A 72,089-nucleotide genomic window follows, 5' to 3' on the forward strand; every position below is an offset into this window, starting at 1 on the left:
TTGACTGTATCCCTTTAATCTTCAAATTTAACCATGAAACACAGATATCGCATCGGGATTAAATACGATAGGCACAATGACGACCTAAGTACAAGCAGAGTGAATCTTCTAAGAATTTGAGCTTTGAGCGGCACATGGGAGAACAGTATCAGACTCAGATGCACCAGTGCAGGTTTTCTGTATGCGTTTGACCCTCACTTTGACCATGAAACACGGAAATTGCATCGTGATCGAATACGAAAGGGACTATGCCGACTTAAGTACAAGAAGAGTGAATTTTCTAAGAGTTTGTGGTTTGAGCGGCTCCTGGGAGTACTGTCTTAGATTCTGATGCACCAGCGCAGGTTTACCGTATCCCTTGGACCTTCACATTGACCATGAAACACAGAAATTTCATCGGGATTGAATACAAAAGGCACAATAGACCTTAAGTACAAGAAGAGTGAATCTTCTAAGAGTTTGTGCTTTGAGCGCCTGCTTGGGAGACCAGTATTAGATTCCGATGCACCAATGCAGGTTTACTGTATCCCTTGGACTTTCACATTGACCATGAAGTGCAGAAATTGAATCGGGGTTGAATACAAAAGGCACAAAGCCGACTTAGTTACAAGAAGAGTGAACCTTCTAAGAATTTGTGATTTGTGCGGCTCATGGGAGACCAGTATTAGATTCCGATGCACCAGTGCAGGTTTACTGTATCCCTTGGTCCTTCACATTGACCATGGAGCTCAGAAATTGCATCGGGATTGAATCCAAATGTCACAATCGCGACTGAAGTACAAGAAGAGTTAATCTTCTAAGAGTTTCTACTTTGAGCGGTTCCTTGGGGACCAGTGTTAGATTCCGGTGCACCAGTGCAGGTTTACTGTATCTTTTGGACCTTCACGTTCACCATGAAACACAGAAATTGCATCGGCATTGATTACAAAAGGGACAATGCAAACTTAAGTACTAGAAGAGTGAATCTTCTACGAGTTTGTGGTTTGAGCGACTCCTGGGAGACCAGTGTTAGATTCCGATGCACCAGTGAAGCTTTACCGTATCCCTTGGACCTTCTAATTGACCATGAAAAACAGAATTCGCATCGTGATTGAATACAAAAGGCACAATGCCGAATTAAAACAAGAAGAGTGAATCTTCCAAGAGCTTGTGGTTTGAGCATCGCATGGGAGACCAGTATCAGAATGCGATGCACCAGTGCAGGATTACTGTATCCCTTGGGCCTTCACATTGACCATGAGTCACAGAAATTGCATCGGGATGGAATACAAATGGCACAATTCCCTCTTAAGTACAAGAAGAGTGAATCTTCTAAGAGTTAATGTTTTGAGCGGCTCCTGGGAGACCAGTATGAGATTCCGATGCACCAGTGCTGGCTCACTGTATCCCTTGGGCCTTAACATTGACCATGCAACATAGAAATTGCTTCGGGACTGAATGCAAAAGGCACAATGCCGACTTAGGTACAAGAAGAGTGAATCATCTATGAATTTGTGTTTGAGGGGCTCCTGGGAGACCAGTCTTAGATTCCGATGCACCAGTGCAGGTTTACTGTATTCCTTGGACCTTCACATTGACAATTAAACACAGAAATTGCATCGGGATTGAATACAAAGGGACAATGCCGACTTAAGAACAAGGAGAGTGAATCTTCTAAGAGTTTGTGGTTTGCGCATCACATGGGAGACCAGTATTAGATTCCTATGCACCAGTGCAGAATTACTGTATCCCTTGGGCCTTCACATTGACCATGAATCACAGAAATTGCATCGGAATGGATTACAAATGGCACAATTCCGTCTTAAGTACAAGAAGAGTGAATCTTCTAAGAATTTTTGCTTTGAGCGGCTCATGGGAGACCAGTATTAGATTCCGAAACAACAGGGCAGGTTTACTGTATCCCTTGGACCTTCACATTGACCATGAAACACAGAAATTGCATCGGGATTGAATACAAGAGGGACAAAGCCGACTTAAGTACAAGAAGAGTGAACCCACTAAGAATTTGTGGTTTGAGCGGCTCCTGGGAGACCAGTATTAGATTCCGATGCGCCAGTGAAAGCTTACCGTATCCCTTGGACCTTCACATTGACCATGTATCACAGAAACTGCATCGGGATTGAATCCAAAGGCACAATGCTGACTTAAGTACAAGAAGAGTGAATCTTCTAAGAGTTTGTGCTTTGAGTGGCTCGATGGGAGACCGGTATTAGATTCCGATGCACCAGTGCAGGTTTACTGTATCCCTCGGACGTGCACATTGACCATGAAACACACACACTGCATCGGAATTGAATACAGAAGGCACAATGCCGACTTAAGTACAGGAAGAGTGAATCTTCTAGCAGTTTGTATATTGAGCGGCTCCTGCGAGACCTGTATTAGATTCCGATGTACCAATGCCGGTTTATCGTATCCCTTGGACCTTTACATTGACCTTGAAACACAGAAATTGCCTCGGGATTAAATACAAAAGGCACAATGCCGACATAAGTACAAGAAGAGTGAATCTTCTAAGAGTTAGTGCTTTGTGCGGCTTCTGGGAGACCAGTTTCAGATTCCGATGCACCAGTACGGGTTTACTGTATCCCTTGGACCTTCTCATTGACCATGAAACACAGTAATTGCATCGGGTTTGAATACAAAGGAGACAATGCCGATTTAGGTACAACAATACTCAATCTTCTAAGAATTTGTGTTTGAGCGGCTCCTGGGAGACCAGTATTAGAATCCGATGCACCAGTGCAGGTTTACTCTATCCCTCGGACATTCACATTGACCATCAAACACAGAAATTGCATTGGGATTGAATACGAAAGACACAATGCCGACTTAAGTACAAGAAGAGTGAATCTTCTAAGAGTTTGTCCTTTGAGCGGCCCCTGGGAGAGCAGTATTAGATTCCGATGCACTGGTGCAGGTTAACTGTATCCCTTGGACTTTCACATTGACCATGAAGAACAGAAATTGCATCGGGATTGAATACGAAAGGCACAATGCCGACTTAAGTACAGGATGAGTGAATCTTCTCAGAGTTTGTGGTTTGGGCGGCTCCTGGGAGACCAGTATTAGATTACGATGCATCAGTGCACGTTTACTGTATCCCTTGGACATTCAATATGACCATGAATTACAGAAATTGCGTCGGGATCGAATACAAAAGCACAATGCCGACTTAAGTACATGAAGAGTGAATCTTTAAGAGTCTTTGCTTTGAGCGGCTCCTTGGAGACCAGTATTAGATTCCGATGCACCAGCGCAGGTTAACTGTATCCCTTGGACCTTCACATTGACCATGAAACATCGAAATTGCATCGGCATTGAATACAAAAGGGACAGTGCCTACTTAGGTACAAGAAGAGAGACTCTTCTAAAGGTTTGTGCTTTGAGTGGCTTCTCGGACATCAGTATTGGATTCCGATGCGCCAGTGCCGGTTTACTGTATCCCTTGGAACTTCACATTGACCTCGAAACAGAGAATTAGCATCGGGATTGAATACAAAATGGACAGTCCCGACTTAAGTACAAGAAGAGTGAATTTTCTATGAGTTTGTGGTTTGAGCTGCGTCTGGGAGACAAGTATTAGATTCCGATCCACCAGGGAAAGTTTACTGTATCCCTTGGGCCTTCACATTGACCATGTACACAGAAATCAGATCGTGATTGAATACAAAAGGCACAATACCGAATCCAGTAAAGAAGAGTGAATCTTCTAAGAGCTTGTGCTTTGAACGCCTCCTTGGAGACCAGTATCAGATTCCGATGCACCAGTGCAGGTTTACTGTATACCTTGGACCTTCACATTGACCAAGAAACACTGAAATTGCATCGGGATTGAATACAAAAGGGACAATGCCAACTTAAGTACAAGAAGAGTGAATCTTCTAAGAGTTTGTGCTTTGAGTGGCTCGATGGGAGACCAGTATTAGATTCCGATGCACCAGTGCAGGTTTACTGTATCCCTCGGACGTTCACATTGACCATGAAACACACACACTGCATCGGGATTGAATACAAAATGCACAATTCCGACTCAAGTACAAGAAGAGTGAGTCTTCTAAGAGTTTGTGTTTGAGTGGCTCCTGGGAGACCAGTATTAGATTCCGATGCACCAGTGCTGTCTTACTGCATCCCTTGGACCTTTACATTCACCGTGGAACACAGAAATTGCATCGGGATTGAATACAAAAGGCACAATGCCGACTTAAGTACAAAAAGAGTGAATCTTCTAAGAGTTTGTCCTTTGAGCGGCCCCTGGGAGACCAGTATTAGATTCCGATACACATGTGCAGGTTTACTGTATCCCATGGTTCTTTAACATGACCATGAAACACAGAAGTTGCATCGGTATTGAATACATAAGGCACAATGCGTACTTAAGTACAAGATGAGTGAATCTTCTAAGAGTTTGTGCTTTGAGCGGCTCCTTGGAAGACCAGTATTAGTCTCCGATGCACCAGTGCAGAATTACTGTATCCGTTGGACGTTCGCATTGACCATGAAGCACAGAATTTGCATCGAAATTGAATTCAAAATGTACAGTGCCGACGTAGGTACAAGAAAAGTGATTCTCCTAAGAGTTTGTACTTTTAGCGGCTCCTTGCAGACCAGTATTAGATTACGATGCACCAGTGCAGGTTTGCTGTATTCCTTGGACCTTCACATTGACCATGAGACACAGAATTTTCATCGGCAATGAACACGAAAGGAACAATGCCGACATAAGTACATAACGAGTGAATCTTCTAAGAGTTTGTGTTTTTGGTGGCTCCTGGGAGACCAGTATTAGAATCCGATGCACCAGTGCAGGTTTACTGTATCCCTTGGACTTTCGCATTGACCATGAAACACAGAAATTGCAACGGAATTGAATACAAAAGGCACAATGCCAACTTAAGTACAAGTAGAGTGTGTCATCTACGAATTTGAGGTATGAGCGGCTCCTGGGAGACCTGTATTAGATTCCGGTGCACCATTGCACGTTTACTGTATCCCTTTGACCTTCAAATTGACCATGAGCCACAGATATTGCATCGGGATTGAATTCTAAAGGGACAATGCTGACTTAACTACAAAAAGAATGAGTTTTCTAAGAAATTGTGGTTTGAGCGGCTCCTGGGAGACCAGTATTAGATTCCGATGCACCAGTGCAGGTTTACTGTATCCCTTGGACCTTCATATTGACCATGAAACACACAAATTGCATCGGGATTGATTACACGATAGACAATGATGACTTATGTACAAGAACAGTGAATCTTCTAAGAGTTTGTGGTTTGAGCGGCGCCTGAGAGACCAGTATTAGATTCCGATGCACCAGTGCAGGTTTACTGTTTCCCTTGGAGCTTCATATTAACCAAGAAAGACAGAAATTGCATCGGGATTGAAATCAAAAAGGACAATGCCGACTAAAGTACAAGCACAGTAAATCTTCTAAGAGTTTGTGTTTTGAGCGGCTCCTGGGACACCAGTACTAGATTCCAACGCACCAGTGCAGGTTTACCGTATCCCTTGGACCTTCACTTTGACCATGAAACACAGAAATTGCATCGGGATTGAATACAAAAGGGACAATGCCAACTTAAGTACAAGAAGAGTGAATCTTCTAAGAGTTTGTGCTTTGAGAGGCTCCTGGCAGACCAGTATTAGATTCCGATGCACCAGTGCTGTCCTACTGTATCGCTTGGACCTTTGCATTCACCGTGGAACACAGAAATTGCATCGGGATTGAATACAAAAGGAACAATGCCGACTTAAGTACAAGAAGAGTGTATCTTCTAAGAGTTTGACCTTTGAGAGGCCCCTGGGAGACCAATATTAGATTCCGATGCACCAGTGCAGGTTAACTGTATCCCTTGGACTTTCACATTGACCATGAAACACAGAAATTGCATCGGGATTGAATACGATAGGAACAATGCCGACTTAAGTACAAGAAGAATGAATCTTCTAAGTGTTTTTGCTTTGAGCAGCTCCTTGGGAGACCAGTATTAGATTCCGATGCACCAGTGCAGGTTTACAGCATCCCTTGGACTTTCACATTAACCATGAAGCACAGAAATTTCATCGGGATTGAATACAAAAAGAACGATGCCGACCTAAGTACAAAAAGAGTGAATTTTCTAAGAGTTAGTGTTTTGAACGGCTCCTGGGAGACCAGTATTAGATTCCGATGCACCAGTGCAGGTTAACTGTTTCCCTTGGACTTCACATTGACCATGAAACATCGAAATTGCATCGGCATTGAATACAAAAGGGACAGTGCCGACTTAGGTACAAGAAGAGTAAATCTTCTAAGAGATTGTGCCCTGAATAGCTTCTCGGACACCAGTATTGGATTCCGATGCACCAGTTCCGGTTTACTGTATCCCTTGGACCTTCACATTGACCTTGAAACACACAATTAGCATCGGGATTAAATACAAAAGGGACAGTCCCGACTTAAGTACAAGAAGAGTGAATTTTCTAAGAGTTTGTGGTTTGAGCTGCTCCTGGGAGACAAGTATTAGATTCCGATGCACCAGTGCAGGTTTACTGTATCCCTTGGACCTTCACATTGAGCATGAATCACAGAAATTGCATCGGGAATGTATACAAAATTCACAATGCTGAATTAAGTACAAGAAAAGTGAATCTTCAAAGAGTTTGTGCTTTGAGCGGCCCCTGGGAGACCAGTATTAGATTCCGATGCACCAGGGCAGGTTTACTGTATTCTTTGGACCTTCACGTTGACGATGAAACACAGTAATTGCATCGGGATTGAAAACAAAATGCACAATGCCGACTGAAGTACAAGAAGAGTGAATCTTCTAAGAGTTTGTGCTTCGAGCGGTTCCTGGGAGTCCAGTATTTGATTCCGATGCAGCTGTGCAGGTTTACTGTATCTATTGGACCTTCACATTGACCATGAAAGACAGAAATTGCATCGGGATTGAAATCAAAAGGGACAATGCCAACTTAAGTACAAGAAGAGTGAATCTTCTAAGAGTTTTTGCTTCGAGCGGCTCCTGGGAGACCTGTATTTGATTCCGATGCAGCTGTGCAGGTTTACTTCATCCCATGGACTTTCACATTGGCCATGAAAGACAGAACTTGCATCGAGATATAAATCAAAAGGGACAGTGCAGACTTTAGTACTAGAAGAGTGAATCTTCTGAGAGTTTGTGCTTTGAGCGGCTCCTGGGATACTAGTATTAGATTCCGATGCACCAGTGCTGGTTTAACGTGTCCTTTGGACCTTGACATTGACCATGAAACATAGAAATTGCATCGGGATTGAATACAAAAGGCACAAAGGAGACTTAAACACAAGAAGAGTGAATCTTCTAAGAGTTCGTGATTTGAGCTGCTACTTGTGAGACCAGTAGTAGATTCCGATGCACCAATGCAGGTTTACTGTATTCCTTGGTCATTCTCATTGACCATGAAGCACAGAAATTGCATCAGGGTTGAATATATAAGGCACAATGCCAACTTAATTACATGAAGAGTGAATTTTCTAAGAGTTTGTGGATTGAGCGGCTCCTGGGAGACCAGTATGAGACTCCGATGCACCACCGTACGTTTACTATATCCCTTGGACCTTCAAATTGACCATGAAACACAGATATCGCATAGGGATTGAATACGATAGGCACAATGACGACTTAAGTACAAGAAGAGTGAATCTTCTAAGAATTTAAGCTTTGAGCGGCTCATGGGAGAACAGTATCAGGCTCAGATGCACCAGTGCAGGTTTTCTGTATGCGTTTGACCTTCACTTTGACCATGAAACACGGAAATTGCATTGGGATTGAATACGAAAGGGACAATGCCGACTTAAATACAAGAAGAGTGAATCTTCTATGAGTTTGTGCTTTGAGCGGCTCCTGGCAGACGAGTATTAGATTCCGATGTACCAGTTCATTTTTACTGTACCCCTTGGACTTTCGCATTGGCCATGAAACAAAGAAATTGCATCGGGATTGAATACTAAGAGCACAATGACGACTTAAGTTCAAGATGAGTGATTCTCCCAAGAGTTTGTGCTTTCAGCGGCTCCTGGGTTACCAGTATCGGACTCCGATGCACCAGTGCAGGTTTACCGTTTCCCTTGGACCTTCACATTGACCATGAAACACAGAAAATGCATCGGGATTGAATACGAAAGGGACAATGCCGACTTAAGTACAAGAAGAGTGAATCTTCTATGCGTTTGTGCTTTGAGCATCTCCTGGGGAACCAGTATTAGTTTCCGATGCACCACTGCAGGTTTACTGTATCCCTTGGACCTTCACATTGACCATAATACAAAGAAATTGCTTCGGGATTGAATACAGAAGGCACAATGCCGACTTAAGTACAAGAAGAGTGAATCTTCTAAGAGTTTGTGCTTTGAGCGGCTCATGGGAGACCAGTATTAGTTTCCGATGCACCAGTGCTGGTTTACTGTATCGCTTGGTCCTTCACATTGACCATGAAACACAGATATTGCATCGGGATTGTATAGAAAAGCACAATGCCGACTTAAGTACTAGAAGAGTGAATCTTCTAAGAGTTTGTGCTTTGAGCGGCTCATGGGAGACCAGTATTAGTTTCCGATGCACCAGTGCTGGTTTACTGTATCGCTTGGTCCTTCACATTGACCATGAAACACAGATATTGCATCGGGATTGTATAGAAAAGCACAATGCCGACTTAAGTACTAGAAGAGTGAATCTTTCAAGAATTTTTGCCTTGAGCGGCTCATGGGAGATCAGTATTAGATTCAGATGCACCTGTGCAGGTTTTCTGTATCCCTTTGACCTTCACATTGACCATAAAACACAGATATTGCATCGGGATTGATTACAAAATGCACAATGCCGACTGACGTACAAGAAGAGTGAGTCATCTAAGAGTTAGTGCTTCGAGCGGCTCCTGAGCGACCAGTATTTGAATGTGATGCAGCTGTGCAGGTTTACTGTATCCCTTGGACCTACACATCGACCATGAAACATAGAAATTGCATCGGGATTGAATACAAAGAAACAACGGCGACTTAAATACATAAAGAGTGAATCTTCTAAGTGTTCGTGCTTTGAGCGGTTACTTGTGAGACCAGTATTAGATTCCGATGCACCAATGGAGGTTTACTGTATTTCTTGGACTTTCTCATTAACCATGAAGCACAGAAATCGCATCGGGGTTGAATACATAAGGCACAAAGCCGACATAATTACAAGAAGAGTGTATTTTCTCTGAGTTTGTGGATTGAGCGGCTCCTGGGAGTACCGTCTTAGATTCTGATGCACCAGCGCAGGTTTACCGTATCCCTTGGACCTTCACATTGACCATGAAACTCAGAAATTGCACCGGGATTGAATACGAAACGGACAAAGCCGACTTAAGTACAAGAGGAGTGAATTTTCTATGAGTTTGTGCTATGAGCGGCTCCTGGGAGACCAGTATAAAATACCGATGCACCAGTGCAGGTTTACTGTATCCCTTAAACCTTCACATTGACCATGATACAAAGACATTGTATCGGGATTGAATACTAAGAGCACAATGACGACTTAAGTACAAGATGAGTGAATCTCCCAAGAGTTTGTGCTTTCAGCGGCTCCTGGGATACTAGTATCAGATTGCGATGCACCAGTGCAGGTTTACCGTTTCCCTTGGACCTTCACATTGACTATGAAACACAGAAAATGCATCAAGATTGAATAGGAAAGGGACAATGCCGACTTCAGTACAAGAAGAGTGAATCTTCTGCGAGTATGTGCTTTGAGCGGCTCCTGGGATACCAGTATTAGATTCCGTAGCACCAGTGCTGCTTTAACGTATCCGTTGGACCTTCACATCGACCATGAAACATAGAAATTTCATCGGGATTGAATACAAAAGTCACAATAGCAACTTAAGTACAAGAAGTGTGAATCTTTTAAGAGTTTGTGCTTTGAGCGCCTGCTTGGGAGACCAGTATTAGATTCCGATGCACTAATGCAGGTTTACTGTATCCCTTGGACTTTCACATTGACCATGAAGCGCAGAAATTGCATCAGGGTGGAATACAAAAGGCGCAAAGCCGACTTAATTACAAGAAGAGTGCACATTATTAGAATTTGTGATTTGAGCGGCTCATGGGAGACCAGTATTAGATTCCGATGCAACAGGGCAGGTTAACTGTATCCCTTGGACCTTCACATTGACCATGAAACACAGAAATTGCATCGGGATTGAATACAAGAGGGACAAAACCGACTTATGTACAAGAAGAGTAAACCCACTAAGAATTTGTGGTTTGAGCGGCTGCTGGGAGACCAGTATTAGATTCCGATGCACCAATGGAGGTTTACTGAATTCCTTGGACTTTCTCATTGACCATGAAGCACAGAAATCGCATCGGGGTTGAATACATAAGGCACAAAGCCGACTTAATTACAATAAGAGTGAATTTTCTCAGAGTTTGTGGATTGAGCGGCTCCTGGGAGACGAGTATTAGACTCCGATGCACCAGTGCACGTTGACTGTATCCCTTTAATCTTCAAATTTAACCATGAAACACAGATATCGCATCGGGATTAAATACGATAGGCACAATGACGACCTAAGTACAAGCAGAGTGAATCTTCTAAGAATTTGAGCTTTGAGCGGCACATGGGAGAACAGTATCAGACTCAGATGCACCAGTGCAGGTTTTCTGTATGCGTTTGACCCTCACTTTGACCATGAAACACGGAAATTGCATCGTGATCGAATACGAAAGGGACTATGCCGACTTAAGTACAAGAAGAGTGAATTTTCTAAGAGTTTGTGGTTTGAGCGGCTCCTGGGAGTACTGTCTTAGATTCTGATGCACCAGCGCAGGTTTACCGTATCCCTTGGACCTTCACATTGACCATGAAACACAGAAATTTCATCGGGATTGAATACAAAAGGCACAATAGACCTTAAGTACAAGAAGAGTGAATCTTCTAAGAGTTTGTGCTTTGAGCGCCTGCTTGGGAGACCAGTATTAGATTCCGATGCACCAATGCAGGTTTACTGTATCCCTTGGACTTTCACATTGACCATGAAGTGCAGAAATTGAATCGGGGTTGAATACAAAAGGCACAAAGCCGACTTAGTTACAAGAAGAGTGAACCTTCTAAGAATTTGTGATTTGTGCGGCTCATGGGAGACCAGTATTAGATTCCGATGCACCAGTGCAGGTTTACTGTATCCCTTGGTCCTTCACATTGACCATGGAGCTCAGAAATTGCATCGGGATTGAATCCAAATGTCACAATCGCGACTGAAGTACAAGAAGAGTTAATCTTCTAAGAGTTTCTACTTTGAGCGGTTCCTTGGGGACCAGTGTTAGATTCCGGTGCACCAGTGCAGGTTTACTGTATCTTTTGGACCTTCACGTTCACCATGAAACACAGAAATTGCATCGGCATTGATTACAAAAGGGACAATGCAAACTTAAGTACTAGAAGAGTGAATCTTCTACGAGTTTGTGGTTTGAGCGGCTCCTGGGAGACCTGTTCTAGATTCCGATACACGAGTGCAAGTTTACCGTATCCCTTTGACCTTCACATTGACCATGAACACAGAAATTGCATCTGGATTGGATACAAAAGGGACCATGCCCACTTAAGTACAAGAGGAGTGAATTTTCTAAGAGTTTGTGGTTTGAGCGACTCCTGGGAGACCAGTGTTAGATTCCGATGCACCAGTGAAGCGTTACCGTATCCCTTGGACCTTCTAATTGACCATGAAAAACAGAATTCGCATCGTGATTGAATACAAAAGGCACAATGCCGAATTAAAACAAGAAGAGTGAATCTTCCAAGAGCTTGTGGTTTGAGCATCGCATGGGAGACCAGTATCAGAATGCGATGCACCAGTGCAGGATTACTGTATCCCTTGGGCCTTCACATTGACCATGAGTCACAGAAATTGCATCGGGATGGAATACAAATGGCACAATTCCCTCTTAAGTACAAGAAGAGTGAATCTTCTAAGAGTTAATGTTTTGAGCGGCTCCTGGGAGACCAGTATGAGATTCCGATGCACCAGTGCTGGCTCACTGTATCCCTTGGGCCTTAACATTGACCATGCAACATAGAAATTGCTTCGGGACTGAATGCAAAAGGCACAATGCCGACTTAGGTACAAGAAGAGTGAATCATCTATGAATTTGTGTTTGAGGGGCTCCTGGGAGACCAGTCTTAGATTCCGATGCACCAGTGCAGGTTTACTGTATTCCTTGGACCTTCACATTGACAATTAAACACAGAAATTGCATCGGGATTGAATACAAAGGGACAATGCCGACTTAAGAACAAGGAGAGTGAATCTTCTAAGAGTTTGTGGTTTGCGCATCGCATGGGAGACCAGTATTAGATTCCGTATCACCAGTGCAGGTGTACTGTATCCCTTGGACCTTCACATTGACCACGAAACACAGAAATTGCATCGTGATTGAATGTAAAAGGCACAATTTTGAATGAAGTACAAGAAGTGCGATTCGTCTAAGAGTTTGTGATATGAGCGCCTCCTGCGAGACCAGTATTAGATTCCGATGCACCAGTGCAGGTTCACTGTATCCCTTGGACCTTCACATTGACAATGAAACACAGATATTGAATCGGGATATAATACAAATAGCACAATGCCGACTTAAGTACAAGAAGAGTGAGTTTTCTAAGAGTTTGTGGTATGAGCGGCTCCTGGGAGACCAGTATTAGATTCCGATGCAACAGGGCAGGGTTACTGTATCCCTTGGACCTTCACATTACCATGAAACACCGAAATTGCATCGGGATTGAATACAAGATGGACAAAGCCAACTTAAGTACAAGAAGGGTGAATCCACTAAGAATTTGTGGTTTGAGCGGCTGGTGGGAGACCAGTATTAGATTCCGATGCACCAGTGCAGAATTACTGTATCCCTTGGACCTTCACAATGACCATGAAACACAGAAATTGCATCGGGATTGAACACAAAAGGTACAATGCTAACTTAAGTACTAGAAGAGTGAATCTTCTACGAGTTTGTAGTTTGAGCTGTTCCTGGGAGACCTGCATTAGATTCCGATACACCAGTGCACGTTTACTGTATTCCTTGGACCTTCACATTGACCATGAAAAACAGAATTCGCATCGTGATTGAATACAAAAGGCACAATGCCGAATTAAAAACAAGAAGAGTGAATCTTCTAAGAGTTTGTGGTTTGCGCATCGCATGGGAGACCAGTATTAGATTCCTATGCACCAGTGCAGAATTACTGTATCCCTTGGGCCTTCACATTGACCATGAATCACAGAAATTGCATCGGAATGGATTACAAATGGCACAATTCCGTCTTAAGTACAAGAAGAGTGAATCTTCTAAGAATTTTTGCTTTGAGCGGCTCCTCGGCAACCAGTATTAGATTTTGATGCACCAGTGCAGGTTTACTGTATCCCTTGGAGCTTCACATTGACCATGAAACACAGAAATTGCATCGGGATTGAATACAAAGTTCACAATTCCGACTTAAGTACAAGATGAGTGAATCTTCTGAGAGTTTGTTCGTTGTGCAGCTCCTGGGACACCAGTAGTAGATTCCGATGCACCAGTCCGGTTACTGTATCCCTTGGACCTTCACATTGACAATGAAATACAGAAATTACTTCGGGACTGAAAACCAAAGAGACAATGCCGACTTAAATACAAAAAGAGTGAATTTTCTTAGAGTTTGAGATTTTAGAGGCTCCTGGGAGACCAGTATTAGATTCCGTTGTACCAGTGCAGGTTTACTGTATCCCTTTTACTTTCACATTGACCATGAAGCGCTGAAATTGCATCGGGGTTGAATACAAAAGGCACACAGCCGACTTAATTACAAGAAGAGTGAATTTTCTAAGAGTTTGTGGTTTTTTGGGGCTCCTGCGGGACCAGTAATAAACTCCGATGCACCAGTGCAGGTTTACTGTATCCCTTGGACCTTCACATTGACCATGAAACTCAGATATCGCATTGGGATTGAATACAAACGCACAACGCCGACTTAAGTACAAGAAGAGTGAACCTTCTAATAATTTGTGATTTGAGCGGCTCATGGGAGACCAGTATTAGATTCCGAAACAACAGGGCAGGTTTACTGTATCCCTTGGACCTTCACATTGACCATGAAACACAGAAATTGCATCGGGATTGAATACAAGAGGGACAAAGCCGACTTAAGTACAAGAAGAGTGAACCCACTAAGAATTTGTGGTTTGAGCGGCTCCTGGGAGACCAGTATTAGATTCCGATGCGCCAGTGAAAGCTTACCGTATCCCTTGGACCTTCACATTGACCATGTATCACAGAAACTGCATCGGGATTGAATCCAAAAGCACAATGCTGACTTAAGTACAAGAAGAGTGAATCTTCTAAGAGTATGTGCTTTGAGTGGCTCGATGGGAGACCGGTATAAGATTCCGATGCACCAGTGCAGGTTTACTGTATCCCTCGGACGTGCACATTGACCATGAAACACACACACTGCATCGGAATTGAATACAGAAGGCACAATGCCGACTTAAGTACAGGAAGAGTGAATCTTCTAGCAGTTTGTATATTGAGCGGCTCCTGCGAGACCTGTATTAGATTCCGATGTACCAATGCCGGTTTATCGTATCCCTTGGACCTTTACATTGACCTTGAAACACAGAAATTGCCTCGGGATTAAATACAAAAGGCACAATGCCGACATAAGTACAAGAAGAGTGAATCTTCTAAGAGTTAGTGCTTTGTGCGGCTTCTGGGAGACCAGTTTCAGATTCCGATGCACCAGTACAGGTTTACTGTATCCCTTGGACCTTCTCATTGACCATGAAACACAGTAATTGCATCGGGTTTGAATACAAAGGAGACAATGCCGATTTAGGTACAACAATACTCAATCTTCTAAGAATTTGTGTTTGAGCGGCTCCTGGGAGACCAGTATTAGAATCCGATGCACCAGTGCAGGTTTACTCTATCCCTCGGACATTCACATTGACCATCAAACACAGAAATTGCATTGGGATTGAATACGAAAGACACAATGCCGACTTAAGTACAAGAAGAGTGAATCTTCTAAGAGTTTGTCCTTTGAGCGGCCCCTGGGAGAGCAGTATTAGATTCCGATGCACTGGTGCAGGTTAACTGTATCCCTTGGACTTTCACATTGACCATGAAGAACAGAAATTGCATCGGGATTGAATACGAAAGGCACAATGCCGACTTAAGTACAGGATGAGTGAATCTTCTCAGAGTTTGTGGTTTGGGCGGCTCCTGGGAGACCAGTATTAGATTACGATGCATCAGTGCACGTTTACTGTATCCCTTGGACATTCAATATGACCATGAATTACAGAAATTGCGTCGGGATCGAATACAAAAGCACAATGCCGACTTAAGTACATGAAGAGTGAATCTTTAAGAGTCTTTGCTTTGAGCGGCTCCTTGGAGACCAGTATTAGATTCCGATGCACCAGCGCAGGTTAACTGTATCCCTTGGACCTTCACATTGACCATGAAACATCGAAATTGCATCGGCATTGAATACAAAAGGGACAGTGCCTACTTAGGTACAAGAAGAGAGACTCTTCTAAAGGTTTGTGCTTTGAGTGGCTTCTCGGACATCAGTATTGGATTCCGATGCGCCAGTGCCGGTTTACTGTATCCCTTGGAACTTCACATTGACCTCGAAACAGAGAATTAGCATCGGGATTGAATACAAAATGGACAGTCCCGACTTAAGTACAAGAAGAGTGAATTTTCTATGAGTTTGTGGTTTGAGCTGCGTCTGGGAGACAAGTATTAGATTCCGATCCACCAGGGAAAGTTTACTGTATCCCTTGGGCCTTCACATTGACCATGTACACAGAAATCAGATCGTGATTGAATACAAAAGGCACAATACCGAATCCAGTAAAGAAGAGTGAATCTTCTAAGAGCTTGTGCTTTGAACGCCTCCTTGGAGACCAGTATCAGATTCCGATGCACCAGTGCAGGTTTACTGTATACCTTGGACCTTCACATTGACCAAGAAACACTGAAATTGCATCGGGATTGAATACAAAAGGGACAATGCCAACTTAAGTACAAGAAGAGTGAATCTTCTAAGAGTTTGTGCTTTGAGTGGCTCGATGGGAGACCAGTATTAGATTCCGATGCACCAGTGCAGGTTTACTGTATCCCTCGGACGTTCACATTGACCATGAAACACACACACTGCATCGGGATTGAATACAAAATGCACAATTCCGACTCAAGTACAAGAAGAGTGAGTCTTCTAAGAGTTTGTGTTTGAGTGGCTCCTGGGAGACCAGTATTAGATTCCGATGCACCAGTGCTGTCTTACTGCATCCCTTGGACCTTTACATTCACCGTGGAACACAGAAATTGCATCGGGATTGAATACAAAAGGCACAATGCCGACTTAAGTACAAAAAGAGTGAATCTTCTAAGAGTTTGTCCTTTGAGCGGCCCCTGGGAGACCAGTATTAGATTCCGATACACATGTGCAGGTTTACTGTATCCCATGGTTCTTTAACATGACCATGAAACACAGAAGTTGCATCGGTATTGAATACATAAGGCACAATGCGTACTTAAGTACAAGATGAGTGAATCTTCTAAGAGTTTGTGCTTTGAGCGGCTCCTTGGAAGACCAGTATTAGTCTCCGATGCACCAGTGCAGAATTACTGTATCCGTTGGACGTTCGCATTGACCATGAAGCACAGAATTTGCATCGAAATTGAATTCAAAATGTACAGTGCCGACGTAGGTACAAGAAAAGTGATTCTCCTAAGAGTTTGTACTTTTAGCGGCTCCTTGCAGACCAGTATTAGATTACGATGCACCAGTGCAGGTTTGCTGTATTCCTTGGACCTTCACATTGACCATGAGACACAGAATTTTCATCGGCAATGAACACGAAAGGAACAATGCCGACATAAGTACATAACGAGTGAATCTTCTAAGAGTTTGTGTTTTTGGTGGCTCCTGGGAGACCAGTATTAGAATCCGATGCACCAGTGCATGTTTACTGTATCCCTTGGACTTTCGCATTGACCATGAAACACAGAAATTGCAACGGAATTGAATACAAAAGGCACAATGCCAACTTAAGTACAAGTAGAGTGTGTCATCTACGAATTTGAGGTATGAGCGGCTCCTGGGAGACCTGTATTAGATTCCGGTGCACCATTGCACGTTTACTGTATCCCTTTGACCTTCAAATTGACCATGAACCACAGATATTGCATCGGGATTGAATTCTAAAGGGACAATGCTGACTTAACTACAAAAAGAATGAATTTTCTAAGAAATTGTGGTTTGAGCGGCTCCTGGGAGACCAGTATTAGATTCCGATGCACCAGTGCAGGTTTACTGTATCCCTTGGACCTTCATATTGACCATGAAACACACAAATTGCATCGGGATTGATTACACGATAGACAATGATGACTTATGTACAAGAACAGTGAATCTTCTTAGAGTTTGTGGTTTGAGCGGCGCCTGAGAGACCAGTATTAGATTCCGATGCACCAGTGCAGGTTTACTGTTTCCCTTGGAGCTTCATATTAACCAAGAAAGACAGAAATTGCATCGGGATTGAAATCAAAAAGGACAATGCCGACTAAAGTACAAGCACAGTAAATCTTCTAAGAGTTTGTGTTTTGAGCGGCTCCTGGGACACCAGTACTAGATTCCAACGCACCAGTGCAGGTTTACCGTATCCCTTGGACCTTCACTTTGACCATGAAACACAGAAATTGCATCGGGATTGAATACAAAAGGGACAATGCCAACTTAAGTACAAGAAGAGTGAATCTTCTAAGAGTTTGTGCTTTGAGAGGCTCCTGGCAGACCAGTATTAGATTCCGATGCACCAGTGCTGTCCTACTGTATCGCTTGGACCTTTGCATTCACCGTGGAACACAGAAATTGCATCGGGATTGAATACAAAAGGAACAATGCCGACTTAAGTACAAGAAGAGTGTATCTTCTAAGAGTTTGACCTTTGAGAGGCCCCTGGGAGACCAATATTAGATTCCGATGCACCAGTGCAGGTTAACTGTATCCCTTGGACTTTCACATTGACCATGAAACACAGAAATTGCATCGGGATTGAATACGATAGGAACAATGCCGACTTAAGTACAAGAAGAATGAATCTTCTAAGTGTTTTTGCTTTGAGCAGCTCCTTGGGAGACCAGTATTAGATTCCGATGCACCAGTGCAGGTTTACAGCATCCCTTGGACTTTCACATTAACCATGAAGCACAGAAATTTCATCGGGATTGAATACAAAAAGAACGATGCCGACCTAAGTACAAAAAGAGTGAATTTTCTAAGAGTTAGTGTTTTGAACGGCTCCTGGGAGACCAGTATTAGATTCCGATGCACCAGTGCAGGTTAACTGTTTCCCTTGGACTTCACATTGACCATGAAACATCGAAATTGCATCGGCATTGAATACAAAAGGGACAGTGCCGACTTAGGTACAAGAAGAGTAAATCTTCTAAGAGATTGTGCCCTGAATAGCTTCTCGGACACCAGTATTGGATTCCGATGCACCAGTTCCGGTTTACTGTATCCCTTGGACCTTCACATTGACCTTGAAACACAGAATTAGCATCGGGATTAAATACAAAAGGGACAGTCCCGACTTAAGTACAAGAAGAGTGAATTTTCTAAGAGTTTGTGGTTTGAGCTGCTCCTGGGAGACAAGTATTAGATTCCGATGCACCAGTGCAGGTTTACTGTATCCCTTGGACCTTCACATTGAGCATGAATCACAGAAATTGCATCGGGAATGTATACAAAATTCACAATGCTGAATTAAGTACAAGAAAAGTGAATCTTCAAAGAGTATGTGCTTTGAGCGGCCCCTGGGAGACCAGTATTAGATTCCGATGCACCAGGGCAGGTTTACTGTATTCTTTGGACCTTCACGTTGACCATGAAACACAGATATTGCATCGGGATTGAATACGAAAGGCACAATGCCGTCTTGAGTACAAGAAGAGTGAGTCTTCTAAGAGTTTGTGCTTTGAGCGGCTCCTGGGAGACCAGTATTAAATTCCTATGCACCAGTGCAGGTTTACTGTATCCCTCGGACCTTCACGTGGACCATGAAACACAGAAATTGCATCGGGATTGAATACAAAATGCACAATGCCAACTTAAGTACAAGAAGAGTGAATCACCTAAGAGTTTGTGGTTTGAGCGGCTCCTGGGAGACCTGTAATAGATCCGATGCACCAGTTCACGTTCTCTGTATTCCTTGGACCTTCACATTGACCATGAAGAACAGTAATTGCATCGGGATGGAATGCAAAAGGCACAATGTCGACTTAAGTACAAGAAGAGTGAATCTTCTAAGGGTTTATGATTTGTGCGTCTCGTGGGTGACCAGTATTAGAATCCGATGCACCAGTGCACGTTTACTGTATCCCTCTTACCTTCACATTGACCATCAAACACAGAAATTGCATCGGGGTTATATACAAAAAGGACAATGCCGACTTAAGTACAAGTAGAGTAAATTTTCTAAGAGTTTGTGGTTTGAGCGGCTCTTGGGAGACCAGCATTCGATTCCGATGCACCAGTGAAGGTTTACTGCATAACTTGTACCTTCAAATTGACCATGAAACATAGAAATCGCATCGTGATTGAATACAAAAGGCACAATGCCGGATAAAGTACAATAAGAGCGAATCTTCTAAGAGCTTGTGGTTTCAGCGGCTCATGGGAGACCAGTATTAGATTCCGATGCACCGCTGCAGGTTTACCGTATCCTTTGGACCTTCACATTGTCCATGTAACACAGAAATTGCATCGAGATTAATACAAAAGGTACAATGCCGACTTAAGTAAAAGAAGAGTGAATCTTCTAAAAATTTGTGCTTTGAGCGGCTCCTGGGAGACCAGTATTAGATTCCGATGCACCAGTGCAGGTTTACCATATCCATTGGACCATTACATTGACCATGAAACACAGAAATTGCATCGGGATTGAATACACAAGGCACAATGCCGACTAAAGTACAAGAAGAGAGAATCTTCTAAGAGTTTTTGCTTTGAGCATCTCCTGGGAGACCAGTATTATATTACGTTGCACCAGGGCAGGTTTACTTTATCACTTGGACCTGCACATTGACCATGAAACACAGAAATTGCATCGGGACTGAATACAAAATGCACAATGCCGATTAAAGTACAAGAAGAGAGAATCTTCTAAGAGTTTTTGCTTTGAGCATCTCCTGGGAGACCAGTATTAGATTCCGATGCACCAGTGCAGGTTGACTGTATCCCTTGGACCTTCACATTGACCATGAAGCACAGAAATTGCATCGGGATTGAATACAAGAGTGACAATGCGGACTTATGTACAAGAAGAGTGTATCTTCTAAGAGTTTGTGGTTTGAGCGGCTCCTGGGAGACCAGTATTAGATTCCGATGCACCAGTGCAGGTTTACTGTCTACATCTACATCTACATCTATATTGATACTCCGCAAGCCACCCAACGGTGTGTGGCGGAGGGCACTTTACGTGCCACTGTCATTACCTCCCTTTCCTGTTCCAGTCGCGTATGGTTCGCGGGAAGAACGACTGTCTGAAAGCCTCCGTGCGCGCTCTAATCTCTCTAATTTTACATTCGTGATCTCCTCGGGAGGTATAAGTAGGGGGAAGCAATATACTCGATACCTCATCCAGAAACGCACCCTCTCGAAACCTGGCGAGCAAGCTACACCGCGATGCAGAGCGCCTCTCTTGCAGAGTCTGCCACTTGAGTTTATTAAACATCTCCGTAACGCTATAACGGTTACCAAATAACCCTGTGACGAAACGCGCCGCTCTTCTTTGGATCTTCTCTATCTCCTCCGTCAGACCGATCTGGTACGGATCCCACACTGATGAGCAATACTCAAGTATAGGTCGAACGAGTGTTTTGTAAGCCACCTCCTTTGTTGATGGACTACATTTTCTAAGCACTCTCCCAATGAATCTCAACCTGGTACCCGCCTTACCAACAATTAATTTTATATGATCATTCCACTTCAAATCGTTCTGCACGCATACTCCCAGATATTTTACAGAAGTAACTGCTACCAGTGTTTGTTCCGCTATCATATAATCATACAATAAAGGATCCTTCTTTCTATGTTTTCGCAATACACTACATTTGTCTATGTTAAGGGTCAGTTCCCACTCCCTGCACCAAGTGCCTATCTGCTGCAGATCTTCTTGCATTTCGCTACAATTTTCTAATGCTGCAACTTCTCTGTATACTACAGCATCATCCGCGAAAAGCCGCATGGAACTTCCGACAATATCTACTAGGTCATTTATATATATTGTGAAAAGCAATGGTCCCATAACACTCCCCTGTGGCACGCCAGAGGTTACTTTAACGTCTGTAGACGTCTCTCCATTGATAACAACATGCTGTGTTCTGTTTGCTAAAAACTCTTCAATCCAGCCACACAGCTGGTCTGATATTCCGTAGGCTCTTACTTTGTTTATCAGGCGACAGTGCGGAACTGTATCGAACGCCTTCCGGAAGTCAAGAAAAATAGCATCTACCTGGGAGCCTGTATCTAATATTTTCTGGGTCTCATGAACAAATAAAGCGAGTTGGGTCTCACACGATCACTGTTTCCGGAATCCATGTTGATTCCTACATAGTAGATTCTGGGTTTCCAGAAATGACATGATACGCGAGCAAAAAACATGTTCTAAAATTCTACAAGAGATCGACGTCAGAGATATAGGTCTATAGTTTTGCGTATCTGCTCGACGACCCTTCTTGAAGACTGGGACTACCTGTGCTCTTTTCCAATCATTTGGAACGCTCCGTTCCTCTAGAGACTTGCGGTACACGGCTGTTAGAAGGGGGGCAAGTTCTTTCGCGTACTCTGTGTAGAATCGAATTGGTATCCCATCAGGTCCAGTGGGCTTTCCTCTATTGAGTGATTCCAGTTGCTTTTCTATTCCTTGGACACTTATTTCGATGTCAGCCATTTTTTCGTTTGTGCGAGGATTTAGAGTAGGAACTGCAGTGCGGTCTTCCTCTGTGAAACAGCTTTGGAAAAAGGTGTATAGTATTTCAGCTTTACGCGTGTCATCCTCTGTTTCAATGCCATCATGACCCCGTAGTGTCTGGATATGCTGTTTCGAGCCACTTACTGATTTAACGTAAGACCAGAACTTCCTAGGATTTTCTGTCAAGTCGGTACATAGAATTTTACTTTCGAATTCAATGAACGCTTCACGCATAGCCCTCCTTACGCTAACTTTGACATCGTTTAGCTTCTGTTTGTCTGAGAGGTTTTGGCTGCGTTTAAACTTGGAGTGGAGCTCTCTTTGCTTTCACAGTAGTTTCCTAACTTTGATGTTGTACCACGGTGGGTTTTTCCCGTCCCTCACAGTTTTACTCGGCACGTACCCGTCTAAAACGCATTTTACGATTGCCTTGAACTTTTTCCATAAACACTCAACATTGTCAGTTTCGGAACAGAAATTTTCGTTTTGATCTGTTAGGTAGTCTGAAATCTGCCTTCTATTACTCTTGCTAAACAGATAAACCTTCCTCCCTTTTTTTATATTCCTATTAACTTCCATATTCAGGGATCCTGCAACGGCCTTATGATCACTGATTCCCTGTTCTGTACATACAGAGTCGAAAAGTTCGGGTGTGTTTGTTATCAGTAGGTCCAAGATGTTATCTCCACGAGTCGGTTCTCTGTTTAATTGCTTGAGGTAATTTTCGGATAGTGCACTCAGTATAATGTCACTCGATGCTCTGTCCCTACCACCCGTCCTAAACATCTGAGTGTCCCAGTCTATATCTGGTAAATTGAAATCTCCACCTAAGACTATAACATGCTGAGAAAATTTATGTAAAATGTATTCCAAATTTTCTCTCAGGTGTTCTGCCACAAATGCTGCTGAGTCGGGAGGTCGGTAAAAGGAGCCAATTATTAACCTAGTTCGGTTGTTGAGTGTAACCTCCACCCATAATAATTCACAGGAACTATCCACTTCTACTTCACTACAGGATAAAGAACTACTAACAGCGACGAACACTCCATCACCGGTTGCATGCAATCTATCCTTTCTAAACACCGTCTGTACCTATGTAAAAATTTCGGCAGTATTTATCTCTGGCTTAAGCCAGCTTTCTGTACCTATAACGATTTCAGCTTGGACCTTCACATTGACCATGAGACACAGAAATATCATCGGGATTGAATACAAAAGGCACAATGCTGATTTAAGTACAAGAAGAGTGAATCTTCTAAGAGTTTGTGCTTTGAGCGGTTCCTGGGAGACCAGTAATAGATTCTGATGCACCAGTGCAGGTTTACCGTATCCCTTGGAGCTTCACATTGACCATGAAACACAGAAATTGTATCGGGATTGAATCCAAAAGGCACAATGAAAACTTAAATACAAGATGAGAGAATCTTCTAAGAGTTTGTGGTTTGAGCGGCTCCTGGGAGACCAGTATTAGATTCCGATGCACCAGTGCAGGTTTACTGTATCCCTTGGACCTTCATATTGACCATGAGACACAGAAATATCATCGGGATTGAATACAAAATGCACAATGCTGATTTAAGTACAAGAAGAGTGAATCTTCTAAGAGTTTGTGCATTGAGCGGCTCCTGGGAGACCAGTATTAGATTCTGATGCACCAGTGCTGGTTAACTGTATCCCTTGGAGCTTCACATTGACCATGAAACACAGAAATTGTATCGGGATTGAATCCAAAAGGCACAATGCCGACTTAAATACAAGATGAGAGAATCTTCTAAGAGTTTGTGATTTGAGCGGCTCCTGAGAGACCAGTACTAGTTTCCGACGCACCAGTGCAGGTTTACCGTATCCCATGGACCTTACCTTTGACCATGAAACACAGAAATTGCATCGGGATTGAATACAAAAGGCCCAATGCCAACTTAAGTACAAGAAGTGTGGATCTTCTAAGAGTTTGTGCTTTGAGAGGCTCCTGGCAGACCAGTATTAGATACCGATGCATCAGTGCTGGTTTACTGTATCCCTTGGACCTTTACATTCACCATGGAACACAGAAATTGCATCGGGATTGAATACAAAAGGCACAATGCCGACTTAAGTACAAAAAGAGTGAATCTTCTAAGAGTTTAAGATTTAAGCGGCTCCTGGCAGACCATTATTAGATTCCGATGCACCAGTGCAGGTTTACCGTATCACTTGCACCTTCACATTGTCCATTTAACACAGAAATTGCATCGGGATTGAATACAAGATGCACAATACCGTCTTAAGTACAAGAAGAGTGAATCTTCTAAAAGTATGTGCTTTGAGCGGCTCATGGGAGCCCAGTATTAGATTCCGATGCACAAGTGCAGGTCTACTGTATCCCTTGGAGCTTCACATTGACCATGAAACACAGATTTTGCATTGGGATTCAAAACAAAAGGCACAATGCCGACTTAAGTACAAGAAGAGTGAATCTTCTAAGAGTTTGTGCTTTGAGCGGCTCCTGGGAGACCAGTACTAGATTCCGATGCACAAGTGCAGGTTTACTGTATCCCTTGGACCTTCACATTCTCCATGATTCACAAAAATTGCTTCGGGATTGAATACAAAAGGGACAATGCCGACTTAAGTACAACAAGAATGAATGTTCTAAGAGTTTGTGCTTTGAGCGGCTCATGGGAGACCAGTATTAGTTTGCGATGCCCCAGTGCAGGTTTACTGTATCCCTTGGACCTTCACATGGAGCATGAATCACAGAAATTGCATCGGGAATGCATACAAAATTCACAATGCTGAATTAAGTACAAGAAAAGTGAATCTTCAAAGAGTTTGTGCTTTGAGCGGCTCCTGGGAGACCAGTATTAAATTCCTATGCACCAGTGCAGGTTTACTGTATCCCTCGGACCTTCACGTGGACCATGAAACACAGAAATTGCATCGGGATTGAATACAAAATGCACAATGCCAACTTAAGTACAAGAAGAGTGAATCACCTAAGAGTTTGTGGTTTGGGCGGCTCCTGGGAGACCTGTAATAGATTCCGATGCACCAGTTCACGTTCACTGTATTCCTTGGACCTTCACATTGACCATGAAGCACAGTTATTGCATCGGGATGGAATGCAAAATGCACAATGTCGACTTAAGTACAAGAAGAGTGAATCTTCTAAGAGTTTGTGATTTGTGCGTCTCCTGGGTGACCAGTATTAGAATCCGATGCACCAGTGCACGTTTACTGTATCCCTCTTACCTTCACATTGACCATCAAACACAGAAATTGCATCGGGGTTGGATACAAAAAGGACAATGCCGACTTAAGTACAAGTAGATTAAATTTTCTAAGAGTTTGTGGTTTGAGCGGCTCTTGGGAGACCAGCATTCGATTCCGATGCACCAGTGAAGGTTTACTGCATAACTCGTACCTTCAAATTGACCATGAAACATAGAAATCGCATCGTGATTGAATACAAAAGGCACAATGCCGGATAAAGTACAATAAGAGCGAATCTTCTAAGAGCTTGTGGTTTCAGCGGCTCATGGGAGACCAGTATTAGATTCCGATGCACTGCTGCAGGTTTACCGTATCCCTTGGATCTTCGCATTGACCACGAAACACAGATATTAGATCGGGATTGAATACAAAAGTATAATGCCGACTTAAGTACAAGAAAGGTGAATCTTCTAAGAGTTTGTGCTTTGGGCGGCTCCTGGGAGACCAGTATTAGATTGCGATGCATCAGTGCAGGTTTACCGTATCCATTGGACATTCACATTGACCATGATACACAGAAAATGCATTAGGATTGAATACAAAATGGACAATGCCGAATTATGTACAAGAAGAGTGAATCTTCTAAGAGTTTCTGTTTTGAGCGGCTCCTGGGAGACCAGTATTAGATTCCGATGCACCAGTGCCGGTTTACCATATCCCTTGGACCTTCACATTGACCATGAAACACAGAAATTGCATCGGGATTGAATACAGAAGGGACCATGCCGACATAAGTAGAAGAAGAGTGAATCTTCTAAGAGTTCGTGCTGTGAGCAACTGCTGGGAGACCAGTACTAGATTCCGATGCACTAGTGGAGGATTACTTTAACCCTTCGACTTTCAAATTGACCATGAAACACAGAAATTGCATCGGGATTGAATACAAAAGGCACAATGCCGACTAAAGTACAAGAAGAGTGTATCTTCTAAGAGTTTATGCTTTGAGCGTCTCCTGGGAGACCAGTATTATATTCCGATGGACCAGTGCAGGTTCAGTTTATCACTTGGACCTGCACATTGGCAAGAAACACAGAAATTGCATCAGGATTGAATACAAAAGGGACAATGCCATCTTAAGAACAGGAAGAGTGAAACTTCTAAGAGTTTGTGCTTTGAGCATCTCTTCGGAGACCAGTAGTAGATTCCGATGCACCAGAGCAGGTTACTGCATCCCTTGCCCCTTAACATTGACCATGAAACACAGAAATCGCATCGTGATTGAATACAAAAGGCACAATGCCGAATTTAGTACAAGAAGAGTGAATCTTCTAAGGGTTTGTGGTTTGAGCGGCTCATGAGAGACCAGTATTTGATTCCGATGAACCAGTGCACGTTTACTGTATCCCCCTGACCTTCACTTTGACCATCAAGTACAGAAATTGCATCAGGATTGGATACAAAAGGGACAATACCGACTTAAAAACAAGAAGAGTGAATTTTCTAAAAGTTTATGGTTTGAGCGGCTCTTGGGAGACCAGCATTCGATTCCGATGCACCAGTGAAGGTCTACCGTATAACTTGGACCTTCAAATTTACCATGAAACACAGAAATCGCATCGTGATTGAATACAAAAGGCACAATGCCGGATTAAGTACAATAAGAGCGAATCTTCTAAGAGTTTGTGGTTTGAGCGGCTCATGGGAGACCAGTATTAGATTCCGATGCAGCAGTGCAGGTTTACTGAATCCCTTTGACCTTCACCTTGACCATGAAACACAGATATTGCATCGGGATTAAATACAAAATAGAAAATGCCGACTTAAGTACAAGAAGAGTGAGTTTTCTAAGAGTTTGTGGTTTGAGCGGCTCCTGGGAGACTAGTAATAGTTTACGATGCACCAGTGAAGGTTTACTGTATCCCTTGGACCTTCACATTGACCATGATACAAAGTAATCGCAATTTGATTAAGTAAAAGACACAATGACGAATTATGTACAAGAAGAGTGAATCTTCTAAGGGTTTGTGGTTTGAGCGGCTCATGGGAGACCAGTATTAGATTCCGATGCACCAGTGCAGGTTTACCTTATCCTTTGGACCTTCACATTGACCATGACACACAGAAATTTCACCGGGATTGAATACAAATGGCACAATGACGACTTAAGTACAAGAAGAGTTAATCCTTTAAAAGTATGTGCTTTGAGCGTCTCCTGGGAGACCAGTATTATATTCCGATGCACCAGTGCATGTTTATTTTATCACTTGGACCTGCACATTGACCATGAAACACAGAAATTGCATCGAGATTGAATACAAAACGGACAATGGCGACTTAAGGTCAAGAAGAGTGAATTTTCTAAGAGTTTGTGCTTTGAGCGGCTCCTCGAAGACCAGTATTAGATTCCGATGCACCAGAGCAGGTTTACTGTATACCTTGGACCTTTGCATTGACAGTGAATCACAAAGGTTGCATCGGCATTGAATACGAAAAGGACAATGCCGACTTAAGTACATAAAGAGTGAATCTTCTAAGAGTTTGTGTTTTTAGTGGCTAGTGGGAGACCAGTTTTAGACTCCGATGCACCAGTGCAGGTTTACTGTATCCCTTGGACCTTCACATTGACCATGAAGCACAGAAATTGCATCGGGACTGAATACAAAATGTACAATGCCGACATAAATACAAGAAGAGTTAATCTCCTACGTGTTTGTACGTTGAGCGCCTCCTTGGAGACCAGTATTAGATTACAATGCACCAGTGCAGATTTACTGTATCCCTTGGACCTTCACATTGACCATGAAACACAGATGTTGCATTGGCATTGAGTACAAAAGGGACAATGCCGACTTAAGAACAAGGAGAGTGAATCTTCTAAGCGTTTGTGCTTTGAGCGACTCCTGGGAGACCTATATTAGAATCCGATGCACCAGTGCACGTTTACTGTATCCCTTTGACCTTCACCTTGACCATGAAACACACATATTGCATCGGGATTGAATACAAAATGGGAAATGCCGACTTAAGTACAAGAAAAGTGAGATTTCTAAGAGTTTGTGGTTTGAGCGGCTCCTGGTAGACTAGTAATAGATTACGATGCACCAGTGAAGGTCTACTGTAACCCTTGGACCTTCACATTGACCATGAAACAAAGAAATCGCATCGTGATTAAGTTAAGAAGCGCAATGACGAATTAAGTACAAGCAGAGTGAATCTTCTAAGGGTTTGTGATTTCTGCGGCTCATGGGAGACCAGTATAAGATTCCGATGCAGCAGTGCAGTTTTACTGTATCCCTTGGACATTCACATTTACCATGAAACACAGATGTTGCATTGGCATTGAGTACAAAAGGGTCAATGCCGACTTAAGGACAAGGAGAGTGAATCTTCTAAGAGTTTGTGCTTTGAGCGGCTCCTGGGAGACCTATATTAGAATCCGATGCACCAGTGCACGTTTACCGTATCCCTTGGACCTTCACATTGACCATGACACACAGAAATTGCACCGGGATTAATACAAATGGCACAATGATGACTTAAGTACAAGAAGAGTGAATCCTCTAAGAGTATGTGCTTTCAGCGGCTCCTCGGAGACCACTATTAGATTCCGATGCACCAGTTCACGTTGACTGTAACATTTGGACCTTCACATTGACCGTGAAACACAGAAATCCCATCGTGATTGAATACAAAGGGCACAATGCCGAATTAAGTACAAGAAGAGTGAATCTTCTAAGGGTTTGTGGTTTGAGCGGCTCATGGGAGACCAGTATTTGATTCCAATGCACCAGTGCAGATTTACTGTATCCCTTTGACCTTCTCATTGACTATGAAACACAGAAATTGCATCGGGATTGAATACAAAAGGCACAATGCTGACTTAAGTACAAGAAGAGTGAATCTTCTAAGAGTTCATGTTTTGAGCGGCTGCTGGGAGACCTGTATTACATTCCGATGCACCAGTAGAGATTTACTGTATCCCTTGGACTTCGCATTGACCACAAAACACTGAAATTGCATCGGGATTGAATACAAAAGGCACAATGCCGACTAAAGTACAAGAAGAGTGAATCTTCTAAGAGTTTTTGCTTTGAGCGTCTCCTGGGAGACCAGTATTGTATTCCGATGCACCAGTGCAGGTTTACTTTATCACTTGGACCTGCACTTTGACCACGAAACACAGAATTTGCATCGGGATTGAATACAAAGGGGACAACGCCGACTTAAGGACAAGAAGAGTGAAACTTGTAAGAGTATGTGCTTTGAACGACTCCTCGGAGACCAGTATTAGATTCCGATGCACCAGAGCAGGTTAACTGTATACCTTGGACCTTTACATTGACAGTGAGACACAGAAGTTGTATCGCCATTGGTTACGAAAAGGACAATGCCGACTTAAGTACATAAAGAGTGAATCTTCTAAGAGTTTGTGATTTTAGTGGCTAGTGGGAGACCAGTATTAGACTCCGATGCACCAGTGCAGGTTTACTGTATCCCTTGGACCTTCACATTGACCATGAAGCACAGATATTGCATCGGGACTGAATACAAAATGTACAATGCCGAAATAAATACAAGAAGAGTGAATCTTCTAAGTGTTTGTACGTTGAGCGCCTCCTTGGAGACCAGTATTAGATTACAATGCACCATTAGAGATATACTGTATCCCTTGGACCTTCACATTGACCATGAAACACAGATTTTGCATCGGCATTGGATACGAAAGGGACATTGACGACTTAAGTACCTTAAGAGTGAATCTTCTAAGAGTTTGTGTTTTTGGTGGCTGCTGGGAAACCAGTATTAGAATCCGATGCACCAGTGCAGGTTTACTGTATACCTTGGAAATTCACATTGACCATGAAACACAGAAATTGCAACGTCATTGAATACAAAAGGGACAATGCCGACTTTGGTACAAGGAGAGTGAATCTTCTAAGAGTCTGTGCTTTGAGCGGCTCATGAGAGACTAGTATTAGATTCCGATGCACCAATGCTGGTTTACTGTATACCTTGGACCTATACATTGACCATGAAACACAGAAATTGCATCGGGATTGAATACAAATAGCACAATGACGACTTAAGTACAAGAAGATAGAATCTTCTAAGAGTTTGCGATTTCTGCGGCTCCTGGGAGACCAGTATTCGACTCCGATGCAGCAGTGCAGTTTTACTGTTTCCCTTGGACCTTTACATTGACCATGAAACACAGATGTGGCATTCTCATTGAGTACAAAAGGGACAATGCCGACTTATGTACAAGAAGAGTGAATCTTCTACGAGTTTGTGGTTTGAGCGGCTCCTGGGAGACCTATATTAGAATCCGATGCACCAGTGCACGTTTACTGTATCCCTTTGACCTTCACCTTGACCATGAAACACACATATTGCATCGGGATTGAATACAAATTGGGAAATGCCGACTTAAGTACAAGAAGAGTGAGCTTTCTAAGAGTTTGTGGTTTGAGCGGCTCCTGGTAGACTAGTTATAGATTACGATGCACCAGTGAAGGTCTACTGTAATCCTTGGACCTTCACATTGACCATGAAACAAAGAAATCGCATCGTGATCAAGTAAAGAAGCGCAATGACGAATTAAGTACAAGCAGAGTGAATCTTCTAAGGGTTTGTGGTTTGAGCGGCTCATGGGAGACCAGTATTAGATTCCGATGCACCAGTGCAGGTTTACTGTATCCCTTGGACCTTCACATTGACCATGACACACAGAAATTGCACCGGGATTAATACAAATGGCACAATGACGACTTAAGTACAAGAGGAGTGAAGCCCCTAAGAGTATGTGCTTTGAGCGGCTCCTGGGAGACCACTATTACATTCCGATGCACCAGTTCAAGTTGACTGTATCATTTGGACCTTCACATTGACCGTGAAACACAGAAATCCCATCGTGATTGAATACAAAAGGCACAATGCCGAATTAAGTACAAGATGAGTGAATCGCCTAAGAGTCTGTGCTTTGAGCGGCTCATGAGAGACTAGTATTAGATTCCGATGCACCAATGCTGGTTTACTGTATACCTTTGACCTATACATTGACCATGAAACACAGAAATTGCATCGGGATTGAATACAAATAGCACAATGACGACTTAAGTACAAGAAGATAGAATCTTCTAAGAGTTTGTGATTTCTGTGGCTCCTGGAAGACCAGTATTCGACTTCGATGCAGCAGTGCAGTTTTACTGTATCCCTTTGGACCTTCACATTGACCATGAAACACAGATGTGGCATTGGCATTGAGTACAAAAGGGACAATGCCGACTTAAGTACAAGGAGAGTGAATCTTCTGAGAGTTAGTGCTTTGAGCGGCTCCTGGGAGCCCAGTATTACATTCCGATGCACCAGTGCAAGTTTACTGTATCCCTTGGACCTTCACATTGACCATGAAGCACAGAAATTGCATCGAATTGAATACAAAATGCACAATGCCAACTTATGTACAAGAAGAGTGAATCTTCTACGAGTTTGTGGTTTGAGCGGCTCCTGGGAGACCTATATTAGAATCCGATGCACCAGCGCACGTTTACTGTGTCCCTTTGACCTTCACCTTGACCATGAAACACACATATTGCATCGGGATTGAATACAAATTGGGAAATGCCGACTTAAGTACAAGAAGAGTGAGCTTTCTAAGAATTTGTGGCTCCTGGTAGACTAGTTATAGATTACGATGCACCAGTGAAGGTCTACTGTAATCCTTGGACCTTCACATTGACCATGAAACAAAGAAATCGCATCGTGATCAAGTAAAGAAGCGCAATGACGAATTAAGTACAAGCAGAGTGAATCTTCTAAGGGTTTGTGGTTATAGCGGCTCATGGGAGACCAGTATTAGATTCCGATGCACCAGTGCAGGTTTACTGTATCCCTTGGACCTTCACATTGACCATGACGCACAGAAATTGCACCGGGATTAATACAAATGGCACAATGACGACTTAAGTACAAGAGGAGTGAACCCCTAAGAGTATGTGTTTTGAGCGGCTCCTGGGAGACCACTATTAGATTCCGATGCACCAGTTCAGGTTGACTGTATCATTTGGACCTTCACATTGACCGTGAAACACAGAAATCCCATCGTGATTGAATACAAAAGGCACAATGCCGAATTAAGTACAAGATGAGTGAATCGCCTAAGAGTTTGTGGTTTGAGCGGCTTATGGGAGACCAGTATTAGATTCAGATACACCAGTGCAGGTTTACTATATCCCTTAGACCTTAACATTGACCATGAAACACAGAAATTGCATTGGGATTGAAAAGAAAAAGCACAATGCCGACTAAAGTCTCCTAGGAGACCAGTATTATATTCCGTTGCACCAGGGCAGGTTTACTTTATCACTTGGACCTGCACATTGACCATGAAACACAGAAATTGCATCGGGACTGAATACAAAATGCACAATGCCGACTAAAGTACAAGAAGAGATAATCTTCTAAGAGATTTTGCTTTGAGCATCTCCTGGGAGATTTGATTCCGATGCACTAGTGCAGGAATACTTTATCACTTGGACCCACACATTGGCCATGAAACACAGAAATAGCATCGGGACAATGCCGACTAAAGTACAAGGAGAGTGAGTTTTCTAAGAGTTTGTGGTTTTAGCGGCTCCTGGGAGACCAGTATTAAATTCCGATGCACCAATGAAGGTTTACTGTATCCCTTCGACCTTCACATTGACCATGAAACACAGAATTCGCATCGTGACTGAATACAAAATTCACAGAGCCGAATTAAGTACAAGAAAAGTGAATCTTATAAGGGTTTCTGGTTTGAGCGGCTCACGGGAGACCAGTATTAGATTCCGATGCACCAGTGCAGGTTTACTCTATCCCTTGGACATTCACATTGATAATGAAACACAGATATTGCAACGGGATTGAACACAAAAACCACAATGCCGACTTAAGTATAAGATGAGTGAATCTTCTAAGAGTTTGTGCTTCCAGCGGCTACTGGGAGACTAGTATTAAATTCCGATGCACCGCTGCAGGTTTACCGTATCACTTGGATCTTCGCATTGACCACGAAACACAGATATTCCATCGGGATTGAATACAGAAGGGACCATGCCGACTTAAGTACAAGAAGAGTGAATCTTCTAAGAGTTCGTGATTTGAGCGGCTGCTGGGAGACCTGTATTACATTCCGATGCACCAGTGGAGATTTACTGTCTCCCTTTGACCTTCACAATGACCATGAAACACAGAAATATCATCGTGATTGAGTAAAAAGGCACAATGACGAATTAAGTTTAAGAAGAGTGGATCTTCTAAGAGTTTGTGATTTGTGCGGCTCCTGGGAGACAAGTATTAGATTCCGATGCACCAGTGCAGGTTTACTGTATCCCTTGGACCTTCACATTGGCCATGAAACACATAATTTGCATCGGTGTTGATTACAAAAGGCACAATGACGACTTAAGTACAAGAAGAGTGAATCTTCTAAGAATTTGTGCTTTACGCGGCTCCTGGGAGACCAGTATTAGAATCCGATGCACCAGTGCACGTTTACTGTATCCCCCTGACCTTCACACAGACCATCAAGTACAGAAATTGCATCAGGATTGGATACAAAAAGGACAATGCCGACTTACAAACAAGAAGAGTGAATTTTCTAAGAGTTTGTGGTTTGAGCGGCTCTTGGGAGACCAGCATTCGATTCCGATGCACCAGTGAAGGTTAACCGTATAACTTGGACCTTCAAATTTACCATGAAACACAGAAATCGCATCGTGATTGAATACAAAAGGCACAATGCCGGATTAAGTACAATAAGAGCGAATCTTCTAAGAGTTTGTGGTTTGATCGGCTCATGGGAGACCAGTATTAGACTCCGATTCAGCAGTGCAGGTTTACTGAATCCCTTTGACCTTCACCATGACCATGAAACACAGATATTGCATCGGGATTGAATACAAAATGGAAAATGCCGACTTAAGTACAAGAAGAGTGAGTTTTCTAAGAGTTTGTGGTTTGAGCGGCTCCTGGGAGACTAGTAATAGATTACGATGCACCAGTGAAGGTTTACTGTATCCCTTGGACCTTCACATTGACCATGAAACAAAGTAATCGCATCGTGATTAAGTAAAAAACACAATGACGAATTAAGTACAAGAAGAGTGAATCTTCTAAGGGTTTGTGGTTTGAGCGTCTCCTGGGAGACCAGTATTATATTCCGATGCACCAGTGCATGTTTACTTTATCACTTGGACCTGCACATTGACCATGAAACACAGAAATTGCATCGGGATTGAATACAAAAGGGACAATGGCGACTTAAGGTCAAGAAGAGTGAATTTTCTAAGAGTTTGTGCTTTGCGCGGCTCCTCGAAGACCAGTATTAGATTCCGATGTACTAGAGCAGGTTTACTGTATACCTTGCACCTTTGCATTGACAGTGAAACACAAAAGTTGCATCGGCATTGAATACGAAAAGGACAATGCCGACTTAAGTACATAAGGAGTGAATCTTCTAAGAGTTTGTGTTTTTAGTGGCTAGTGGGAGACCAGTTTTAGACTCAGATGCACCAGTGCAGGTTTACTGTATCCCTTGGACCTTCACATTGACCATGAAGCACAGAAATTGCATCGGGACTGAATACTAAATGTACAATGCCGACATAAATACAAGAAGAGTTAATCTCCTAAGTGTTTGTACGTTGAGCGCCTCCTTGGAGACCAGTATTAGATTACAATGCACCAGTGCAGATTTACTGTATCCCTTGGACCTTCACATTGACCATGAAACACAGAATATGCATCGGCATTGAATACGAAAGGGACAATGACGACTTATGTACCTTAAGAGTGAATCTTCTAAGAGTATGTGTTTTTGGTGGCTCCTGGGAAACCAGTATTGGAATCCGATGCACCAGTGTAGGGTTACTGTATACCTTGGACATTCACATTGACCATGAAACACAGAAATTGCAATGGCATTGAATACAAAAGGGACAATGCCGACTTAGGTACAAGGAGAGTGAATCTTCTAAGAGTCTGTGCTTTGAGCGGCTCCTGATAGCCTAGTATTAGATTCCGATGCACCAGTGCTAGTTTACTGTATACCTTGAACCTTCACATTGACCATGAAACACAGAATTTGCGTCGGGATTGAACACAAAAAGCACAATGACGACTTAAGTACAAGAAGATAGAATCTTCTAAGAATTTGGGATTTCTGCGGCTCCTGGGAGACCAGTATTCGATTCCGATGCAGCAGTGCAGTTTTACTGTATCCCTTGGACCTTCATATTGACCATGAAACACAGATGTTGCATTGGCATTGAGTACAAAAGGGACAATGCCGACTTAAGAACAAGGAGAGTGAATCTTCTAAGAGTTTGTGCTTTGAGCGGCTCCTGGGAGACCTATATTAGAATCCGATGCACCAGTGCACGTTTACTGTATCCCTTTGACCTTCACCTTGACCATGAAACACACATATTGCATCGGGATTGAATACAAAATGGGAAATGCCGACTTAAGTACAAGAAGAGTGAGCTTTCTAAGAGTTTGTGGTTTGAGCGGCTCCTGGTAGACTGGTAATAGATTACGATGCACCAGTGAAGGTCTACTGTAACCCTTGGACCTTCACATTGACCATGAAACAAAGATATCGCACCGTGATTAAGTAAGGAAGCGCAATGACGAATTAAGTACAAGCAGATTGAATCTTCTAAGGGTTTGTGATTTCTGCGGCTCATGGGAGACCAGTATAAGATTCCGATGCACCAGTGCAGGTTTACTGTATCCCTTGGACCTTCACATTGACCATGACACACAGAAATTGCACCGGGATTAATACAAATGGCACAATGACGACTTAAGTACAAGAAGAGTGAATCCTCTAAGAGTATGTACTTTGAGCGCCTCCTGGGTGACCACTATTAGATTCCGATGCACCAGTTCAGGTTGACTGTATCATTTGGACCTTCACATTGACCGTGAAACACAGAAATCCCATCGTGATTGAATACAAAAGGCACAATGCCGAATTAAGTACAAGAAGAGTGAATCTTCTAAGGGTTTGTGGTTTGAGCTGCTCATGGGAGACCAGTATTTGATTCCAATGCACCAGTGCAGATTTACTGTATCCCTTAGACCTTCTCATTGACCATGAAACACAGAAATTGCATCGGGATTGAATACAAAAGGCACAATGCTGACTTAAGTACAAGAAGAGTGAATCTTCTAAGAGTTCATGTTTTGAGCGGCTGCTGGGAGACCTGTATTACATTCCGATGCACCAGTAGAGATTTACTGTATCCCTTGGACCTTCGCATTGCCCATGAAACACTGAAATTGCATCGGGATTGAATACTAAAGGCACAATGCCGACTAAAGTACAAGAAGAGTAAATCTTCTAAGAGTTTTTGCTTTTAGCGTCTCCTGGGAGACCAGTATTGTATTCCGATGCACCAGTGCAGGTTTACTGTATACCTTGGACCTATACATTGACCATGAAACACAGAAATTGCATCGGGATTGAATACGAAATGCACAAGACGACTTAAGTACAAGAAGATAGAATCTTCTAAGAGTTTGTGATTTCTGCGGCTCCTGGGAGACCAGTATTCGATTCCGATGCAGCAGTGCAGTTTTACTGTATCCCCTGGACCTTCACATTGACCATGAAACACAGATGTGGCATTGGCATTGAGTACAAAAGGGACAATGCCGACTTAAGTACAAGGAGAGTGAATCTTCTAAGAGTTTGTGCTTTGAGCGGCTCCTGGGAGACCAGTATTAGATTCCGATGCACCAGTGCAAGTTTACTGTATCCCTTGGACCTTCACATTGACCATGAAGCACAGAAATTGCATCGAATTGAATACAATATGCACAATGCCAACTTATGTACAAGAAGAATGAATCTTCTACGAGTTTGTGGTTTGAGCGGCTCCTGGGAGACCTATATTAGTATCCGATGCACCAGTGCACGTTTACTGTATCCCTTTGACCTTCACCTTGACCATGAAACACACATATTGCATCGGGATTGAATACAAAATGGGAAATGCCGACTTAAGTACAAGAAGAGTGAGCTTTCTAAGAGTTTGTGGTTTGAGCGGCTCCTGGTAGACTAGTAATAGATTACGATGCACCAGTGAAGGTCTACTGTAACCCTTGGACCTTCACATTGACCATGAAACAAAGAAATCGCATCGTGATCAAGTAAAGAAGCGCAATGACGAATTAAGTACAGGCAGAGTGAATCTTCGAAGGGTTTGTGGTTTGAGCGGCTCATGGGAGACCAGTATTAGATTCCGATGCACCAGTGCAGCTTTACTTTATCACTTGGACCTGCACATTGACCATGAAACACAGAAATTGCATCGGGATTCAATTCAGAAGGGACAATGCCGACTTATGAACAAGAAGAGTGAAACTTCTAAGAGTTTGTGCTTTGAGCCGCTCCTCGGCGACCAGTTTTAGACAGGTTTACTGTATCCCTTGGACCTTCACATTGACCATGAAGCACAGAAATTGCATCGGGACTGAATATAAAATGTACAATGCCGACATAAATACAAGAAGAGTGAATCTTCTAAGTGTTTGTACGTTGAGCGCCTCCTTGGAGACCAGTATTAGATTACAATGCACCATTGCAGATTTACTGTATCCCTTGGACCTTCACATTGACCATGAAACACAGAATTTGCATCGGCATTGAATACGAAAGGGACAAGGACGACTTAAGTACCTTAAGAGTGAATCTTCTGAGAGATAGTAATTTTGGTGGCTCCTGGGAAACCAGTATTAGAATCCGATGCACCAGTGCAGGTTTACTGTATACCTTGGACATTCACATTGACCATGAAACACAGAAATTGCAACGGCATTGAATACAAAAGGGACAATGCCGACTTTGGTACAAGGAGAGTGAATCTTCTAAGAGTCTGTGCTTTGAGCGGCTCCTGATAGCCTAGTATTAGATTCCGATGCACCAGTGCAGGTTTACTGTGTTCTTTGGACCTTCACGTTGACCATGAAACACAGATATTGCATCGGGATTGAATACGAAAGGCACAATGCCGTCTTGAGTACAAGAAGAGTGAATCTTCTAATAGTTTGTGCTTTGAGCGGCTCCTGGGAGACCAGTATTAAATTCCTATGCACCAGTGCAGGTTTACTGTAACCCGCGGACATTCACGTGGACCATGAAACACAGATATTGCATCGGTATTGAATACAAAATGCACAATGCCAACTTAAGTACAAGAAGGGTGAATCACCTAAGAGTTTGTGGTTTGAGCGGCTCCTGGGAGACCTGTAATAGATTCCGATGCACCAGTTCACGTTCACTGTATTCCTTGGACCTTCACATTGACCATGAAGCACAGTAATTGCATCGGGATGGAATGCAAAAGGCACAATGTCGACTTAAGTACAAGAAGAGTGAATCTTCTAAGAGTTTGTGATTTGTGCGTCTCCTGGGTGACCAGTATTAGAATCCGATGCAACAGTGCACGTTTACTGTATCCCTCTTACCTTCACATTGACCATCAAACACAGAAATTGCATCGGGGTTGGATACAAAAAGGACCATGCCGACTTAAGTACAAGTAGAGTAAATTTTCTAAGAGTTTGTGGTTTGAGCGGCTCTTGGGAGACCAGCAATCGATTCCGATGCACCAGTGAAGGTTTACTGCATAACTTGTACCTTCAAATTGACCATGAAACATAGAAATCGCATCGTGATTGAATACAAAAGGCACAATGCCGACTAAAGTGCAAGATGAGCGAATCTTCTAAGAGCTTGTGGTTTCAGCGGCACATGGGAGACCAGTATTAGTTTCCGATGCACCGCTGCAGGTTTACCGTATCCTTTGGACCTTCACATTGTCCATGTAACACAGAAATTGCATCGAGATTAATACAAAAGGTACAATGCCGACTTAAGTAAAAGAAGAGTGAAACTTCTAAAAATTTGTGCTTTGAGCGGCTCCTGGGAGACCAGTATTAGATTCCGATGCACCAGTGCAGGTTTACCATATCCATTCGACCATTACATTGTCCATGAAACACAGGAATTGCATCGGGATTGAATGCACAAGGCACAATGCCGACAAAAGTACTAGAAGAGAGAATCTTCTAAGAGTTTTTGCTTTGAGCATCTCCTCGGAGACCAGTATTATATTCCGTTGCACCAGGGCAGGTTTACTTTATCACTTGGACCTGCACATTGACCATGAAACACAGAAATTGCATCGGGATTGAATACAAAAGGCACAATGCCGACTAAAGTGCAAGAAGAGAGAATCTTCTAAGAGATTTTGCTTTGAGCATCTCCTGGGAGATTATATTCCGATGCACCAGTGCAGGATTACTTTATCACTTGGACCTGCACATTGGCCATGAAACACAGAAATAGCATCGGGAATGAATACAAAAGGACAACGCCGACTAAAGTACAAGGAGAGTGAGTTTTCTAAGAGTTTGTGGTTTTAGCGGCTCCTGGGAGACCAGTATAAAATTCCGATGCACCAATGAAGGTTTACTGTATCCCTTGGACCTTCACATTGACCATGAAACACAGAAATCGCATCGTGACTGAATACAAAATTCACAATCCCGAATTAAGTACAAGAAAAGTGAATCTTATAAGGGTTTGTGGTTTGAGCGGCTCACGGGAGACCAGTATTAGATTCCGATGCACCAGTGCAGGTTTACTCTATCCCTTGGACATTCACATTGATAATGAAACACAGATATTGCAACGGGATTGAACACAAAAACCACAATGCCGACTTAAATACAAGATGAGTGAATCTTCTAAGTGTTTGTGCTTCCAGCGGCTACTGGAAGACCAGTATTAAATTCCGATGCACCGCTGCAGGTTTACCGTATCCCTTGGATCTTCGCATTGACCACGAAACGCAGATATTCCATCGGGATTGAATACAAAAGTACAACGCCGACTTAAGTACAAGAAGAGTGGATCTTCCAATTGTTTGTGGTTTGAGCGGCTCATGGGAGACCAGTATTTGATTCCGATGCACCAGTGCACGTTTACTGTATCCCCCTGACATTCACATTGACCATCAAGTACAGATATTGCATCAGGATTGGATACAAAAAGGACAATGCGACTTAAAAACAAGAAGTGTGAATTTTCTAAGAGTTTGTGGTTTGAGTGGCTCATGGGAGATCAGTATTAGATTCCGATGCAGCAGTGCAGGTTTACTGAATCCCTTTGACCTTCACCTTGACCATGAAACACAGATATTGCATCGGGATTGAATACAAATGGCACAATGACGACTTAAGTACAAGAAGAGTGAATCCTTTAAGAGTATGTGCTTTGAGCGTCTCCTGGGAGACCAGTATTATATTCCGATGCACCAGTGCATGTTTACTTTATCACTTGGACCTGCACATTGACGATGAAACACAGAAATTGCATCGGGATTGAATACAAAAGGGACAATGGCGACTTAAGGTCAAGAAGAGTGAATTTTCTAAGAGTTTGTGCTTTGAGCGGCTCCTCGAAGACCAGTATTAGATTCCGATGCACCAGAGCAGGTTTACTGTATACCTTGGACCTTTGCATTGACAGTGAAACACAAAAGTTGCATCGGGATTGAATACAAAAGGGACAATGCCGTTTTAAGGACAAGAAGAGTGAAGCTTCTAAGAGTATGTGCTTTGAACGACTCCTCGGAGACCAGTATTAGATTCCGATGCACCAGAGCAGGTTTACTGTATACCTTGGACCTTTACATTGACAGTGAAACACAGAAGTTGCATCGGCATTGGTTACGAAAAGGACAATGCCGACTTAAGTACATAAAGAGTGAATCTTCTAAGAGTTTGTGATTTTAGTGGCTAGTGGGAGACCAGTTTTAGACTCCGATGCACCAGTGCAGGTTTACTGTATCCCTTGGACCTTCACATTGACCATGAAGCACAGAAATTGCATCGGGACTGAATACAAAACGTACAATGACGACATAAATTCAAGAAGAGTGTATCTTCTAAGTGTTTGTACGTTGAGCGCCTCCTTGGAGACCAGTATTAGATTACAATGCACCATTGGAGATTTACTGTATCCCTTGGACCTTCACATTGACCATGAAACACAGAATTTGCATCGGCATTGAATACGAAAGGGACAATGACGACTTAAGTACCTTAAGAGTGAATCTTCTAAGAGTTTTTTGTTTTTGGTGGCTGCTGGGAAACCAGTATTACAATCCGATGCACCAGTGGAGGTTTACTGTATACCTTGGACATTCACATTGACCATTAAACACAGAAATTGCAACGGCATTGAATACAAATGGGACAATGCCGACTTTGGTACAAGGAGAGTGAATCTTCTAAGAGTCTGTGCTTTGAGCGGCTCCTGAGAGACTAGTATTTGATTCCGATGCACCAGTGCTGGTTTACTGTATACCTTGGACCTACACATTGACAATGAAACACAGAAATTGCATCGGGATTGAATACAAAAAGCACAATGACGACTTAAGTACAAGAAGATAGAATCTTCTAAGAGTTTGTGATTTCTGCGGCTCCTGGGAGACCAGTATTCGATTCCGATGCAGCAGTGCAGTTTTACTGTATCCCTTGGACCTTCACATTGACCATGAAACACAGATGTGGCATTGGCTTTGAGTACAAAAGGGACAATGCCGACTTAAGTACAAGGAGAGTGAATCTTCTAAAGTTTGTGCTTTGAGCGGCTCCTGGGAGACCAGTATTAGATTCCGATGCACCAGTGCAAGTTTACTGTATCCCTTGGACCTTCACATTGACCATGAAGCACAGAAATTGCATCGAATTGAATACAAAATGCACAATGCCAACTTATGTACAACAAGAGTGAATCTTCTACGAATTTGTGGTTTGAGCGGCTCCTGGGAGACCTATATTAGAATCCGATGCACCAGTGCACGTTTACTGTATCCCTTTGACCTTCACCTTCACCATGAAACACAGATATTGCATCGGGATTGAATACAAAATCGGAAATGCCGACTTAAGTACAAGAAGTGTGAGCTTTCTAAGAGTTTGTGGTTTCAGCGGCTCCTGGTAGACTAGTAATAGATTACGATGGACCAGTGAAGGTCTACTGTAACCTTGGACCTTCACATTGACCATGAAACAAAGAAATCGCATCGTGATCAAGTAAAGAAGCGCAATGACGAATTAAGTACAAGCAGAGTGAATCTTCTAAGGGTTTGTGGTTTGAGCGGCTCATGGGAGACCAATATTAGATTCCGATGCACCAGTGCAGGTTTACTGTATCACTTGGACGTTCACATTGACCATGACACACAGAAATTGCACCGGGATTAATACAAATGGCACAATGACGACTTAAGTACAAGAAGAGTGAAGCCTCTAAGAGTATGTGCTTTGAGCGGCTCCTGGGAGACCACTATTAGATTCCGATGCACCAGTTCAGTTTGACTGTATCATTTGGACCTTCACATTGACCGTGAAACACAGAAATCCAATCGTGATTGAATACAAAAGGCACAATGCCGAATTAAGTACAAGAAGAGTGTATCGCCTAAGAGTTTGTGGTTTGAGCGGCTTATGGGAGACCAGTATTAGATTCAGATACACTAGTGCAGGTTTACTATATCCCTTAGACCTTAACATTGACCATGAAACACAGAAATTGCATCGGGATTGAATAGAAAAAGCACAATGCCGACTAAAGTACAATAAGAGTGAATCTTCTAAGAATTTTTGCTTTGAGCGTCTCCTGGGAGACCACTATTATATTCCGATGGACCAGTGCAGCTTTACTTTATCACTTGGACCTGCACATTGACCATGAAACACAGAAATTGCATCGGGATTCAATTCAGAAGGGACAATGCCGACTTATGAACAAGAAGAGTGAAACTTCTAAGAGTTTGTGCTTTGAGCGGCTTCTCGGCGACCAGTTTTAGACTCCGATGAACCAGTGCAGGTTTACTGTATCCCTTGGACCTTCACATTGACCATGAAGCACAGAAATTGCATCGGGACTGAATACAAAATGTACAATGCCGACATAAATACAAGAAGAGTGAATCTTCTAAGTGTTTGTACGTTGAGCGCCTCCTTGGAGACCAGTATTAGATTACAATGCACCATTGCAGACTTACTGTATCCCTTGGACCTTCACATTGACCATGAAACACAGAATTTGCATCGGCATTGAATACGAAAGGGACAATGACGACTTAAGTACCTTAAGAGTGAATCTTCTAAGAGTTTGTGTTTTTGGTGGCTCCTGGGAAACCAGTATTAGAATCCGATGCACCAGTGCAGGTTTACTGTATACCTTGGACATTCACATTGACCATGAAACACAGAAATTGCAACGGCATTGAATACAAAAGGGACAATGCCGACTTTGGTACAAGGAGAGTGAATCTTCTAAGAGTCTGTGCTTTGAGCGGCTCCTGAGAGACTAGTATTTGATTCCGATGCACCAGTGCTGGTTTACTGTATACCTTGGACGTACACATTGACCATGAAACACAGAAATTGCATCAGGATTGAATACAAAAAGCACAATGACGACTTAAGTACAAGAAGATAGAATCTTCTAGGAGTTTGTGATTTCTGCGGCTCCTGGGAGACCAGTATTCGATTCCGATGCAGCATTGCTGTTTTACTGTATCCCTTGGACCTTCACATTGACCATGAAACACAGATGTGGCATTGGCATTGAGTACAAAAGGGACAATGCCGACTTAAGTACAAGGAGAGTGAATCTTCTAAGAGTTTGTGCTTTGAGCGGCTCCTGGGAGACCAGTATTAGATTCCGATGCACCAGTGCAAGTTTACTGTATCCCTTGGACCTTCACATTGACCATGAAGCACATAAATTGCATCGAATTGAATACAAAATGCACAATGCCAACTTATGTACAACAAGAGTGAATCTTCTACGAGTTTGTGGTTTGAGCGGCTCCTGGGAGACCTATATTAGAATCCGATGCACCTGTGCACGTTTACTGTATAACTTTGACCTTCACCTTCACCATGAAACACAGATATTGCATCGGGATTGAATACAAAATCGGAAATGCCGACTTAAGTATAAGAAGTGTGAGCTTTCTAAGAGTTTGTGGTTTCAGCGGCTCCTGGTAGACTAGTAATAGATTACGATGCACCAGTGAAGGTCTACTGTAACCTTGGACCTTCACATTGACCATGAAACAAAGAAATCGCATCGTGATCAAGTAAAGAAGCGCAATGACGAATTAAGTACAAGCAGAGTGAATCTTCTAAGGGTTTGTGGTTTGAGCGGCTCATGGGAGACCAATATTAGATTCCGATGCACCAGTGCAGGTTTACTGTATCACTTGGACGTTCACATTGACCATGACACACAGAAATTGCACCGGGATTAATACAAATGGCACAATGACGACTTAAGTACAAGAAGAGTGAAGCCTCTAAGAGTATGTGCTTTGAGCGGCTCCTGGGAGACCACTATTAGATTCCGATGCACCAGTTCAGTTTGACTGTATCATTTGGACCTTCACATTGACCGTGAAACACAGAAATCCAATCGTGATTGAATACAAAAGGCACAATGCCGAATTAAGTACAAGAAGAGTGTATCGCCTAAGAGTTTGTGGTTTGAGCGGCTTATGGGAGACCAGTATTAGATTCAGATACACTAGTGCAGGTTTACTATATCCCTTAGACCTTAACATTGACCATGAAACACAGAAATTGCATCGGGATTGAATAGAAAAAGCACAATGCCGACTAAAGTACAATAAGAGTGAATCTTCTAAGAATTTTTGCTTTGAGCGTCTCCTGGGAGACCACTATTATATTCCGATGGACCAGTGCAGCTTTACTTTATCACTTGGACCTGCACATTGACCATGAAACACAGAAATTGCATCGGGATTCAATTCAGAAGGGACAATGCCGACTTATGAACAAGAAGAGTGAAACTTCTAAGAGTTTGTGCTTTGAGCGGCTTCTCGGCGACCAGTTTTAGACTCCGATGAACCAGTGCAGGTTTACTGTATCCCTTGGACCTTCACATTGACCATGAAACACAGAATTTGCATCGGCATTGAATACGAAAGGGACAATGACGACTTAAGTACCTTAAGAGTGAATCTTCTAAGAGTTTGTGTTTTTGGTGGCTGCTGGGAAACCAGTATTAGAATCCGATGCACCAGTGCAGGTTTACTGTATACCTTGGACATTCACATTGACCATGAAACACATAAATTGCAACGGCATTGAATACAAAAGGGACAATGCCGACTTTGGTACAAGGAGAGTGAATCTTCTAAGAGTCTGTGCTTTGAGCGGCTCCTGAGAGACTAGTATTAGATTCCGATGCACCAGTGCTGGTTTATTGTATACCTTCGACCTATACATTGACCATGAAACACAGAAATTGGATCGGGATTGAATACAAAAAGCACAATGACGACTTAAGTACAAGAAGATAGAATCTTCTAAGAGTTTCTGATTTCTGCGGCTCCTGGGAGACCAGTATTCGATTCCGATGCAGCAGTGCAGTTTTACTGTATCCCTTGGACCTTCACATTGACCATGAAACACAGATGTGGCATTGGCATTGAGTACAAAAGGGACAATGCCGACTTAAGTACAAGGAGAGTGAATCTTCTAAGAGTTTGTGCTTTGAGCGGCTCCTGGGAGACCAGTATTACATTCCGATGCACCAGTGCAAGTTTACTGTATCCCTTGGACCTTCACATTGACCATGAAGCACAGAAATTGCATCGAATTGAATACAAAATGCACAATGCCAACTTATGTACAACAAGAGTGAATCTTCTAGGAGTTTGTGGTTTGAGCGGCTCCTGGGAGACCTATATTAGAATCCGATACACCAGTGCACGTTTACTGTATCCCTTTGACCTTTACCTTGACCATGAAACACAGATATTGCATCGGGATTGAATATAAAATGGGAAATGCCGACTTGAAGAGTGAGCTTTTTAAGAGTTTGTGGTTTGTGCGGCTCCTGGTAGACTAGTAATAGATTACGATGCACCAGTGAAGGTCTACTGTAACCCTTGGACCTCCACATTGACCATGAAACAAAGAAATCGCATCGTGATCAAGTAAAGAAGCGCAATGACGAATTAAGTACCAGCAGAGTGAATCTTCTAAGGATTTGTGGTTTGAGCGGTTCATGGGAGACCAGTATTAGGTTCCGATGCACCAGTGAAGGTTTACTGTATCCCTTGGACCTTCACATTGACCATGACACACAGAAATTGCACCGGGATTAATACAAATGGCACAATGACGACTTAAGTACAAGAAGAGTGAAGCCTCTAAGAGTATGTGCTTTGAGCGGCTCCTGGGAGACCACTTTTAGATTCCGATGCACCAGTTCAGGTTGACTGTATCATTTGGACCTTCACATTGACCGTGAAACACAGAAATCCCATCGTGATTGAATACAAAAGGCACAATGCCGAATTAAGCACAAGAAGAGTGAATCGTCTAAGGGTTTGTGGTTTGAGCGGCTCATGGGAGACCAGTATTTGATTCCGATGCACCAGTGCAGATTTACTGTATCCCTTAGACCTTCTCATTGACCATGAAACACAGAAATTGCATCGGGATTGAATACAAAAGGCACAATGCTGACTTAAGTACAAGAAGAGTGAATCTTCTAAGAGTTCATGTTTTGAGCGGCTGCTGATAGACCTGAATTACATTCCGATGCACCAGTGGAGATTTACTGTATCCCTTGGACCTTCGCATTGACCATGAAACACTGAAATTGCATCGGGATTGAATACAAAAGGCACAATGCCGACTAAAGTACAAGAAGAGTGAATCTTCTAAGAGTTTTTGCTTTGAGCGTCTCCTGGGAGACCAGTGTGTATTCCTATGCACCAGTGCAGGTTTACTTTATCACTTGGACCTGCACATTGACTTGAAACACAGAAATTTTATCAGGATTGAATACAAAAGGGACAATGCCGACTTAAGGTCAAGAAGAGTGAAACTTCTAAGAGTATGTGCTTTGAGCGGCTCCTCGGAGACCAGTATTTGATTCCGATGCATAAGAGCAGGTTTACTGTATCCCTTGGACCTTCACAACTACCATGAAGCACAGAAATTGCATCGGGAATGAAAACAAAAGGACAATGATGACTTAAATACAAGAAGAGTGAGTTTTCTAAGAGATTGTGGTTTTAGCGGCTCCTGGGAGACCAGTATTAAATTCCGATGCACCAGTTAAGGTTTACTGTATCCCTTGGCCCTTCACATTGACCATGAAACACAGAAATCGCATCGTGATTGAATACAAAAGGCACAATGCCGAATTAAGCACAAGAAGAGAGAATCGTCTAAGGGCTTGTGGTTTGAGCGGCTCATGGGAGACCAGTATTTGATTCCGATGCACCAGTGCAGATTTACTGTATCCCCTAGACCGTCTCATTGACCACGAAACACAGAAATTGCATCGAATTGAATACAAATTGCATAATGACGACAAACGTACAAGATGAGTGAATAATCTAAGAGTTTGTGCTTTGAGCGGCTCCTGGGAGACAAGTATCAGATTCTGATGCACCACTTCAGGTTCACTGTATACCTTGGACCTTTACATTGACAATGAAACACAGAAATTGCATCGGCATTGAATACGAAAAGGACAATGCCGACTTAAGTACATAAACAGTGAATCTTCTAAGAGTTTGTGCTTTTACTGGTTCCTGGGAGACCAGTATTAGACTCCGATGCACCAGCGCAGGTTTACTGTATACCTTGGACCTTCACATTGACCATGAAGCACAAAAATTGCATCGGGATTGAATACAAAATGTACGATGCCGACATAAGTACAAGAAGAGTGAATCTTCTAAGTGTTTGTGCTTTGAGCGCCTCCTTGGAGACCAGTATTAGATTACAATGCACCAGTGCCGATTAACTGTATCCCTTGGACCTTCACATTGACCATGAAACACAGAATATGCGTCGGCATTGAATACGATAGGGACAATGACGACTTAAGTTCATTAAGAGTGAATCTTCTAACAGTTTGTGTTTTTGGTGGCTCCTGGGAAACCAGTATTCGATTCCGATGCAGCAGTGCAGTTTTACTGTATCCCTTGGACCTTCACATTGACCATGACGCACAGATATTGCATTGGCATTGAGTACAAAAGGGACAATGCCGACTTAAGTACAAGGAGAGTAAATCTTCTAAGAGTTTGTGCTTTGAGCGGCTCCTGGGAGACCAGTATTAGATTCCGATGCACCAGTGTAGGTTTACTGTATCCCTTGGACCTTCAAATTGACCATGAAACACAGAATTTGCATCGGCATTGAATACGTAAAGGACAATGCAGACTTAAGTACATAAAGGGTGAATCTTCTAGGAATTTGTGTTTTTAGTGGCTCCTTGGAGACCAGTATTAGAATCCGATGCACCAGTGTGGGTTTACTGTATCTCTTAGACCTTCACATTGACCATGAAACACAGAAATTGCATCGGGATTGAATACAAAATGCCAATGTCGACTTATGTACAAGAAGAGTGAATCTTCTAAGGGCTTGTGGCTTTGCGGCTCATGGGAGACTAGTATTAGATTATGTTGCACCAATGCAGGTTTGCTGTATCCCTTTTACCTTCACATTGATAATGAGACACAGATATTGCATCGGGATTGATTACAAAATGCACAATGCAGACTTAAGTGAAAGAAGAGTGAATCTTCTAAGAGTTATTGCTCTGAGCGGCGCCTGGGAGACCAGTATTAGATTCCGTTGCACCAGTGCAGGTTTACTGTATCCCTTGTACCTTCACATTGACCATGAAACACAGAAATTGCATCGGGATTGTATACAAAAGGGACAATGCCGACTGAAGTACAAGAAGAGTGAATTTTCTAAGAGTTTGTGGTTTCAGCGGCTCCTGGGAGACCAGTGTTAGATTCTGATGCACCAGTGCAGGTTTACTGTATCCCTTGGACCTTCACATTGTCCATGAAACACAGAAATTGCACGGGATTGAATACAAAATGCACAATACCAAATTAAGTACAAGAAGAGTGAATTTTCTAAGAGTAAGTGTTTTGAGCGGCTCCACGGAGACCAGTATTAGATTCCGATGCACCAGTGCTGGTTTGCTATATCCCTTGGACCTTCACATTGACCTTGAAACACAGGAGCTGCATCGGGATTGAATACAAAAGGGACAATGCCGACTTAAGTACAGGAAGTGTGAATTTTCTAAGAGTTTGTGGTTTGAGCGGCTTCTGGGTGGCCAGTGTTAGATTCCGATGCACCAGTGCGGGTTTACTGTATCGCGTGGACCTTCACATTGATTATGAAACACAGAAATTGCATCGGGATAGAAAACAAAAGAGACAATGCCGACTTAAGTACAAGAGGAGTGAGTCTTCTAAGAGTTTGTGCGATGAGCGGCTCCTAGGAGACCAGTATTAGGTTCGGATGCACCAGCCCAGGTTTACTCTATCCCTTGGCCCTCCACATTGAGCATGACACACAGACATTGCATAGGGATTGAATAAAACAGAGACAATGCCTACTGAAGTACAAGAGCTGGGATTCTTCTAAGAGTTTGTGCTTTGAGCGGCTTCTGAGAGATCAGTATTAGGTTCCAATTCATCTGCGCAGTTTTACTGTATCCCTTGGTCCAACACATGGACCGTGAAACACAGAAATTGCATCGGTATTAAATACAAAATACACAATGCCAACTTAAGTGCAAGAAGAGTGAATATTCTAAGGGTTTGTGCTTTGAGCGGCTCCTCGGAGAGCAGTATTAGAATCCGATGCACCAGTGCAGGTTTACTGTATCCCTTGGACCTTTACATTGACCTTGAAACACAGAAATTGCATCGGGATATAATACAAAATGCACAATGCCAAATTAAGTACAAGAAGAGTGAATTTTCTTAGAGTTTGTGCTTTGATCGGCTTCTCGGAGACCAGTATCAGATTCCGATGCACCAGTGCAGGTTTACTGTATCCCTTGACCTTCACATTGACCATGAAACACAGATATTTCATCAGGATTGATTTCAAAACGCACAGTGCCAACTTAAGTACAAGAGGAGTGAATTTTCTAAGAATTTGTGCTTTGAGCTTCTCCTCGGAGACCAGTATCAGATTCCGATGCACCAGTGCAGGTTTACTCTATCCCTTGGACCTTCACATTGACCTTGAAACACAGGAGCTGCATCGGGATTGATTACAAAAGGGACAATTCCGACTTAAGTACAAGAAGTGTGAATTTCCTAAGAGTTTGTAGTTTGAGCGGCTTCTGGGAGGCCAGTGTTAGATTCCGATGCACCAGTGCTGGTATACTGTATCCCTTGGACCTTCACATTGACCATGTAACACAGAAATTGCATCGAGATTGAGTACAAAACGCACAATGCCATCTTAAGAACATGAAGAGTGAATTTTCTAAGAGTTTGTGCTCTGAGCATCTCCTCAGAGACCAGAATTAGATTCCGATGCACCAGTGCAGGTTTACAGTATCCCTTGCCCCTTAACATTGACCAAGAAACACAGAAATTGCATCGGGATTAAATACATAGGTACAATGCCGATTTAAGTACAAAAAGAGTGAATCCTCTATGGATTTGAGATTTGAGCGGCTCCTGGGTGTCCAGTATTAGATTCCGATGCACCTATGCAGGTCTACTGTGTCCCTTGGACCTTCACTTCAACCATGAGACACAGATATTGCTTCGGGATTGAATACAAAAGGCACAACCGAGTTACGTACAAGAAGAGTGAATCTTCTAAGGGTTCGAGCTTTGAGCGGCTCCTGGGAGACCAGTATTAGATTCCGATGCACCAGTGCTGGTATACTGTATCCCTTGCACCTTCACATTGACCATGAAACACAGAAATTGCATCGGGATTGAATACAAAATGCACAATGCCATCTTATGTACAAGAAGAGTGAATTTTCAAAGAGTTTGTGCTTTGAGCGGCTCCTCAGAGACCAGTATTACATTCCGATACACCAGTGGCGGTTTACTGTATCCCTTGGCCCTTAACACTGACCATGAAACACAGAAATTGCATCTGGATTGAATACATAATGCTCAGTGCCGACTTAAGTACAAGCAGATCGAACCTTCTAAGACTTTGTGCTTTGAGCGGCTCTTGGGAGACCAGTCTCGGATTCCGTTGTATCAGTGCAGGTTTACTGTATCCCTTGGACCTTCACATTAACCATGAAACACAGAAATTGCATCGGGATTGATTACAAAATGCACAATGCCAACTTAAGTACAAGAAGAGTGAATCTTTTAAGAGTTTGTGCTCTGGGCGGCTCCTGGGAGTCCAGTATTAGATTCCGTTGCACCAGTGCGGGTTTACTGTATCCCTTGTACCTTCACATTGACCATGAAACACAGAAATTTCACCGGGATTGAATACAAAAGGGACAATGCCGACTGAAGTACAGTAAAAGTGAATTTTCTAAGAGTTTGTGGTTTGATCGGCTCCTGGGAGACCAGTGTTAGTTTCCGATGCAGCAGAGCAGGTTTACTGCATCGCGTGGACCTTCACATTGACCATGAAACACAGAAATTGCATCGGGATTGAATACAAAACAGACAATGCCGACTTAAGTACAAGCTGAGTGAATCTTGTCAGAGTTTGTGCTTTGAGCGGCTCCTGGGATACCAGTATTAGTTTCAGATGCACCAGTGCAGGTTTACTGTATCCCCTGGACCTTCACATTGACCATGACACCGAAATTGAATAGGGATTGAATACAAATGGGACAACGCTGACTTAAGTACAAGAAGTGTTAAACTTCCAAGAGTTTGTGCTTCGAGCGGCTCCTGGGAGACCAGTATTAGATTCCAAAGCACCAGTGCTGGTATACTGTATCCCTTGCGGCTTCACATTGACAATGAAACACAGAAATTGCGACGGGATAGAATACAAAAAGCACAATGCCGCCTTAAGTACAAGCAGAGTTAATATTCTAAGAGTTTGTGTAGTGAGCGGCTCCTGGGAGACCAATATAAGTTTCCGATGCACCAGCGCAGGTTTACTGTATCCCTTGGACCTTCCCATTGACCATGAAACACAGAAATTGCATCGGGATTGAATAAAAAATGCACAATGCAGACTTAAGTGCAAGAAGAGTGAATTTTCAAAGATTTTGTGTTTTGAGCAGCTCCTCGGAGACCAGTATTAGATTCCGATGCACCAGTGAAGGTTTACTATATCCCTTGGACCTTCACATTGGTCATGAAACAAAGATATCGCATCGAGATTGAATACAAAATGCACAATGACGATTTAAGTATAAGAAGAGTGAATCTACTAAGGGTTTGTGGTTTGAGCGGCTCATGGGAGACCAGTATTAGATTCCGATGCACCAGTGCTGGTTTGCTGTATCCCTTAGAACTTCACATTGACCATGACCGACAGAAATTGCTTCGGGATTGAATATATAAGGGACAATGCCGACTTAAGTACAAGATGAGTGAACCATCTAAGAGTTTCTGCTCTGATCGGCTGCTGGGAGACCAGTATTTGAATCCGTTACACCAGTGCCGGTTTACGGTATCCCTTGGACTTTCACATTGACCATGAAACACAGTCATTGCATCGGGATTGAATATAAAAGGGACAATGCCGACTTAAGCACAAGAAGAGTGAATTTTCTAAGAGTTTGTGGTTAGAGCGGCTCCTTGGTGACCAGTGTTAGATTCCGATGCACCAGTGCAGGTTTACTGTATCACTTGGACCTTCAAATTGACCATGAAACACAGAAATTGAATCGGGATTGAATACAAAAGAGACAATGCCGACTTAAGTACAAGAGGATCGAACCTTCTAAGAGTTTGCGTTTTGGGCGGCTCTTGGGAGACCAGTATTAGGTTCCGATGCACCAGTGCAGGATTACTGTATCCCTTGGTCCATCACATTGATCATGAAGCACAGATATTGCATCGGGATTGAATACAAAAGGGACAATGCTGACTTAAGTACAAGATGAATGAATCTCCTCAGAGTTTGTGTTTTGAGCGGCTCCTGGGATACCGGTATTAGATTCCGATGCACCAGTGCAGGTTTAATCTCTCCTTTGGACATACACATTGACCAATAAACAAAGAAATTGAATCGGGATTGATTAAAAAAGCACAATGCCGCCCTAAGTACAGGAAGAGTTAATATTCTAAGAGTTTGTGTGTTGAGCGGCTCCTGAGAGACCAGTATAAGTTTCCAATGCACCGGTGCAGGTTTACTGTAACCCTTCGACCTTCACATTCACCATGAAACACAGAAATTGATCGGGATTGAATACAAATGGGTCAATGCCGACTTAAGTGCAAGAAGAGTGATTTTTCAAAGAGTTTGTTTTGAGTGGCTCCTCGGAGTCCAGTATTACATTCCGATGCACCAGTGCAGGTTTACAATATCCCTTGGACCTTCACATTGACCATGAAACACAGAAATTGCAGAGGGATTGAATACAAAATGCACAATGCCAACTTAAGTGCAAGAAGAGTGAATTTTCAAAGATTTTGTGTTTTGAGCAGCTCCTCGGAGACCAGTATTAGATTCCAAAGCACCAGTGCTGGTTTACTGTATCCCTTGGACCTTCACATTGAATATGAAACACAGAAATCGCATCGGTATTGAGAACAAAAGGGACAATGCCGACATAAGTACAAGAAGAGTGAATCTTCAAAGGGTTTGTGCATTGAGCGGCTCCTGGGAGACCAGTATTAGATTGCGATGCACAAGTGCAGGTTTACTGTATCCCTTGGCCCTTCACATTGACCATGAAACTCAGAAATTGCATCGGGATTGAATACAATATGCACAATGCCAACTTAAGTGCAAGAAGAGTGAATTTTCAAAGATTTTGTGTTTTGAGCAGCTCCTCGGAGACCAGTATTAGATTCCGATGCACCAGTGCTGGTTTACTGTATCCCTTGGACCTTCAAATTGACCATGAAACACAGAAATAGCATCGGGATTGAATACAAAATGCCAATGTCGACTTAAGTATTAGAAGAGTGAATCTTCTAAGGGTTTGTGGTTTGAGCGGCTCATGGGAGACCAGTATTAGATTCCGATGCACCAGTGCTGGTTTGCTGTATCCCTTAGACCTTCACATTGACCATGACCCACAGAAATTGCTTCGGGATTGAATATATAAGGGACAATGCCGACTTAAGTACAAGAAGAGTGAATCTTCTAAGGGTTTCTGCTCTGATCGGCTGCTGGGAGACCAGTATTTGAATCCGTTACACTGGTGTCGGTTTACGGTATCCCTTGGACTTTCACATGACCATGAAACACAGTCATTGCATCGGGATTGAATACAAAAGGGACAATGCCGACTTAAGTACAAGAAGAGTGAATTTTCTAAGAGTTTGTGGTTAGAGCGGCTCCTTGGTGACCAGTGTTAGATTCCGATGCACCAGTGCAGGTTTACTGTATCAATTGGACCTTCACATTGACCATGAAACACAGAAATTGATTTGGGATTGAATACAAAAGAGACAATGCCGACTTAAGTACAAGAGGAGTGAATCTTCTAACAGTTTGCGACTTGAGCGGCTCTTGGGAGACCAATATTAGGTTCCGATGCTCCAGTGCAGGATTACTGTATCCCTTGGTCCATCACATTGATCATGAAGCACAGATATTGCATCGGGATTGAATACAAAAGTGACAATGCTGACTTAAGTACAAGATGAATGAATCTCCTCAGAGTTTGTGCTTTGAGCGGCTCCTGGGATACCGGTATTAGATCCCGATGCACCAGTGCAGGTTTAATCTCTCCTTTGGACCTTCCCATTGACCAATAAACACAGAAATTGAATCGGGATTGAGTGAAAAAGCACAATGCCTCCCTAAGTACAGGAAGAGTTAATATTCTCAGAATTTGTGTGTTGAGCGGCTCTTGGGAGACCAGTGTAAGTTTCCGATGCACCGGTGCAGGTTTACTGTAACCCTTCGACCTTCACATTCACCATGAAACACAGAAATTGTGTCTGGATTGAATACAAATGGGTCAATGCCGACTTAAGTGCAAGAAGTGTGATTTTTCAAAGAGTTTGTGTTTTGAGCGGCTCCTCGGAGACCAGTATTACATTCCGATGCACCAGTGCAGGTATACAGTATCCCTTGGACCTTCACATTGACCATGAAACACAGAAATAGCTTAGGGATTGAATAGAAAATGCCAATGCCAAATTAAGTACAAGAAGAGTGAATCTACTAAGGGTTTGTGGTTTGAGCGACTCATGGGAGACCGGTATTAGATTCCGATGCACCAGTGCTGGTTTACTGTATCCCTTGGACATTCACATTGACCACGTCACACAGAAATTGCTTCGGGATTGAATACATTATTCACGATGCCGACTTTAGTACAAGAAAAGTGAATCTCCTAAGAGTTTGTGGTTTGAGCGGCTCCTGGGATATCATTGTTAGATTCCGATGCATCAGTGCTGATTTACTGTATCCCTTGGACCATCACATTGACCATGAAACACAGAAATCGCATCGGTATTGAGAACAAAAGCGACAATGCCGACATAAGTACAAGAAGAGTGGATCTTCAAAGGGTTTGTGCATTGAGCGGCTCCTGGGAGACCAGTATTAGATTGCGATGCACAAGTGCCGGATTACTGTATCCCTTGGACCTTCACATTGACTATGAAACACAGAAATTGCATCGGGATTGAATACAAAATGCACAATGCCAACTTAAGTGCAAGAAGAGTGATTTTTCAAAGAGTTTGTGTTTTGAGCGGCTCCTCGGAGACCAGTATCACATTCCGATGCACCAGTGTAGGTTTACAGTATCCCTTGGACCTTCACATTGACCATGAAACACAGAAATAGCATCGGGATTGAATACAAAATGCCAATGCCGAATTAAGTACAAGAAGAGTGAATCTTCTAAGGGTTTGTAGTTTGAGCGACTCATGGGAGACCAGTATTAGATTCCGATGCACCAGTGCTGGTTTACTGTATCCCTTGGACATTCACATTGACCACGACACAGAAATTGCTTCGGGATTGAATACAAAATGCCAATGTCGACTTATGTACAAGAAGAGTGAATCTTCTAAGGGTTTGTGGTTTTGCGGCTCATGGGAGACTAGTATTAGATTATGTTGCACCAATGCAGGTTTACTGTATCCCTTTTACCTTCACATTGACCATGAGACACAGATATTGCATCGGGATTGATTACAAAATGCACAATGCTGACTTAAGTGAAAGAAGAGTGAATCTTCTAAGAGTTATTGCTCTGAGCGGCGCCTGGGAGACCAGTATTAGATTCCGTTGCACCAGTGCAGGTTTACTGTATCCCTTGTACCTTCACATTGACCATGAAACACAGAAATTGCATCGGGATTGTATACAAAAGGGACAATGCCGACTGAAGTACAAGAAGAGTGAATTTTCTAAGAGTTTGTGGTTTCAGCGGCTCCTGGGAGACCAGTGTTAGATTCCGATGCACCAGTGCAGGTTTACTGTATCCCTTGGACCTTCACATTGTCCATGAAACACAGAAATTGCACGGGATTGAATACAAAATGCACAATACCAAATTAAGTACAAGAAGAGTGAATTTTCTAAGAGTAAGTGTTTTGAGCGGCTCCACGGAGACCAGTATTAGATTCCGATGCACCAGTGCTGGTTTGCTATATCCCTTGGACCTTCACATTGACCATGAAACACATAAATTGCATCGGGATGGAATACATAAGGGACAATGGCGACTTTAGTACAAGAAGAGTGAATCCTCTAAGAATATGTGCTTTGAGCGGCTCCTGAGTGTCCAGTATTACATTCCGATGCACCTGTGCAGGTTTAGTGTATCCCTTGGACTTTTACATTGACCTTGAAACACAGAAATTTCATCGGGATGGAATACAAAATGCACAATGCCAACTTAAGTACAAGAAGAGTGAATTTTCTTAGAGTTTGTGCTTTGATCGGCTCCTCGGAGACCAGTATCAGATTCCGATGGACCAGTGCAGGTTTACTGTATCCCTTGGCCGTCACATTCACCATGAAACACAGATATATCATCAGGATTGATTTCAAAACGCACAATGCCAACTTAAGTACAAGAGGAGTGAATTTTCTAAGAGTTTGTGCTTTGAGCGGCTCCTCGGAGACCAGTATCAGATTCCGATCCACCAGTGCAGATTTACTCTATCCCTTGGACCTTCACATTGACCTTGAAACACAGGAGCTGCATCGGGATTGAATACAAAAGGGACAATGCCGACTTAAGTACAGGAAGTGTGAATTTTCTAAGAGTTTGTGGTTTGAGCGGCTTCTGGGTGGCCAGTGTTAGATTCCGATGCACCAGTGCGGGTTTACTGTATCGCGTGGACCTTCACATTGATTATGAAACACAGAAATTGCATCGGGATAGAAAACAAAAGAGACAATGCCGACTTAAGTACAAGAGGAGTGAGTCTTCTAAGAGTTTGTGCGATGAGCGGCTCCTAGGAGACCAGTATTAGGTTCGGATGCACCAGCCCAGGTTTGCTCTATCCCTTGGCCCTCCACATTGAGCATGACACACAGACATTGCATAGGGATTGAATAAAACAGAGACAATGCCTACTGAAGTACAAGAGCTGGGATTCTTCTAAGAGTTTGTGCTTTGAGCGGCTTCTGAGAGATCAGTATTAGGTTCCAATTCATCTGCGCAGTTTTACTGTATCCCTTGGTCCAACACATGGACCATGAAACACAGAAATTGCATCGGTATTAAATACAAAATACACAATGCCAACTTAAGTGCAAGAAGAGTGAATATTCTAAGGGTTTGTGCTTTGAGCGGCTCCTCGGAGAGCAGTATTAGAATCCGATGCACCAGTGCAGGTTTACTGTATCCCTTGGACCTTTACATTGACCTTGAAACACAGAAATTGCATCGGGATATAATACAAAATGCACAATGCCAAATTAAGTACAAGAAGAGTGAATTTTCTTAGAGTTTGTGCTTTGATCGGCTTCTCGGAGACCAGTATCAGATTGCGATGCACCAGTGCAGGTTTACTGTATCCCTTGACCTTCACATTGACCATGAAACACAGATATTTCATCAGGATTGATTTCAAAACGCACAATGCCAACTTAAGTACAAGAGGAGTGAATTTTCTAAGAATTTGTGCTTTGAGCTTCTCCTCGGAGACCAGTATCAGATTCCGATGCACCAGTGCAGGTTTACCCTATCCCTTGGACCTTCACATTGACCTTGAAACACAGGAGCTGCATCGGGATTGATTACAAAAGGGACAATTCCGACTTAAATACAAGAAGTGTGAATTTCCTAAGAGTTTGTAGTTTGAGCGGCTTCTGGGAGGCCAGTGTTAGATTCCGATGCACCAGTGCTGGTATACTGTATCCCTTGGACCTTCACATTGACCATGTAACACAGAAATTGCATCGGGATTGAGTACAAATGCACAATGCCATCTTAAGAACATGAAGAGTGAATTTTCTAAGAGTTTGTGCTCTGAGCAGCTCCTCAGAGACCAGAATTAGATTCCGATGCACCAGTGCAGGTTTACAGTATCCCTTGCCCCTTAACATTGACCAAGAAACACAGAAATTGCATCGGGATTAAATACATAGGTACAATGCCGATTTAAGTACAAAAAGAGTGAATCCTCTATGGGTTTGAGATTTGAGCGGCTCCTGGGTATCCAGTATTAGATTCCGATGCACCTATGCAGGTCTACTGTATCCCTTGGACCTTCACATTAACCATGAGACACAGATATTGCTTCGGGATTGAATACAAAAGGCACAACCGAGTTACGTACAAGAAGAGTGAATCTTCTAAGAGTTCGAGCTTTGAGCTGCTCCTGGGAGACCAGTATTAGATTCCGATGCACCAGTGCTGGTATACTGTATCCCTTGCACCTTCACATTGACCATGAAACACAGAAATTGCATCGGGATTGAATACAAAATGCACAATGCCATCTTATGTACATGAAGAGTGAATTTTCAAAGAGTTTGTGCTTTGAGCGGCTCCTCAAAGACCAGTATTACATTCCGATACACCAGTGGCGGTTTACTGTATCCCTTGGCCCTTAACACTGACCATGAAACACAGAAATTGCATCTGGATTGAATACATAATGCTCAGTGCCGACTTAAGTACAAGCAGATCGAACCTTCTAAGACTTTGTGCTTTGAGCGGCTCTTGGGAGACCAGTCTCAGATTCCGTTGTATCAGTGCAGGTTTACTGTATCCCTTGGACCTTCACATTAACCATGAAACACAGAAATTGTGTCTGGATTGAATACAAATGGGTCAATGCCGACTTAAGTGCAAGAAGAGTGATTTTTCAAAGAGTTTGTGTTTTGAGCGGCTCCTCGGAGACCAGTATTACATTTTGATGCACCAGTGCAGGTATACAGTATCCCTTGGACCTTCACATTGACCATGAAACACAGACATAGCTTAGGGATTGAATAGAAAATGCCAATGCCAAATTAAGTACAAGAAGAGTGAATCTACTAAGGGTCTGTGGTTTGAGCGACTCATGGGAGACCGGTATTAGATTCCGATGCACCAGTGCTGGTTTACTGTATCCCTTGGACATTCACATTGACCACGTCACACAGAAATTGCTTCGGGATTGAATACATTATTCACGATGCCGACTTTAGTACAAGAAAAGTGAATCTCCGAAGAGTTTGTGGTTTGAGCGGCTCCTGGGATATCAGTGTTAGATTCCGATGCATCAGTGCTGATTTACTGTATCCCTTGGACCATCACATTGACCATGAAACACAGAAATCGCATCGGTATTGAGAACAAAAGCGACAATGCCGACATAAGTACAAGAAGAGTGGATCTTCAAAGGGTTTGTGCATTGAGCGGCTCCTGGGAGACCAGTATTAGATTGCGATGCACAAGTGCCGGATTACTGTATCCCTTGGACCTTCACATTGACTATGAAACACAGGAATTGCATCGGGATTGAATACAAAATGCACAATGCCAACTTAAGTGCAAGAAGAGTGATTTTTCAAAGAGTTTGTGTTTTGAGCGGCTCCTCGGAGACCAGTATCACATTCCGATGCACCAGTGTAGGTTTACAGTATCCCTTGGACCTTCACATTACCATGAAACACAGAAATAGCATCGGGATTGAATACAAAATGCCAATGCCGAATTAAGTACAAGAAGAGTGAATCTTCTAAGGGTTTGTGGTTTGAGCGACTCATGGGAGACCAGTATTAGATTCCGATGCACCAGTGCTGGTTTACTGTATCCCTTGGACATTCACATTGACCACGACACAGAAATTGCTTCGGGATTGAATACAAAATGCCAATGTCGACTTATGTACAAGAAGAGTGAATCTTCTAATGGTTTGTGGTTTTGCGGCTCATGGGAGACTAGTATTAGATTATGTTGCACCAATGCAGGTTTACTGTATCCCTTTTACCTTCACATTGACCATGAGACACAGATATTGCATCGGGATTGATTACAAAATGCACAATGCTGACTTAAGTGAAAGAAGAGTGAATCTTCTAAGAGTTATTGCTCTGAGCGGCGCCTGGGAGACCAGTATTAGATTCCGTTGCACCAGTGCAGGTTTACTGTATCCCTTGTACCTTCACATTGACCATGAAACACAGAAATTGCATCGGGATTGTATACAAAAGGGACAATGCCGACTGAAGTACAAGAAGAGTGAATTTTCTAAGAGTTTGTGGTTTCAGCGGCTCCTGGGAGACCAGTGTTAGATTCCGATGCACCAGTGCAGGTTTACTGTATCCCTTGGACCTTCACATTGTCCATGAAACACAGAAATTGCACGGGATTGAATACAAAATGCACAATACCAAATTAAGTACAAGAAGAGTGAATTTTCTAAGAGTAAGTGTTTTGAGCGGCTCCACGGAGACCAGTATTAGATTCCGATGCACCAGTGCTGGTTTGCTATATCCCTTGGACCTTCACATTGACCATGAAACACATAAATTGCATCGGGATGGAATACATAAGGGACAATGGCGACTTTAGTACAAGAAGAGTGAATCCTCTAAGAATATGTGCTTTGAGCGGCTCCTGAGTGTCCAGTATTACATTCCGATGCACCTGTGCAGGTTTAGTGTATCCCTTGGACTTTTACATTGACCTTGAAACACAGAAATTTCATCGGGATGGAATACAAAATGCACAATGCCAACTTAAGTACAAGAAGAGTGAATTTTCTTAGAGTTTGTGCTTTAATCGGCTCCTCGGAGACCAGTATCAGATTCCGATGGACCAGTGCAGGTTTACTGTATCCCTTGGCCGTCACATTGACCATGAAACACGGATATATCATCAGGATTGATTTCAAAACGCACAATGCCAACTTAAGTACAAGAGGAGTGAATTTTCTAAGAGTTTGTGCTTTGAGCGGCTCCTCGGAGACCAGTATCAGATTCCGATCCACCAGTGCAGGTTTACCCTATCCCTTGGACCTTCACATTGACCTTGAAACACAGGAGCTGCATCGGGATTGATTACAAAAGGGACAATTCCGACTTAAGTACAAGAAGTGTGAATTTCCTAAGAGTTTGTAGTTTGAGCGGCTTCTGGGAGGCCAGTGTTAGATTCCGATGCACCAGTGCTGGTATACTGTATCCCTTGCACCTTCACATTGACCATGAAACACAGAAATTGCATCGGGATTGAATACAAAATGCACAATGCCATCTTATGTACATGAAGAGTGAATTTTCAAAGAGTTTGTGCTTTGAGCGGCTCCTCAAAGACCAGTATTACATTCCGATACACCAGTGGCGGTTTACTGTATCCCTTGGCCCTTAACACTGACCATGAAACACAGAAATTGCATCTGGATTGAATACATAATGCTCAGTGCCGACTTAAGTACAAGCAGATCGAACCTTCTAAGACTTTGTGCTTTGAGCGGCTCTTGGGAGACCAGTCTCAGATTCCGTTGTATCAGTGCAGGTTTACTGTATCCCTTGGACCTTCACATTAACCATGAAACACAGAAATTGCATCGGGATTGATTACAAAATGCACAATGCCAACTTAAGTACAAGAAGAGTGAATCTTTTAAGAGTTTGTGCTCTGGGCGGCTCCTGGGAGTCCAGTATTAGATTCCGTTGCACCAGTGCAGGTTTACTGTATCCCTTGTACCTTCACATTGACCATGAAACATAGAAATTTCATCGGGATTGAATACAAAAGGGACAATGCCGACTGAAGTACAGTAAGAGTGAATTTTCTAAGAGTTTGTGGTTTGAGCGGCTCCTGGGAGACCAGTGTTAGTTTCCGATGCACCAGAGCAGGTTTACTGTATCGCGTGGACCTTCACATTGACCATGAAACACAGAAATTGCATCGGGATTGAATACAAAACAGACAATGCCTACTTAGGTACAAGAGGAGTGAAACTTTTAAGAATTTGTTCTTTGAGCGGCTACTGGGAGACCAGTACTAGGTCCCGATTCACCTGTTCAGGTTTACTGTATCCCTTGGTCCATCACATTAAATCATGAAGCACATATATTGCATCAGGATTGAATACGAAAGGGACAATGCCGACTTAAGTACAAGATGAGTGAATCTTTTCAGAGTTTGTGCTTTGAGCGGCTCCTGGGATACCAGTATTAGTTTCAGATGCACCAGTGCAGGTTTACTGTATCCCCTGGACCTTCACATTGACCATGACACCGAAATTGAATAGGGATTGAATACAAATGGGACAACGCTGACTTAAGTACAAGAAGTGTTAAACTTCCAAGAGTTTGTGCTTCGAGCGGCTCCTGGGAGACCAGTATTAGATTCCAAAGCACCAGTGCTGGTATACTGTATCCCTTGCAGCTTCATATTGACAATGAAACACAGAAATTGCGACGGGATTGAATACAAAATGCACAATGCCATCTTAAGTACAAGAAGAGTGAATTTTCAAAGAGTTTGTGCTTTGAGCGGCTCCTCAAAGACCAGTATTAGATTCCGATGCACCAGTGGGGGTTTACAGTATCCCTTGGCCCTTAACATTGACCATGATACACAGGAATTGCATCGGGATGGAATACATAGGGACAATGCCGACTTAAGTGCAAAAAGAGTGAATCTTCTAAGAGTTTGAGTTTTGAGCGGCTCCTGGGTGTCCAGTATTAGTTTCCGATGCACCTGTGCAGGTTTACTGTATCCCATGGACCTTCACATTGCCCATGTAACAGAGAAATTGCATCGGGATTGAATACAAAAGGGTCTAGCCGACTTAAGTACAAGAAGAGTAAATTTTATCAGAGTTTGTGGTTTGGACCGCTCCTGGGAGACGAGTGTTAGTTTCCGATGCACCAGAGCAGGTTTACTGTATCCCGTGGACCTTCCCATTGACCATGAATCACATAAAGTGCATCGCGATTGAATACAAAATGCACAATGCCGACTTAAGTACAAAAAGAATGAATTTTCTAAGAGTTTGTGCTTTGAGCGGCTCCTCGGAGACCAGTATTTGATTCCGTTGCACCAGTGCAGGTTTACTGTATCCCTTGGACTTTCACATTGACCATGAAACACAGTCATTGCATCGGGATAAAATACAAAATCGACAATGCCGACGTAAGTTTAAGAAGAGTGAATTTTCTAAGAGTTTGCAGTTTGAGCGGCTCCTGGGAGGCCAGTGTTAGATTCCGATGCACCAGTGCAGGTTTTCTGTATCACTTGGACCTTCACATTGACCATGAAACACAGAGGTTGCATCGGGATAGAATACAAAAGGGACAATGCCGACTTAAGTACAAGGAGAATGAATCTCTTCAGAGTTTGTGCTTTGAGCGGCTCCTAGGATACCAGTATTAGATTCCGATGCACCAGTGCAGGTTTATTCTCTCCCTTGGACCTTCACATTGACCAAGAAACTCAGAAATTGCATCGGGATTGAATACAAAATGCCAATGTCGACTTAAGTATAAGAAGAGTGAATCTTCTAAGGGTTTGTGGTTTGAGCGGCTCATGGGAGACCAGTATTAGATTCCGATGCACCAGTGCTGGTTTGCTGTATCCCTTAGACCTTCACATTGACCATGACGCACAGAAATTGCTTCGGGATTGAATATAAAAGGCACAATGCCGACTTAAGTACAAGAAGAGTTAAATTTCTAAAAGTTTGTGCTTCCAGCGGCTCCTGGGAGACCAGTATTAGATTCCAAAGCACCAGTGCTGGTATACTGTATCCCTTGCACCTTCACATCGACCATGAAAAACAGAAAATACGACGGGATTGAAAACAAAATGCACAATGCCATCTTAAGTACAAGAAGAGTGAATTTTCAAAGAGTTTGTGCTTAGAGCGGATCCTCAAAGACCAGTATTAGACTCCGATGCGCCAGTGGCGGTTTACTGTATCCCCTGGCCCTTAACATTGACCATGAAACACAGGAATTGCATCGGGATGGAATACATAGGTACAATGCCGACTTAAGTACAAAAAGAGTGAATCTTCTAAGAGTATGAGCTTTGAGCGGCTCCTGGGTGTCCAGTATTAGATTCCGATGCACCTGTGCAGGTTTACTGTCTCGCTTGGACCTTCACATTGACCATGAAACACAGAAATTGCATCTTGATTGAATACAAAATGGACAATGCCGACTTCAGTACAAGAAGGGTGAATCTTCTAAGAGTTTGTGCTTTGAGTTGTTCCTGGGAGGCCAGTATTAGATTGCGATGCACAAGTGAAGGTTTACTATATCCCTTGGACCTTCACATTGGTCATGAAACAAAGATATCGCATCGAGATTGAATACAAAATGCACAATGACGATTATGTATAAGAAGAGTGAATCTACTAAGGGTTTGTGGTTTGACCGGCTCATGGGAGACCAGTAATAGATTCCGATGCACCAGTGCGGGATTACTGTATCCCATGGACCTTCACATTAACCATGTAACAGAAAAATTGCATCGGGATTGAATACAAAAGGGTCAAGCCGACTTCAGTACAAGAAGTGTAAATTTTCTCAGAGTTTGTGGTTTGGGCGGCTCCTGGGAGACCAGTATTAGATTCCGATGCACCAGTGCAGGTTTACTGTATCCCTCGGACCTTCACATTGACCATGAATCACAGTCATTGCATCGGGATTGAATACAAAATGGACAATGCCGACTTAAGTTTAAGAAGAGTGAATTTTCTAAGATTTTGTAGTTTGAGCGGCTCCTGGGAGACCAGTGTTAGATTCCGATGCACCAGTGCAGGTTTACTGTATCACTTGGACCTTCACATTGACCATGAAACACAGAAGTTGCATCGGGATAGAATACAAAAGGCACAATGAAGCCTTAAGTACAAGCAGAGTTAATATTCTAGGAGTTTGTGTAGTGAGCGGCTCCTGGGAGACCAATATAATTTTCCGATGCACCAGCGCAGGTTTACTGTATCCCTTGGACCTTCCCATTGACCATGGGTCACAGATATTGCATCGGGATTGAATACAAATGGGTCAATGCCGACTTAAGTACAAGAAGAGGGAACTTTGTAAGAAATTGTGATTTGCGCGGCTCCTGGGAGACCAGTATTAGATTCCGATTCACCAGTGCTGGTTTAATGTATCCCTTGGACCTTCACATTGAATATGAAACACAGAAATCACATCGGTATTGAGAACAATAGGGACAATGCCAACTTAAGTGCAAGAAGAGTGAATTTTCAAAGATTTTGTGTTTTGAGCAGCTCCTCGGAGACCAGTATTAGATTCCGATGCACCAGTGCTGGTTTACTGTATCCCTTGGACCTTCAAATTGACCATGAAACACAGAAATAGCATCGGGATTGAATACAAAATGCCAATGTCGACTTAGGTATTAGAAGAGTGAATCTTCTAAGGGTTTGTGGTTTGAGCGGCTCCTGGGAGACCAGTATTAGATTGCGATGCACAAGTGCACGTTAACTGTATCCCTTGGCCCTTCACATTGACCATGAAACACAGAAATTGCATCGGGATTGAATACAAAATGCACAATGCCAACTTAAGTGCAAGAAGAGTGAATTTTCAAAGATTTTGTGTTTTGAGCAGCTCCTCGGAGACCAGTATTAGATTCCGATGCACCAGTGAAGGTTTACTATATCCCTTGGACCTTCACATTGGTCATGAAACAAAGATATCGCATCGAGATTGAATACAAAATGCACAATGACGATTTAAGTATAAGAAGAGTGAATCTACTAAGGGTTTGTGGTTTGAGCGGCTCATGGGAGACCAGTATTAGATTCCGATGCACCAGTACTGGTTTGCTGTATCCCTTAGAACTTCACATTGACCATGACCGACAGAAATTGCTTCGGGATTGAATATATAAGGGACAATGCCGACTTAAGTACAAGATGAGTGAACCTTCTAAGAGTTTCTGCTCTGATCGGCTGCTGGGAGACCAGTATTTGAATCCGTTACACCAGTGCCGGTTTACGGTATCCCTTGGACTTTCACATTGACCATGCAACACAGTCATTGCATCGGGATTGAATACAAAAGGGACAATGCCGACTTAAGCACAAGAAGAGTGAATTTTCTAAAAGTTTGTGGTTAGAGCGGCTCCTTGGTGACCAGTGTTAGATTCCGATGCACCAGTGCAGGTTTACTGTATCACTTGGACCTTCACATTGACCATGAAACACAGAAATTGAATCGGGATTGAATACAAAAGAGACAATGCCGACTTAAGTACAAGAGGAGTGAACCTTCTAAGAGTTTGCGTTTTGGGCGGCTCTTGGGAGACCAGTATTAGGTTCCGATGCACCAGTGCAGGATTACTGTATCCCTTGGTCCATCACATTGATCATGAAGCACAGATATTGCATCGGGATTGAATACAAAAGGGACAATGCTGACTTAAGTACAAGATGAATGAATCTCCTCAGAGTTTGTGTTTTGAGCGGCTCCTGGGATACCGGTATTAGATTCCGATGCACCAGTGCAGGTTTAATCTCTCCTTTGGACATACACATTGACCAATAAACACAGAAATTGAATCGGGATTGATTAAAAAAGCACAATGCCGCCCTAAGTACAACAAGAGTTAATATTCTAAGAGTTTGTGTGTTGAGCGGCTCCTGAGAGACCAGTATAAGTTTCCAATGCACCGGTGCAGGTTTACTGTAACCCTTCGACCTTCACATTCACCATGAAACACAGAAATTGATCGGGATTGAATACAAATGGGTCAATGCCGACTTAAGTGCAAGAAGAGTGATTTTTCAAAGAGTTTGTGTTTTGAGTGGCTCCTCGGAGACCAGTATTACATTCCGATGCACCAGTGCAGGTTTACAATATCCCTTGGACCTTCACATTGACCATGATACACAGAAATTGCATCGGGATTGCATACAAAATGCACAATGCCAACTTAAGTGCAAGAAGAGTGAATTTTCAAAGATTTTGTGTTTTGAGCAGCTCCTCGTAGAGCAGTATTAGATTCCGATGCACCAGTGCTGGTTTACTGTATCCCTTGGACCTTCAAATTGACCATGAAACACAGAAATAGCATCGGGATTGAATACAAAATGCCAATGTCGACTTAAGTATTAGAAGAGTGAATCTTCTAAGGGTTTGTGCATTGAGCGGCTCCTGGGAGACCAGTATTAGATTGCGATGCACAAGTGCAGGTTTACTGTATCCCTTGGCCCTTCACATTGACCATGAAACACAGAAATTGCATCGGGATTGAATACAAAATGCACAATGCCAACTTAAGTGCAAGAAGAGTGAATTTTCAAAGATTTTGTGTTTTGAGCAGCTCCTCGGAGACCAGTATTAGATTCCGATGCACCAGTGCTGGTTTACTGTATCCCTTGGACCTTCAAATTGACCATGAAACACAGAAATAGCATCGGGATTGAATACAAAATGCCAATGTCGACTTAAGTATTAGAAGAGTGAATCTTCTAAGGGTTTGTGGTTTGAGCGGCTCATGGGAGATTAGTATTAGATTCCGATGCACCAGTGCTGGTTTGCTGTATCCCTTAGACCTTCACATTGACCATGACCCACAGAAATTGCTTCGGGATTGAATATATAAGGGACAATGCCGACTTAAGTACAAGAAGAGTGAATCTTCTAAGGGTTTCTGCTCTGATCGGCTGCTGGGAGACCAGTATTTGAATCCGTTACACTGGTGTCGGTTTACGGTATCCCTTATACTTTCACATTGACCATGAAACACAGCCATTGCATCGGGATTGAATACAAAAGGGACAATGCCAACTTAAGTACAAGAAGAGTGAATTTTCTAAGAGTTTGTGGTTAGAGCGGCTCCTTGGTGACCAGTGTTAGATTCCGATGCACCAGTGCAGGTTTACTGTATCAATTGGACCTTCACATTGACCATGAAACACAGAAATTGATTTGGGATTGAATACAAAAGAGACAATGCCGACTTAAGTACAAGAGGAGTGAATCTTCTAACAGTTTGCGACTTGAGCGGCTCTTGGGAGACCAATATTAGGTTCCGATGCACCAGTGCAGGATTACTGTATCCCTTGGTCCATCACATTGATCATGAAGCACAGATATTGCATCGGGATTGAATACAAAAGGGACAATGCTGACTTATGTACAAGAATGGTGAATCTTCTAAGAGTTTGTGCTTTGAGCGGCTCCTGGGAGACCAGTGTTAGATTTCGATGCACCAGCCCTGCTTACCTGTATACCTTGGAGCTTCACATTGACCATGAAACACTGAAATTGCATCGGGATTGAATACAAAAGGCACATTGCCGCCTTAAGTACAAGAAGAGTTAATATTGTAAGATTTTGTGTATTGAGCGGCTCCTGGGAGACCAGAATAAGATTCCGATGCACCATTGCAGGTTTACTGTATCCCTTGGACCTTCACATTGACCATGAAACACAGAAATTGCATCGGGATTGAATACAAATGGGTCAATGCCGACTTAAGTACAAGAAGAGTGAATCTTCTAAGAGATTGTGATTTGAGCGGCTCCTGGGAGACAAGTATTAGATTCGGATGCAAAAGTGCTGGTTTACTGTATCCCTTCGACATTCACATTGACCATGATATACAGAAATCGCATCGAGATTGAGTACAGAAAAGACAATGCCAACATAAGTACAAGAAGAGTGAATCTTCTAAGGGTTTCTGCTTTGAGCGGCTCCTCGGAAACCAGTATTAGATTGCGATGCACAGGTGCAGGTTTATTGTATCCCTTGGACCTTCACATTGCCCATGAAACACAGTAATTGCATCGTGATTTAATACAAGATGCACAATGCCAACTTAAGTGCAAGAAGAGTGAATTTTCAAAGAGTTTGTGCTTTGAGCGGCTCCTCGGAGACCAGTATTAGATTCCGATGCACCAGTGCAGGTTTACTGTATCCCTTGGACCTTCACATTGACCATGAAACACAGAACTAGCATCGGGATTGAATACAAAATGCCAATGGCGACTTAAGTACAAGAAGAGTGAAACTCCTAAGGGTTTGTGGTTTGAGCGGCACATGGGAAACCAGTATTAGATTCCGATGCTCCAGTGCTGGTTTATTGTATCCCTTGGACCTTCACATTGACCATGACACACGGAAATTGCTTCGGGATTGAATACATAATGCACAATGCCGACTTAAGTACAAGAAGAATGAATCTTCTAAGAGTTTCTGCTCTGGGCGGCTCCTGGTAGACCAGTATTTGATTCCGTTGCACCAGTGCAGGTTTACTGTATCCCTTGGACTTTCACATTGACCATGAAACACAGAAATAGCATCGGGATTGAATACAAAATAGACAATGCCGTCTTAAGTACAAGAGGAGTGAATTTTCTAAGAGTTTGTGTTTGAGCGGCTCTTGGGAGACAAGTATTTGGTTCCGATGCACCAGTGTAGGTTTACTGTATCCCTTGGTCCATCACTTTCATCATGAAGCACAGGTATTGCATCGGGATTGAATACAACAGGGACAATGCTGACATAAGTACAAGGAGAGTGAATCTTCTCAGGGTTTGTGCTTTGAGCAGCTACTGGGAGACCAGTATCAGGTTCCGATGCACCAGTGCAGGATTACTGTATCCCTTGGACCTTCGCATTGACAATGAAAAACAGAAATTGCATCGGGATTGAATACAAAATGCACAGTGCCAACTTAAGTACAAGAAGAGTCAATCTTCTTAGAGTTTGAGCTTCGAGCGGCTCCTGGGTGTCCAGCATTACATTCCGATGCACCTGTGCACGTTTACTGTATCCCTTGGACCTTCACATTGACCATGAAACTCAGAATTTGCATCGGGATTGAATACAACAGGGACAATGCCAACTTTAGTATGAGAAGGGTGAATCTTAAAAGGATTTGTGTTTTGTGCGGCTCCTGGGAGACAGTATTACATTTCGATGTACCAGTCCTGGTTACCCGTATCCCTTGCACCTTCACATTGACCATGAGACACAGATATTGCATCGAAATTGAATACAAATGTGACAGTGCTGACTTAAGTACAAGAGGAGTGAAACTTCTAAGAGTTTGTGTTTTGAGCAGCTTCTGGGAGACCTGTATTAGGTTCTGATGCACCAGTGCAGGTTTACTGTATCCCTTGGTCCATCACATTGTTCATGAAACACAGATATTGCGTCGGGATTGAATACAGAGGGGACAATGCCGACTTAAGTATAAGAAGAGTGAATCTCTTCAGAGTTTATAGCTTGAGCGGCTCCTGGGATACCAGTATTAGATTCTGATACACCAACGCAGGTTAACTGTATCCCTTGAACCTTCACATTGACCATGAAACACAGAAATTGGATCCGGCTAGAATACAAAACGCACAATGCCAACTTAAGTTCAAGATGAGTTAATTTTCTAAGAGTTTGTGCTTGAGCAGCTCCTGGGTGTCCAGTATTAGATTCCGATGCACCAGTGCTGGTTTACTGTATACCTTGGACCTTCACATTGACCATGAAACACAGAAATTGAATCGGGATTGAATACAAAAGGGTTAATAACGACATAAGTACAAGAAGAGTGAATCCTCTAAGAGTTAGGGATTTGAGCGGTTCCTGAGTGTCAAGTATTAGATTACGATGCACCTGTGCAGTTTAACTGTATCCCTTGGACCTTCACATTGACCATGAAACAAAGAAATTGCATTGGGGATGAATACAATATGCACAATGCCGATTTAAGTACAAGGAGAGTGAATCTTCTAAGGGTTTGTGGTTTGAGCGGATTATAGGAGACCAGTAGCAGATTCCGATGCATCAGTGCGGGTTTACTGTATCCCATGGACCTTCACATTGAACATGAAACAGAGAAATTGCATCGGGATTGAATACAAAAGGGTCAAGCCGACTTAAGTAAAAGAAGAGTGTATCTTCTAATAGTTTGAGCTTTGTGGGGCTCCTTGGTGTCCAGTATTACATTCAGATGCACCTGTGCAGGTTTACTGTATCCCTTAGACCTTCCCATTGACCACGAAACACATAAATTGCATCGCAATTCAATACAAAATGCACAATGCCAACTTAATTACAAGAAGAGTGAATTTTCTAAGAGTTTGTGCTTTGAGCGGCTCCTCGGTGACTAGAATTACATTCCGATGCACCAGTGCAGGTTTACTGTATCCCTTGGTCCATCACACTGATCATGAAGCACAGATATTGCATCGGGATTCTATACAAAAGGGGCAATACCTACTTAAGTACAAGAAGAATGAATTTCTTCAGAATTTGTGCTTTGAGCGGCTCCTGGGATACCAGTATTAGATTCCGATGCACCAGTGGAGATTTAATCTCTCCCTTGGACCTTCTCATTGACCAAGAAACACAGAAATTGCATCGAGATTGAATACAAAATGCACAATGCCGCCTTAAGTACGAGA

This window comes from Schistocerca americana, unplaced genomic scaffold (assembly GCF_021461395.2).
Source record: "Schistocerca americana isolate TAMUIC-IGC-003095 unplaced genomic scaffold, iqSchAmer2.1 HiC_scaffold_35, whole genome shotgun sequence".
NCBI classification, from domain to species: Eukaryota; Metazoa; Arthropoda; class Insecta; order Orthoptera; family Acrididae; genus Schistocerca; species Schistocerca americana.